Consider the following 65,671-nt stretch of genomic DNA (forward strand, 5'->3'; position numbering starts at 1 on the left):
CCTTGTACGCTTCTGCCTTGTAATGCTGTTCCCTTGCCTGTTCTGCTCTGCGGCATGCCGATTACTATTACTGATGCTGAATTTCCCCTCATCCGCCCCCACGATAACTCCGTCCGTATATGCCCATGCCAGCTAGTCACGCTCGAAGATGACTCTGGCTGCCGACCATTCGCTACCAGGATCTGATTGGGTTATGAGCCAATGATGATCCCAACTCTGATCTTCCCCTCCTACAGAACCGTTGCAGATTTTACCGTTGGGGCCGCACCCGTTCCAAGATATGCTCACACTAGTTGAACTCGCGGCTCACTGGAGTAGCTAATGCTGGTCCAGTGGAGGATTCGACAACACAGCAGAAGACATGCATACTTCGCCGGGTTTTTGGTTGCGAATATTGTCCCGTGACTCTTTTGTGCAGGTTTTAGACCAAAGATCCATCCTTTAGTTTCGTTTATGGTCATTGTTAGTGGCCGCCCGATCACCACCAACCATATCAACGAACAACACGTCTTGCAATGATCTCGATCTTCAGCTTTGTATGGTTGACCGCCTCTTCGACTAATCCATATTTTCCTCAATAAACAACACTACACTGCACTACACGACGGTATAGTTTGACGAGGCCGTGAGGAATGACGCTGAGTTGAGGGAAGCCGCGTATAGGGTAGAGCAAGGTGTTTCACAGATATGCATACGCCTTATTGTATCACCCGCTAAACTAAGGCCAGGAATTAATCAAACGAGTCGAGTGTGATTACAGACAGTAGTTTGAGGCTAGCTCATCGCAGCGTTGTTATCGTCAGTCATCATATGTTGATGTTCATCAGATAGACCAGGTCATGACATGGACATGGATGTCTTCTCGTCTTACATACACCAACAACCCCACGATCTGCAACACATCAAGTTACATCCGCTCTGTAGACGTCCTGTCATTTCTCCGCCACAAATAATACCAAGGCGCATCTCTCGCCAATTCCCGTATCTATCTCCGAGGTCCTGATGTCCCTAAGAATGCAGGCAAGAATAGCACGTAGACCCTCAAAACCTGAACACCTAACAAAATGTCGCAGGTTGTTGATCGACAGCATATCTAGGGCCCGCAGCGGGCCGATCTGATACAGATTGCTATTTGCTAAAAACATACCCTGTCTCTCGAAGTCGAAGCTCCCTGCAATCTATCATCCATCGCAAGGCGCATGTCTGGGTTAAAGCCAAGGACGATCATGTGTACATGCTTCAGATGCTCAACCAACAGATATACCCTGATGCCTGATAACTTCTATAGCTAGATGTCGATCATGATATGATGATCTAACAGCACGCCCCCGTAAAATCATGAACTTGAGTTGCCCATGTTCGTATGTAACCAACAGAGAACTGGAGAATCATAAGCACATTATGCAAGCTGACGTCTGCAAAGCGGTATTTTGAACAATGCAACTGCAAAGCTTCACAACAGTGCCTAGACTTTGCTCGATGGATGCAACGAAAAACGCCGAGCTCTCCGCCTCTTCAGTACCCGCATGGTGTATCACTCTTTCTGTCAACCTGGAGGGTCCTTGCGATTAAGCACGTTGCCTAAAGCGATAGGGCCGCAGGTAGAGCGGCCATGCCCCCCTAGAGGCCAAGATATGTAGGCGTCACCACCCACGGAAAGGACTGCGAACCGAGTCCTGAACCCATGATTCTTTCGCATATTCGCCGTACCCGTCTTGAATTCACCCCCCAACTCCATTGTCTGGTGCGGTTGTACTTTAGAAATGCATATCTATGCACGCCGAGAGGGAATGCCTTGATCGGAGAGAGCATACCGTTACTAACGTGGAGATAGCTGCATGTTTGATGAGCAACTCGTGTTGACATGCAGCTCATGGCCCCATTACAAGGGACCGCGCCCGCTGATAACCTTGCGAATCATCACCACGTGCAGTTACGGAGGTTACTTCTGGGTGGGAATTCATAACAACCTGCAGGATATAGGTGAGCCAAGAGATGATAGTAACCGAGGTGTCACGACAGCTAGAGGGAATATCACGCCCACATCGCTGCACCTGGATAAGAAGCACGTAACTATACTCCGTATGTTACAAGTCGAAGCAGGTTGCTGAAATCCTTAATCCACATATCGATACCAAGGTTTATAGAGAAGGGTAACGAATTCCGACGGAAACTTGTTTCGCTCAGCACCATGTTTCATAGCGTGGGCGGAAAAACTTGTGTGTCTCAAAATCTAATCCCCCCTCCCCAATTTCAGGGTCGGTTCGGGATAGGTCAGGACAGTAGCGACGAGAATAATCGGTAATATTGAACAAAGAGTGACAAAAGAGTCCCGTCACTTTGGGTGAATTGGGGTTACATCGCTGGATCGATGGACGCTATTCTCCCCTCACTCAGGGACTCAATTAAAGGCGCCACCAACAAGTGTTTGTTCCAATCAAGCAACGAGATGGTCATTCTCGCCGCCCACTCAGCAGTCGTCGCTGTGCCAAATGTAGCCAACAATATCAAAGTCAACCTCGCATCATTTCCTCAGTACAGGGGGTCGGACATTAGCAGTCCGCTCGCGACTACAGGTAATTGATGTGCTGTTCAATAATGATCGCTAACCCTTGCGCGGCTGGCTTCGAGATAAAGGTCGAGACCAGATCCAGTGGAGGCTGAACTATTGAGGGCGTGCCGTCGCGCAGTGCAGGGAGGCTATCTCTCGTTAGGTGGCATTATCTTAGGGAGGGCAAGCTGAGCAGCCTCAATGTCAATTGATTATCGGCTGAGGAGAAGTGTCAACATGTATCGGAGCGACGAACACGTTGAAACTCTTCAGCAATCGACCAAAAACACAGACCAGTTGTTCTTGAATTCCCCATCCGTGCACCTGCAATATCGCAGTCCGGAATGTGGGAAAGGGGCTCACACGTATGTATGAAGCTGACGACATGAGCCTGAGACAAAGACAAGACAGGGACTCGAGGTACAGGACATTGCTGTATCCGTTTGTATTATGCCCGTCAGAATGATTGACACGAACAGGGATCGTCAGGGGACGCCACACAAGAGCAGCCATCGTCATACGTAGCCCCTGACTTCCACGTGGAGAGGGTGCGTGCCCTTGGGGCCTGTGGCTTGACAGCCATGCCTATAAGCTGAACAAGAGCCTTGTGGGTTGTCTGGGCTGTGATGGTAGCGCTGCAGGTGGTGTGGTCCATTTGGGCGCTGTGGCTGGCTGCTGAACTTGGAGGACCAATTGTCATCTGTAGGGATGTGGCTTTGACCCCGTCCCAAAGGGCCCTTTGTCCATGGGAACGAGGATATCGTCAGCTCTAGCGTTTGTATGTATGTTCCTGACCTGACCTGTCGTAAGCTCGTCTTGTGCCGGCAGTGCTAGAAACTGAGACATTGTAGCTGAGAGTTTATTAGCCTAGCAGGTCGGTCAACTTTATTAGAGCCAGCTAACAGCATCGAAATGTCACTGACATGATCGCCGACTTTTAGTCAAAAGTCGGGAGACTCTTCCGACATGGATGTCCCGATGGTGGTCGGCCAGTTGGTCGGTCGGCGACTTGCAACAAACGAATGGATGAATGCAAAGGAAGTTTTTAAACTGACTAGAACCCGGGATATTGGGTTTGGTTTCGCCACGCTAGACGGAGATGCGCCGGTGAATCGGCGAGAAGCCACGGTACTTGTTCTCGAAGTCGAGCCGTCGGCACTATTTCAAGACGAGAGGACAGAGTTCTCACAAAAACCAGTTTTCCTTAACTCGTGGTTACCCGGCTGAGGCGTCAAGTACGGTTCCACCAAGCCTCCTAAAGTCCGACCGCGTGGATGAGTTCAACGGTTTGTGGACAAGAGGCTGGCTGGGCAAAGACAGTGAATCCCCTAAGCCTCATTTGGAGCCGAGGTACGGCGTCTCCGTGATGTCTGATGTGCAGCATGATCAGGCTTGACTGTGAGTGGCTCGAGAAACCCCAAACACGCTTGAGACGGGTTGCGGTGATCTCTGTTCCTTGTCAGAAATGCGACGGTGTCAATTGGTCTGAAAGGAGCGGCCGCTTTCTCATCTCGGCAAAGCAAAAGGCAACGGCAACCTAAAGGGGTAGAGTACGTTACCAGCACGGCGGAACGGACATTATGTTCGGTACGTATCTATCTATCTTTACTGTACCAGAGTCCGGAGAAAACTGCCGAGAAAGGCAGAATACTCGCTGGTGGTGATGGTTCTGCGTCAGATGACTCTAACTTACCAATGATATGAGAGATGTTGAACGTTCAGGGTAGCATCAGAGGAGGCACTCATGATTGATCGCTGCAGGCATTTCTTCTATCAGACCCAGCCAGTCAGATTATAGACTGATCAAACATATCAGATACGGTGAAACCTATCAATTCTACAGCCGAGTCCCGAAAGTGATCGGATCGTCCTTGATCTGTAAGCAGAACAACAAAGAGCTTGATCACCTGCCACTCTTTGAGCCATGATCTTCATTATCGGGTCAGAGGGTTCTGACATGAAACGGACAACAGGGCGGAATGGATGTAATGAGGATTACATTGCTAGCAACACGGTTCCGCTCAGGAATCAGTCAGTCGCAATGGCGGTATCCATGATTGCCATCCAATTTGCCACCATTCCCACTTTCTGGATGCCCCCGAGGAAGTCGGTGAAGCAGATTTCAGTCAGAAACCCGGCGGTCTGGAACTGACACGCACGGGGTCTTGGGTCTCATCTCAATAACAACCCCAGATTAAAATGGAAATACGGAGAGCAATTCAGAAGAAGAAAGGAAAGAAAAGCTTACTGCTAGTGTGACACACTGACCCCTGGTTTCCAAGTAGCTGATACTGGTATCCATACGGAGTAAGAACAGTGGATGGAGATCACCAGCTCAAGGAGGACGATATCGGCACAAGTTGGGATCAAACTAACTAGGCATACTGTCTGTACCCAGCCTCGTCATCAATCATCAAAGAAGGGCCTCCAAGGCTCGCTGCGCAACTGCCCTAATAGCCGTTGGACCGTCTCTGTTTGCCGCTAGTGCTGAGTTTGCCACCACCCGTTCTTTTAGTCAGGGACACAAAACAATCCCGACGGCAAATTACTTCATTAATTGAATTATGTATGTACGAGGAAGGGGCTTGCATCTGGTCCTTGTTTCTGATTATCATTGAGGCTGAAATGAATTGTCTTGTGGAGATAATTATTGTTCGAAGGGATGAATAGTTCAGACATCGCCAATGCAGGATCCAGGGATGTAATTTCCCAACAGAAGTACTGTACTCTGTACGACATAGGAGAAGGGGTATGTTGGTTTGTACAGTCAGCAAGGCTGCCGTCTATTGAGTGCACGTGCACAAAAGTTTGCTAGCTGGAAATTTATTGATGGCAAAAATAAGTAAAAATTACAGGGGCATTGCCTGGCGCTTCAGGACAAAGATGGATGGACTTACACGCACACCCCTTCCTTCCAACGTGGTCCAAATGGAAATGGATACTCAAAGCTCATGTACCGACCGTTGTTCGGTACAGTCTCAGTGGACGAACATCGTCGTCCACTCCTATCAAAGAAGTAGACGCTCAAGCCCTGGGTTGGGCCGTGTAGATGCCCAAACCTGCTCACTGACGGGATGTCGTGCATGATGTTTCTGATGAGTGTTGTCCGTGTAAGTCCGTTGCATCATAGACAACTCACACAAAGACCCGGCAAATGGATCAGAAACGATGGATATCATGCAAGTTTGTCACCCTTTCTGCCCCAGCGTATTCCTAAGTGAGCGTCTGATCGGCCAACACATTCAAAGACAGCGGGTGCAAGTGCCCGTGTTGGCTTAGCTATCCGTATAATAGCGGTAGTTTATAGTATTATTAGCCTCTAGTCTCTGCTCAGTGCAGCAGCTTAATAAAAAATAAAGTGAACCAAATTGGCGGTAAGCTAAGAGCTAATTTGACATGTCCGAAAACACCATTTTCAGCCCAGCCACAGACGGACGGGAACTCAGGAGACACGCATGTAGCAGCGTTGCTCCGTTTATTTCATTGAAGTCCGAGCTTGGCTCTAGAATAAAATCCCGACCTTCCAAAGTTCCAAAAGAATATTCTACGAGATGGACCGGGCTCTTGTCGGTGTGAGGTGAGGTCATCCAGAATGTCCTCTCGGTAATCGAAGGTCATCCATGCTCTGACGGTGTTGGCCCTGACGCCTCAGTCGGCAAACGATAACGCCAACCATGACTTTTCGTTTTGTTTTGCATTTTTCATCACATCCATAGTCAAGGTGTGGCACCTCATTCCACACCCACCGCCATGGAAGCCATGGAACGTTCATAGAATAATTCTAATCAAACCCACATACAAAGTGACAGTCCACAGCAAGCAAGCAATGAAAATAAGGCCTTGACCATCTGTTCGGAAGTTTCGGAGCTATTGGACTTACGCGGACCATTCATGAATCGTTTGGTTCTCAGGTTTTCTTCTTTCAACCCGAAGCCCACTCTCTCAACTCACAAACACGCGCTCACCAGGCTCAGACAGTCAGGGAATTGCGGCATGTGCTGTACAGCAGATATAGGACCCCTATGACTTCATTACGATGATCTTTGACCGCACTCAGCGTGATATCGAGCCCCGAGCGCTCGCTTCGAACGCACAGTCACAATCGCGGTGAGGTGAGGTCTTTTTGATTAGGTGTACAGTACGGAGTACGGACCACAGGAGTGGGATTAATAATAAAAGCGAGCACAACATAAGAAAGCGAAGCGAGATCTGCTACATACATAAAATAATGGGGTCAACCGATGGATGGTCAGAGTGGAGGTTTCATTTCATCTTAAGAGCATGCATACCTTGAATACGAATAAGCAGTCCTTCTCCCTCCCTCCTGTGGGGGTTACAAACAACTTTGACCGCACACCGTTAAACGCTGAGCCTCCGTGCCAAGACCAATGGGAAGAGGGGAAAAAAAAGGGACATTCAATGCATGGGTCTCTGAGCTGTCGCTCAGTGAGCAAGAAACTATAGGACTTTAGAAGAGGGTGCCAAAATAAGCTTAGTAAAGAGTCCCCTAAGATTAGGCTAAAATCTTTTTGTAACTGAGGGTCGAGGTCCTGAGTTTTTCTTTCCTCCACTAGGTTGCCAGGTTGTATACCGCATCGTTGTCGGCACAGTCGGGATTTAATTATGGTCAGAACTGGACAACAACATCGTCACAAGGCTAAGAGTGTGAGTCATCCAAGCCCCAGATGTAGGCAGGTATCAATCTACTGGGGGTACAGCAGTGCAGTGCATTATTGACTGGGGAAACACAGTTGGCAGGCAGGGATTCAGATCCGGAGTCTGTGTTGGGGCAGTGTCACCTGCGAACCACTCAACATCAAACCCCGGTGTAGGTATCGAATACATTGCCGTGTAATGTTTTTGGATAGGTTGTGTAATAAGTGACCGTGAATGTAGGGCTGCAGAATGTATGTATTTGTGCCGAAGGAATAGAAGGGAAGGGAAGAAAAGCAACGAAGAAAGAAAGAGGCGGCGGCACAGCAATACCACGAGACATTGATGCATTCGATATGCCCCCGGCGAAACAGATCTGTAAGAATAATCCCATGCTTTGTAAATGGCTTACACGGCCAGACGGCTTAGCGGTACTATTTTGGTCTTCTCCGTCAGTCCAAGGAACCTCGTAAAACCACGACATCGCTGTCTCACTAAGCAACATGGCACGGGAAAAAAACGTGCTGTAGCCAGGCACAGGCACGCAGATTACGGTAGTCGTCATTTACACTTTTGGCCTTCTCAACTGTCAGGAGAAATTGAGAGCAAACGTCAAAGCGAAAGTTTTTTTCAACCATCGGCTAGAAGAGCACTGGAATGCTCGGTACGCTTCTACCGATGGCGGCCCGCGTCTTGAGCCCGTCGACCAATCCTACACCTCTATTCTCTCTCATTAAGGTTTTCCACGACACGGAGATAGGTGAAGTGCGTTAGAGGCTCGCCAGCCGTGGTGCCTACTGTACCTAGGCTTGCGGAGAGTTCTGGGCCGCGAAACCGGTGCGATATGCCGAATACCAGTAGAAGCAGGGAGTAACCTGAAACGAATACGTTTATTTTCAACGACGGTGAACACAACACTAGTCTACGCCGTAATAGTCAGATAATCAGGTGGCATTTCCGATATGGAAAAGAACTCACCCTCCATTGCTTGCTTGGCCATAGACAGAAACATGCCAACTTGGACAGACAAACACGTGTTGTTAGACGCCAGTGTTAGGTTGTATCGCGGTATGGATGGTATGGCATCGTGTTATCGATCTGAGACCTTTTGGCACCAACAACCGAGACAGATGATCGGTCGGTGTAAGTTAAGCTACGTTAGAGGTAAAAATTCTTACGACACCAACGTAACTATGGATATCCCCCCGCAATCGAAATAATTGTCCTTGGGGGTCTGGACTTGCATCTACCAGACCGACAGCAAGCATGAAGGCCCAAGTACGGAGTATTAATGCAGCTCCTAATTAGTTCGATAATTGATGTATATCGGTCAGCCAATATCTTATCCACATACCAAGTTGCTTCTTTTCAGCGGTCAAGATCTCGCCTGCAGACACCCATGCCTGCAGACTCAGCCCTAATCAATGTTGTTGAGGCAGAGTCAGTAAGCTGACGATGGAAATTCGCAAATTGGTTGACCCATTTGTGCGTGACATGAACCAAGCGGTGACAGAAAACCGCCTCCCCCTGGTCTCAGCTTTTCCAGATTTGTGTCTATTTTTTTTTTCTTTTTTTTACCAACGCTTCATCTCAACTCACATGTGAACGGGGGCATGTCAGTCAAGGCTCAGGCTCATGGACCACCGAAATTGGACGTCATTCAGCGAGCATCAAACATCCCGGACAGCATATCCACCTTAGAGCGAGCCTAGGCGAAGAGGGCTAGAACGTAATCTCAATCTTGTACAATTGGCCAGGGTGAAATTCTTCGAAAGCTTCGATGCGACGTTCTATACCAGGATTTGCTGTGGAACTCCCAACAAAGAACCAGTCTTTCTCCAGCTTCGCCTGTTTCACACTGCTTGGCTGACGAGGGTCGCAGGCCGTCTAAGCCGTTCTGCCAGCCAAGATGGGCGTCGACCACTGCGTCTTCCCTGAATTGCCTGTTTTGTCAAAATGAATAGCGCTACCAAGTTAATGGCTGCCACGGAGAACATAAAACCAAACGGCTCGGTAGCCGGACTCGTTGGAATGAATCAGTACAGACTTTACTGGCTGGTCTGGATTGATCTTCGATGTAGATTTTTCTTTTTTTTTTTTTTTTTGTTGACGTCGACGGGCTAGTTCCCCCAATAGCTAAGCTAGAGTTTTGGTGCGCCTCCACGGCGGAAGCCGGTTCCAAAGATTTACACTGGCGAGTTGATAGCGTCGGGCCAAAGTATACGCCGGCTCATGATACTCGTGGTCTTTGGACGCATCAATTGGATACCCAGTATCTGTACCGGTAACAGTCAGCTTTGAATTGACTGCATCGAACATCGCTTCTACGGGCTGCTGGCTGTGCTACATTGGCAGCCCGCTAGGCAGCCCAGCTGATCTCTCGATATCCAATAGAAGGCTGATAATGCGCCGTAGGAAGCAAGGAATCGTCATAATGGGCATTTACAAAGTGCCCCCGTTATTGCTTTTTTGGGGTCGACCGGCATTCAAAAGTCCAATGGGCGTGTTGTACAAGCAGATGATTGAGAGTGTCGTATTGGTAGAGACTGACTACCTTTAAGCTGGGCAGTGAGAGTTAAAACTGCTGTGCTGTACGAGCTTATTGATGCACATTTGCATCTGCAGCATCAGTGAGGACAAACACAATAGGTAGGCAGAGACTGAAAATGTGGCCGAGCACATTGCATTTGTGCTACTGCATGCACAGGGTTCAGGATGGGTATCAAGAGACCCGACAGCATGTAATTAATTGTGAGTTGCAATATTAATTAATTATTGAATGAAATGGTGGATTTTACTGAATTACTGGGCGCTTTGTTGTGCGACAGGGGCTGATTACTGATGACTTGGGTTGACTGCTAATGGAACTTAGAAAGGGTCTCCATGTCTTGTTATCGTATGCCATCGACCGTTTGCTTGTTTCAATTCCCGTGCCTCTATTTTTTGTCACTGTCCGTTTTACTAAAGACTTGCTAATGAAAAGGAGACAATATACGAGGTGTATCGTATTCTCTTACAGATTACAGAGTACACCGCACCAGAATAGCCTGGAGAGAAACCAAAGGCTCGGCTGTCCTGTCAATTGACTGTCCGCTTGCTTCAGGTGTCCGGCGGGCTCAGGTACCTAAGGCCAAAGTACCTTAACTGACGTATCTACCTCGTACGAGAGAGCCTTAGCTCCATCCTGACCTCCATTTCACATTTCAGCGTGGCATGGCGCATGGCATGGGTATTGGGGGGTGTGTGCCAAGGAGCGGGTCCTCATCATCTCCTGGAGGGCTGAGGGCGTGCAGGCACACCTCCTAATTCTCTTCTCTGCCCCCCCTGTCTCTGTCTCCAAGTGGTGCCCTGTGTCTTGCGCCCTGGCTGCCCTGGCTGGGCTGCTTCACCTCAGATTACCTTTTGGCTAGGAGCTCGAGCTGGGCTGGAGGCACAAACCAAACACCAGAGTGCCCTGGCCAGGAATATTAAAAGGGCAGCGACCTCCCTCTTCCCCACGACCTATCATTCACATCATCATCATCAGACTCAATAAGAACCTATTCAGGCATTCACTCTTGGCCTCTACTAGCTCACTTACATCAAGTCACCTTACAAACAATCGAGCACTCACACTACTACTTACAACAACAACAACTATTACTACTTGATCGATATACTCGGATCAACTCAACCACCAAACAACAACATCTACGTCTGGAACTGAGCTATCTTGACTCGGTTCTCAAATATATCAACTACCACCTCGAGGCTACATCTTCAACTACCATCAACATGCCTGCTCAACGACCTTCGCAGCTTCCTCCCTGCCCCGGCCCCCCTCCCAACCGACCTCTGCCTGCTCTTCCCAAGCGAGGTTAAAGCATCTATATCGACAGTATCGACAGTCAACTAGCATCTGATCTGTCTTGGGGTTTCAGCCTCTTTCTCTGGGATCACGCAACCACCACTACATGACACCAGCAGACAGGCTCTTGGCTTCAGCTCTTCTCGTCCTCGGTTACACAATAGCAAAGGACAAGGTTCACCCGGCTCTTGCGACCTCCCGCGCCGCATATGCACATGCGAGCTACTACGACTGAACCCCTACATGCACATCACATAATCCATCATAACCACTATGGGTTTTGGTCTGCAATGCAAGCCGCCTGCATGCAAAAGCACCACCGCCTTTCGACTGGTTCATCCGTCGAATCAAACAACCTGCTTTTACCGGATCTTCCTGGCCACGTTTGCCCAGGCATTTCGCGACCCGGTCAATTCACCCACATCGTCCCTTATGGCTGGACCGACTGGACTCTTCAACTTCACTTCTTTGCGTGCGCCCTTCGCTAAAGCGCATCACCGTTACAATACCCTTTATTACACTATCTAATAACCTTTTTACTACTACCCTTTCTCTGCTTCGTTCATCACTATTTGGGAGGAATTTATTCCACGGTCTTTCAAGGGAACTGTATCAATAGACAGGCATTATCACGGCGTCTCACAACATACACCGCATTGTCCCACTATCTTTGGCATTGCGCGCATGTGGGCTTATTGTTTTTATGATGAACACGTTGGTTGGGAACATAGATATCATTTAGGATGGGGGTTGGCTATTTACACCCGATTATCCTCAGGAGCAAATGGGATTACCTTATGTTTATGTCCACTGATCACTCAGTGTTGACGGAAATGGAACGAGATACCAGGATACTTTTTACGCGAACTCAATCAACCTTGAAATTGCCCCTAAACAAACATGATTCCAAAAGAGTGACCTTTTGTCTCGCAACAATAAGTCGATGTGTCTTATTCATTTTTCTCTTGCTTCCCGTGTCTCCTTCTGCGAATCTCCGGACCCGAGAATTGCTCGGCGGACAGACCACGGCCTGATTCCCCAAAAAGCGAAATGTTAATTGCGTTACTCAGATTACCATGACCCCCTGTCTCGATAGCGCCTCGTGATCTTTAGTATCCTTGCCCAGTACGTAGCTCCCTTGCATTGTACAATCTTTGTCATTGTTCATTAAATTATGCCTACCTAATTAAGCTGGGTTTGGCTCCTGGGCATTGCCAGGCACAGGCACAGAAACAGCAGTTCGCTTTCCCTACATAGCAGTTCTCACCCTTTGATGCCTACGCCGCGCTTCTGCAGCGTCGATCTGAACAGCTGACGCTCACCTCAACGACAACTGAAACTTACAGGGCCCCTTTACCAGGGGAACTTGACTGCTTGCGCAATACATTACTGCGGCTGCCCTGAAATGTCTAATGATAGTACGTAGTGATAATTGCCATGTACTATCATGTCTTGCCTGTGTTCAACTGCGGCCGGACATGCCGTGGCTTACATGGTAAGAAACCCGGCGCTGATCGTCTCCTTTTCCCAAGTTGGAGATGTCACCTGGGTGAGGGGCAGACAAAGACGAGATTCATCAAATCGTCATCTTTTAAAGAGAAAAACTCGCTCGCTTCGCTTAGTTCCCCTCGAGTTGTGATCTGATCTCCCCCTACAAGAGCGACCTAAACGCTTGGTACAAGGTACGGCACACTGTAACTCTTTGGTGCGGAATGGCATCGGAATTGATACAACGGGAATGGCAATCCAGTGAACATTAGTGTTTTTCTTTGTCTTTTATGTCCGCCCCTGAGCCGGCGCGACGCCAGCGGGAGCCTCTCAGCCTTCACAACCGCGATTGGTTTGTTGGCCGACCCTACTCAAGTTGGTTGTCATCGATAATTATCCTAAGCAAAGAGTGATACGGGCTGACAGTTAGTTGGGTTCCAAATCCAAGGTCGAGAGCTAGCCAACAGGTTGGGATGATTCATGATTGGTACCAGCTGAAAGTGAAGAAATCCAAGTTCATTGGTATTGGAGTGTTTGGCTTGCGGTAGTTTGCTTGCCTACTTGCCTCTATTGTTTGCCTCTGCCACTCTAGACTCCCACAGTGATAATCATTAAAAAGACGATCTTGCACATCGAAAATGATGAAACAGGCGGTCACGCCCGCCAAAGCTATGAGGCTGCTTATCTTTGACATATTTGGATCGTCTAATCGCCAGGTGGCGAACATGGCCAAATCTTTTGCTCCATCACCCTCGCCATGTTCATGTGCCTGTCTCAAGGATTGACGATCGCTGTCAATGTCCGTTCTGTTACCGCTCCAGGGGTACGGATGAAGATTACCGACAAAGGCCTGATTGTCCGTCGATATAAGGAGTCGGACGAAGATCACTCGTTGCCATCGGCCCAATTGCGCAATGGATGAATGGCACAAGCTAGCTGCAGCGAGCAGTGATTAGTGGTGCCTCAATACCTGGAATTTAGGCTTTGTGGCATTGTACCCTTCCGCTCTGCTCTGGCTGAGACGTTCCCATCGATGTGGCTCCATATCGACCACTAGTATTGCGAGCAGTTGTTGAAACACCAACGTATGGAGTACATACCGTGATCTTTCAGCTCTTTTTCATCTCATCTATCTCCGAAACTCTGAATTCTTTCGATATTCGTTCAGCCAACAGCGAAACAGCGCTGTGAGGTTGGCACGCAGACCAGACCTGGTTGTCAAAGTATGTCTAGTATGTCCCCCGGATAGGAATATGATATGTCTCCGAAGTGGGTATAAGTGGCTTCAGGGACTCAGAACGAGAGAGTCAGTCGCTTTGACAAGGCAAACCTCAGAGAGCAAGAAAACATTAGGCCTTAATATAAGGCGTCAAAATAAACCCAGCAAAAGGTCTCCTCAACTTAACAAACACATCCTAACCTTATGCTAAATTACCTACGTCTTTTTATCATCTAGGATCAATGTGCTGAGTTTCCACCCCTCTCCTAGGCAAAGCCGTTTCCATGACATGAAAAGCCAATGGTTATAATATACCAGATCAGGATAGCACTTCGGGCTCGAACTTGGCCGACAGGACGGGAGGCTGCATCATGGCAAAGCCCGACCCGATGGTGTGGAGGCCAGACAAAAAAAACCATACAGAGAATCAAATTGAAATCCTGAGAGAATTTAGAGTTCTGCCATAGTAGAATTATCCTTTACGATGCAGTATTTTGTCACTCATACAGAGTAGACGAATAACCTATGGAGTAGTAGGTAGAGGCGCGAACATCAATCACGTGGCTACACGCTGCACTTATAGCGGGCGGGGCATTTTGCTAGGCGCTGCCAGGCTAGTCGAATAGAGACAAGAACAACCACGAGGCTGGCGTTTGTGAAGCCTTCAAGAGTTCCCCGACCTCGAGGATCAACTAAGTTTGACTTAGGTGATATTGGCGTATCGCCACGAGATCTATCACGAAACTCTATACAATCTTCCCGCCTCAGACTAACGCGCGCTTCCCGTTACTGCGGACTGATTCCCGCAATCATACAACATTTGCTTTCGGAGCACATGACGTCTGTGGTATAACTACAGGCAACTTGGGATAGCTTCACAGCCTGATCATCGGACCCTGGCCAGCCATGTTAGACCTTCACGTATGGGGCTCCGCCTTTGGTCTTCCGTCCATTGAGCCCGAGTGCCTTGCGATCATCACATACCTGCATAGCAGCCTCCCTGTATCAGCCTGGCGCCTGATTCCAAGCAACGATCCTTCCATCAGCCCGTGTAGTATGGCTTATCATTACCGTTGCCTTGACTGAACCCTGTCTTGCTGACCGTTGCAACCAGATACACTACCAGCACTGTATCATGAGGGCGTATGGGTATCAAGCTTCGGTCCTATTGTCGAGTACTTGACTGAAAAGTCCATTGGTGACAATCTGGATGCTGGCCTGACCGACATTCAGCAGGCTGATCGTGTTGCATATGCTGCCTTCTTGTCTGCGCAAGCTGCTCCATTGCTGGATCTTTCACTCTACGTCTCCGCTGCCAACTGGTCAGCCACAACTCGGCCCGCCTTCAGCACTCTATTGTCTTTCCCATTGACATGGACAGTTCCGCCACTGCTCCGCGCCGAGGCTGTCAAACGCGTTGAGCACCTGGGCTTTGCTGATATGGATACCGACTTTGACCCAAATGGCGGCCTTCACCTATCCTCCGGGAGAGATGCTTTACCAGAGACATTCCGAAGGCACATTCCTGTGAGGACAAAAAAGACGGTTCATGAAGAAATGACCCCTGAACAAGCCGTTCTTATAAGGTTATATGGAATTACAGAAGACTGTCTCACTGTGTTGGACGATTTTCTTGAAGGAGGGCTCGAGGAGAAGATGCATGGTTTCTTCAAGGGTACAGAAATCTCATCTTTGGACTGCTTAGCCTTTGGCTATCTCGCTCTGATGCGTGATGCGCCCGTACCAAGATCTTTCTTAAAGGATTGGCTCATGAACAAGACACCCCGGTTGTCCACGTTTGTTGACGGTATGAAGACAAAATGCCTGGGCAAGTCCAAACTCTTGCCGTGGGCTGAGCCTGGTAATAACACAGTGTTACGCATTGGAAGCCGAACCCTTGACAGTATCCTACACAACGTTCCTGGTCTGGGCGATGAGTATGCGACCGAAGTGCGAAGACGTGCTGAAGGAGGTATCACTGGCATTGATGCCAGATCCCTCATGCTGGCATTGAGTCTCCTTGCCACAGGTGCAGCTCTTGGCTATGGCTACCACACATACAAGGCACTACAGCCATTTGGATCACGAATACAAGTGTGGCATTCACACAAAAACTATTCAAAACTCAGCGAGTTTGGTGCGCTAGGTTCCATGTTGGGCAGTGTATTAGGAGGACCAGTGGAAATACCTACACCTTCCCACCCGTCAACCCAGGCTCGGATCGTCGAGACCGATACGGACGTGGACTAAGAATCATGATAGCGATGTAAAACTATTGTACATTTATGTAATAGACAAACCACTTCCAAATACCCTCTGTCAGAGGGATAACTCCAAAAGATGTTCCCTTCCCATGATCTAGATGTTGCGAACTATTCATCATAATTTTTCTGAGGACTTACCAGGCCCACTGCCACTGTGACCTCACATTGGATCTCCTTTGTATCATGATTTATAACTGTCTGATCTCTTTGCCAACCATCTCAGGTCGTTCGATTTCCCACTCATCTCGCAACACAGCGAAAGTGAGATCTGTCACCAACAGACTCTGACCCAAACTCCACACAAGAGTGATGGCATAGAAGAAATTGGCGTTGCCGCTTCCTGCATAGATCCAGAGGTGGTAAAAAGCTGGTCCAAGGAATGTTGCGTACAGCAGCGTAGAGGTGGTAACAAAAGCATACCGCATGAGGGGGAAAACATGTCGGAATAGAGGGACCACAGATAGGAAGAGGCTGGCATCCGCAAGCGAAGGGTAAGGCTTGAAGATGGAGAAAATGCCCAGTAGGATAGTCAAGACAGCCAATGGCTGGGGGCGGAGACGAATAGAGAGGGCTGCGGGATAAGCTGCAAGATGCAGCCAGAACACGCCAAGGAAGAAAGCTCTAAACGAGTCAAACATCTCAATGAAGAAATACCACCACAGTCCCACGTTAGGTGTGAGATCAGATAAGGTCAATTGGATGCCATATGTGCGAGTCAGGAACTCCCAGGAGTTGTTGGCAAGCAAAAAAGACATGCCTAGTAACGAAACCACGCACCCCAGCACAACAGCGACGTTAGTAGCTGCAAACTTAGTGATGCAAGCAATCCTACGTTTCTCAACTTGGCAATCATAGGCAAGGAGAACAAGCGGAGGGAGGAGCAGAATAGGGTACATAGACAAATAAGATGCGAAAGAGATTGCGACCATGGCATTGAAGGGAGATCCTTGGATAGCTTTGGCGATGGCAAGGAGAATGGCGCAGTTGGTGAAGACGCCTGTTGACCGTCCTATACATGTCGCAATGGTGTATGGGTTGAACAAGAAGCTGGCGCCTGTTAGTTTTGATATCTGAAGCTCTGAGTCAAAATACCCCTTACCCAGCAGCAATTGCAGCACTACCAAACTTATTGGCACGGCGCGGCGATGTAAATAGCTTCGAGTTGCCCGCAACACCCGACTCGGCAATTTTATACAGAGCCTCGGCGCTGAGGAGGTCGACGGCGATGTAGAGTAGGTGGGTGAAGATGGGCCAGCTCTTTACGTCGGGGAGCAGCGAGAACAAGGGCAACAGAAGAGGAGCCTGGTGGAAGACACCACCATCGTATGGCGAGACGTTATTCGTATATAGGAATAGACCCTCTTGTACTTGGGGGTTTGTGAGTAAGCTGCATTCGATGCTCGTTATGCGACGACCGGTTGAGACTTACATCGCTTGAAGCTTGTGACGGGGGTGGATATCTCGACGCGACCTGTCAGAAGATCGGGCAGGCCAGGGAAAGCAAGGAATAAGATAAGTCGGAGCAGGGCAGCGCCGGCGAACACGCTGGCTTTGCCTCGCAATGTCATTGTGTCTGACATTGCATGCCTCCAGCGAGTATTGTTGGTTATAACAGCTTTGGAGGAGGGCCGCGATACAGTTTGAATTGGAGGCCACTTGGCTGGTTGAGCTCCCGTGCTTGCTTGGCGGCCCCTCCACCTTCGGGATGTACCTGCGACGGGAGAGGGGCCGCCGGAAGAGCCGCTGGCTGGAGCCTAGGTTCCATTTCGCCAGTGCTCGATAACAGCTCCACTCCACTGTATTCGCTGGATTGGCGATGCCAGGCGATGCCAGGCGCTGCAAATGCGCTTAAGGGTGCTGAACATGTCCCCGGGCGGTGAGCGTGCCATCACCCAATGAAAAGCCACTGTCTGTGGTCTAGCGTCGGATCAAGGCGGTGCAACCTGGCATAAAATTTGACGTTGGAAAAAAAAAGCTGAAAGATTGTTAGAGAAAAAGTGCCCCGCTGGTTTCGCAGAGAGATACAACCAACCACCAACACTACCTCATCTCCAATCAACAATGCCTCGGATAAAGAAGAAGGGAAAGGCCGGCGCGGCCAAGAACTACGTTACTCGAAACCAGGCGATTCGAAAACTTCAGATCAGCCTTCCCGACTTCCGAAAGCTGTGTATTTGGAAGGGAATCTATCCTCGCGAGCCCCGAAGCAGAAAGAAGGTTTCCAAGTCTTCCACCAGCTCAACTACCTTCTACTACACCAAGGACATCCAGTATCTGCTCCACGAGCCGCTGCTTCAAAAGTTCCGCGATCAGAAGGTTCTTGAGAAGAAGATCTCTCGTGCGCTCGGTCGAGGCGATGTCACTGACGCCGCTCGCCTAGAGGGCAATGCTTCGCGGCCCGAGAAGACAGGAAAGCCTCGCTATACTCTTGACCATGTCATTCGCGAGCGCTATCCCACATTTATTGACGCGATCAGAGATCTTGATGACTGCTTGTCAATGCTCTTTTTGTTCGCCAACTTGCCTTCCACCTCTTCGGTTCCCGCTAAGATGATTGCCCGTTGCGAGCGCCTGTGCCTCGAGTTCCAGCACTACCTCATTGTGTCGCAGAGCGTTACCAAGTCATTCCTCTCCATCAAGGGTATCTACTATCAGGCAAACATCCAGGGCGAGGAGGTACTCTGGCTGGTTCCTTACAAGTTCAACCAGCGCGTCGTTGGCGATGTCGACTTCCGTATCATGGGCACCTTTGTTGAATTCTATATGACCCTCCTTGGCTTCGTCAACTTCCGACTGTACACCTCTCTTGGCCTCAAGTACCCTCCCAAGTTCGACCAGGCGAAGGATGAGGCCGGTGCGGAGCTCGGCGCTTTCACCCTCGAGGGCAAGACCTTAGTTGGTGCCGACGAGAAGGAACAGAAGACACTGGAGGCTGCTGAGCACAAGCCTGACCCCAAGGTTCAGGCTGCCGTCAACAAGGTTATCAAGAAGATCAAGGGCAACGATGATGATGAGTCGACGGCAACGACCGAGAACCAGGTTGAGGGCGAGGATCAGGAGGCCGGTGTAATTGATAAGTTTGAACCTGCAGTCTCTGGTGGCGATATTCTGCCCCAGCCTTCTAACACCGGAAACAACCCCAACAGCCTCTTCTCCAATCTCACCATCTACCTGTCCCGCGAAACCCCACGACAACCCCTCGAATTCCTCCTCAAGTCCTTCGGCTGCAGACGTGTCGGCTGGGACGCTGTTCTCGGCGATGGCGCTTTCACCACCAACGAGCTTGACCCTAATATTACTCACCAGATCGTTGATCGACCTCCTATCCAGGCTTCTGCTGAGGATGAGGTTGATGGCGACGACAGCCAGACATCACAGAAGCTTGCTGCCAACCGACGAGTCCCAGGACGAACATACATCCAGCCTCAATGGGTTTGGGACAGTGTCAACGACGGCGAGCTGAAGGAGCCTCATCTGTATGCCCCTGGGGCTGATCTTCCTCCCCATCTGAGCCCCTTCGTGAGGAACGTCCAAGGTGCATATGATCCCACTGTTCCTCTGGAGGAACAAGAGCCTGAGGCTGAAGCCATTGAGGCTCAAAGCGATGGTGAGGACGAGGTTGATGATACTGCTGAGGGTATGGATGTGGCTGGTTCTGATGAGGGAGAGGGTGACGAGGATGATGAGTTTGGTGGCTTTTCTGCAGACGAGCAAGAAGAGGACGAGGAAGAAGATGATGTCGAGCAACGGCAAGACGAGCTTGAGGCCGAGCTCACCGGTGGTGCTGTCAAGGCCAACACAACGAACGCCAAGGCCAAGGCTAAGGAGGACGCTCGCAAGGCCCTCACCAAGAAGGCTCGCGAAGAGGCTGAGGATCTTGAGCGCGCCAAGGGTATGCTCAGCAAGAAGAAGAGAAAGCTGTACGAGCAGATGGTGTACACAAACAACAAGAAGAGTGCCGAGGACCAGAAGCTACGGGCCAAGAGGAGAAAATTCGAAAAGGAAAAGGCCACCAAGGGCAAGGGCAAGGCTTAGGCGTAATGTTAAGGCACTGTTTTATACCATTCCTATAGATTTTAAGTTGTACGCGACAAAAAAAGCATTTATTGAGTTGTATACGCAAATATATGCTGAGCAAATGCTGTGTCAGTGAATGTTGTCTCTCAGGTGGATAGCCTGGCTTTTACTTTGCGACGTACCTCTGAAAAACTTGAACTTCTCAACTCACCCCAAATACTGCCTCAACCACCATAGTGGAATACTGCCCACGAATGATGTAATTTCTGGAGATTAATCTTCATCCGAGTAATTCTATTTACGCATTATTCTTACCGCCTTTCCGCCAAGATGGAAGCAAGCGCTACCGCCTGGGAGCTAGACAGCGATGAGATCGCATCTATCGCCTCTGAGGACTTGCATGAACATAGACCGAATCGTTGGACGGGGGCTAAATCGACATGGCGCACTCTGACGGAAGAAGACAGGCTTCTCTGGCAATCAATGAAGCAGATTCAAGATCAGGATCTCGCGGTGCATTTATACAATGCTTTTGCGCTAAAGCGGAGAGGCCGAAATCCGGAGACAGCACAGGATTTAGTCGTCAAAACAGTGAGTTGATATCATCTTTTATGCCACAAGCAGTATGCACTGACAACGGAACTTAGGAATCTGGAGAAGAAGGTGTTTGGGCACCACCTAAGGCATGGACTGCATGGCCACTCAAACATAAACATGTGCCCAAGGAGCGCTTCACCAACGAACAGCAAGGCGAAGATGACCATTTCACATTCCGCAGAAATGAAGAGATACTCCCTAGTACTGAGCTCGAGGAAGAAATATCTGCTACTATATTGAGAACTGCAAAGCGTCGGTTCCGCAGGAGGAAGAGTGAGATGGCCAAACCATCCATAGAAGATGAGTCCACGCCTGTCCATAACGAGAGCGGCAACAGCACACCTGATCCTTTGTCACGCGAGTCTTCTGCCAGGCCCGATGAAGGCAAAGAAGAGGATGAAGACGAAAAGATGGCTGTTGATGAAGAAGACGGTCGGCGTATACGACGTAATCCCAAAACTTATGAACCAGTCGAGTCTACCAACGACGAGGCATCCTATGCACTCTTACGCCCATCAACACGACACATTTTATCACAACTGGACAATACACTAAAAATACTTCATAATTCACGTATCACAGGCATGAATTATCTCTCTGATTCTTCAACTGAAGAGGAGTCAGATAACCATAGCCAGAGTGGGCAAAAGAGGTCTCGCGGTCGTCCGCGAAAAAATCTACATGAGGTTGACACATCTGCCTCTACCTCACCATCAGGAGCTGGTAAGCCCAGCAGAAGAGGTCGCCCCCGAAAAGTCCATATCCCTCGCGCAGGAGAAGCACATGAAGAGATGCTTCAGCGTGTTGCTCGTGAATCCCATCGAAAGATCCCCTCGACGCTTGAAGACAGAGACGCAGCTTTCGAGGAGTGGATCCGCAAAGGTGACGAGATCATTGAGCGAGAGCGATCACGATCTCTATCGTTGAAGCGAGCGACTTCTCAAGGAGCAGAGACAGAGGAGGAATCAGTACCAGGAACAAACGTTGAAAGGAAGCTCTTAAGATGGGGGCTGCGTGATTGGAGCGATGTGCTGGGCGCAGCCGCTATAGCAGGTTTCTCAGGGGATGTCATTGCGAGAGCAACACGAAGATGTGCTGATTTGTTTGGCGAAGGAATGGTAGTGAGGACGCTGAACGAAGTGCCTGCCACTAACGATAAAAACACCACTTCCGTCGAGTATCGCCCTGAGCCTATCCAGCTATCTTACTCGGATGAAGAAGCCGATGACGAAAGCGATGATGCCGCAGATCTCATACAGCGCCGTATCGCATCTCGCCAAGCCTCTCTCGCATACTCAAGTCGCAGCCCAGACTCCGTTAGAAGCCCCAGCCGTCACTCAACACGCTCGCCAGGGCCATCATCAGCCGTCCGGTCTCCAAGCTCCCGCTCCCGCCCCAACTCTGCAGGTGGAATGTTATTCTGCCCAATTCCCTCCTGCGACCGCGCAGCACAGGGTTTCGCACGCAAAGCAAACCTCCGACGGCATATGGAGCTTATACACCAGGGACAGACGGAAGAACTGGACAGTGACGAGGAGGTTGCAGGTGGTGTGCATGTGGATGGCTTCCTCAAGCCTATTGTGCCAGGAAGGGGCTGGAGAGGCGAGGACAGTATTCAGAGGAAGAGAAAGAGATTCTACGGAGACAGCACTGGGATGAGCCGTGAGACGAGTTATGACGAAGAGGATTTGACCTCATGAAATAGGTGTAATTCAGAGTGACACTATTTAAAGGACCTTCTTTCTGTCCTAATAACGAGTGAAACGGGTTTGGTTGATTCGTACATTACTCATGGCATACATAGATAGATAGGTACTAAAAGAATTAACTCTCTCTCTCTCTCTCTCTCTCTCTCTCTCTTCCTCTCTTCCATTCTCTAGCTGCACTTCCCTAATGGAATGAAGCAGATAAAAAGGTAATAAAATTTCGATACAGGCGGAAGGAACAGCAAAAGACAAACTCCGGTACAGGGAATCGAACCCTGGGCTCCGCGGAACTGATCTCTCAGGTTATGAGAGCGCGAAATGTTAGCCACTACACCATACCGGATGATGTTGCTTGTGATACAGAGTCCAGAATTTGATACCAACAAAGCCCATGCAGTCATACCAGTCAAACTGACGTTTGTTTAGCCGAGACCAAAGTAGTTGAGAGATAGCGGGGGCAGAGAGTGCAGACAAGAGAGACCAAGATGATATGAGTCGCATTCGTTACTTTACTGGTAATTGTCTAAAAGTCAAAGGGTATCAAGTACTCAAATAACCCTACAACGAAAACCCAGACAACAAACAGTGCTGGGGATCAAACAATGAAAAAAACCATCCATACATAGCGATGCTTCCCTACGACGCCCCAAACTCCCAGATCCAAAAAGGCCCCACAAACAAAAGAACAGTGACAAACAGTGTAGTGTATAAGAGTTTCAGTTGAGCCTTGGACTCTTTCTTCTAGACAGACTCTCCTCAAGCGCGGTTGGAAGCATATTCTCGCCGCCCTCGGAGATGATGGGATCCCTGACTCCAACCTTCTTGGCGCTGCGAGTCACTCGCGTGCTGCGCTTAAACAGTGGCAAAGTGCGCTCGGGGGGCATAGATATAATGCTGGCGCGAGGATCGAAGCCAATAGACCCCGTTGTGTGATTTGGTACATTGGGGTTCACTTCGCGAAGACTTCCGGCCAGACCTATGTGTTCAGGGGCACTAGCATTGGACATGCGAGAGGGCGGAGGTCGGACTGGCGATGTCATCATTTTCTGAGGGCAGTCAAGGTCGGCAAAGACCATGGTGTTATCCCTGTCAGATGTGTCACGATCCTTGGTTGGTGTAGAAATCTCGTCAATGCGTGAAATGATGAGATCGTGATCTTCAGTGCGAGGAAGATCAGTGGGGTAATGATATTGGACCTTGGCTGGTGTTTCGCCCGTTGGTTGGTATTCTTGGAGGGCCGCGCGGGTGATGTCTTCGCGCAAGTTGGCCAGAGGTTGGCAGAGCTGGTCATGGAGTGGCTCCAAGCCATCTTGAAGATCACCAAGATCGAGCTCCATCTCCTCGCCCAAGTTCTTGACGCGGTCAAATGTTGACTTAAAGTGCGATGAAATGTTTCCAAAAGACTCCTCAACAGTATTGGACAACGACTGAACGGACACGCTGTGAGACTCATGGTGATGGCCGTTCTCAGTCTTTGCACGGCTGACAAAGTCGTCTAGGGCTTCCATCTGAACATCGAGGTCCTTGATTTGCTCGTCGACAACGCGAACAGTCTCGGCATGGACAGACTTGGCAGTAGCTTGGATGGAGCTGCTGTGGTCACTGGCAGCTGCCCAATCATCCTTCAACTTCGTCTTGAGCTGCTCACGAGACTTCTTGACCTCGTCCAGCAGTTCACCCTCCCTGACATCCCACTTTGACATACCCTCGCCATATGTATCGACGGCCTGCTCCAAGTTGGTGCTGGTGGCTGTGATGCTCTTCTGGATCTGTGAGGCTCTGTCGTGAAGTCGGGATTCCTGCGCGTCGGCATGGGTGTTGATAAGAGCTGTTATCTGAGTCATGAGCTTCTGACGTTCATCAACGGCTTGGCGACGCTCCTCCACCAGGGCATCTTGAATTCGCGAAGAGATTGTAGCATTTTGTAGCACAATTGTGTTTGTTGCTGCTTGGAGCTGTCGCTTGAGGTTGTCGCACTCGGCTCGCTGAGCAGTGATGTGTTTAACAAGATCCTCGAAAGTGGACTTGAAATCTTTTCCAATAGCACTGTAAGAGTTGTGAAGCTGTAGCCTGTCAGAATATGGCCCCTAAAGCTGCAATGCAGAAGCTTACCTGTCCGTGGAACGCAGTCATCTCATTCAACATATCTGCCGCTATCCTCTCGGCAGAATGAGAGATAGACTGCAGGCTCTCACCCATTCGCTCCTTGACCGTGTCACGAACAACCTTGATCTCCTCTAAAACCTCGTCCATATCCTCCTTCGACTTCTGCTTCGACTGGAGCAAGTCCTTCTTCGACTGAGTAAATGTGCTCAAGTGCTCATCGAGGAAAGTTTGCGTAGTCGATAGCTTGCGCAACTCCTCATCTACAAAGTTCTCCATGCGCTGTCCGACACTTGCAATATGTTCTTGCTGCTCCTCCTGGAACTCATTGATTCGACGCTCGACCATGGAGGTAACATCAGCGACCTGATCTTGAGATGTTGTCCATGTGTTTCGGTTGATCGACTGAAGATCTGACTTTCGCTTGTTCTTGGCATGAAGACCACCAACATCACGGACTGTCTTATGCAGCTTGTTGATGAGCTCTCCACCAACCTCGGTGAGCTTCTGCTCCGTCTTCTGGTGTGCTTTTCTGATCTTGGTTTCCTCAGCAAGTGATTTGCGTGTTGCAGAAAGAACAATCTCGGTTTGGTCCAGCACTTCCTTGGTATCGTTCAGCTGGGCTTTTGTGCCCTCGTGATCCTTCTTTAGCCCCATGAACGTAGACTGCAGGCTGAACAGCTCCTGGACCTTGTTGCGCAAGTTATTTTCCAGTGTCTCAAGCTTGGCAGCCTGTTCCTCGTTGACGATGCGGCGGGACTCGCTCTGAGCCGTCATCTCTTCGTAGGCTTCGTTTGAGAGATAGACACCGTTTCGTTGGCGAGTAGCGATAAGCTCACTCTTGAGCTTCTCGATTTCCATAGTAAAATCCCTGAGAAGTGTCTTCTTCTCGACCATAGGGTTGAGCTGGGGCTTGTTCTTGATGTTCTTGGCCCTGAAGGCATAGTCGAGTGTCGATATGGTCTCTTCCAGGTTACTCTTGGCGGGAGAAATAGTTGCAATAATGCAAGTCTTTGTCCTACCACCAAGTGAGTCTTGTAACAAACGAGTCAACTTGGACTCTCGGTAAGGAATATGAGAGCTGCGATCCACAAGCGCGTTGATGACTCGACCGAGAGTCAAGAGTGACTTGTTGATGAGGCCGGCCTCCGCGGCACGCTTGTTCTCAGCTCCTGATCGCTGAATGTTCTCACTTCCAGCCAAATCGACAAGGTTCAACTTTCCAGCACTAACAAGAGCATCCACGCCGTGCTCGTTCGGCTTTCGGACATATGTGGTGATGGTGAAGACCGTGTGACTTCGAGAGCTTAGATCATTGCATTTTGTAGCAGCAACCTGGCGTTTCAAACTGCCGTCCTGGAGCACTTTGACACCCTCGGTAGCGCTCTTGATGTGCTTCTCCTCCATACCCTGGACAATGGTGCTGAGATGGCCTCGCCGTGAAGTGTCGTCGAAAATCTTGAGCTTGTTGCCCTCGTCGGATGAAAGCAGATCGCGGAGTTCTTCATTGTAAAGTTCAATAAAGGAGCACTTGATAGTACTCTCGGCGTTCTCGAGCTCGAGCTTGTTGAACAGGGTCTGCAGGACTCGAGGAATGATACCAGCTTCGTCTGAGAGCATACCCAGGGTGTCAGTCATGTCGCCAGACATGGTGTATGTCTTCCCAGTACCGGTCTGTCCATAGGCAAAGATGGTACAGTTATATCCGGAAAGCATCTAAGACAGTTAGTGACTAGATTTGTGTCCCGTATGCTCTTTTAACCCACCTCGTCCAGAATTGGCTTTACTGTATCATCAAAAACCATGTTTTGATCGGCCGCCTGAGAAAAGACGCGATCAAAATTATATGAGCGGTTGCTCAAGGCATTTGAGCCCATTGACAACTCGACAATCTTTCCCTTGACCGCATCTGCCGTAACAACAACATTGCTGTTCTCGCGGACCTCACGCTCGTTGCGTCCACGACATCGCACAACGACCTGGATATTTGTCTCCTCGGCGCTAGACTCGGCCTCGAAGTCGCGCTCCTTGCGCTTAGTTCCGATGGTATTAACAGTATTTACTGAAGCGATAGATCCGGTCGGTGACACGGCGCCGTTGCGCGTCGCGAGCGCTGAGCCATATCGTGTCGGTGGTGCTCTTGACCCAGATCTTACGCTGGAGCGGCTGCTGTTGGCGGTGGCAGCGCGCACGCCTGGAGCCATGGCAATGCGGCTGTGCTCCCGATCGGAGCGGGTTGGGCGTGGAGGAGCCACGATGGGCAACTTCTTGCGGTTTAGTTTCTATCGGGTTGAGTCTGGTGTTGAAGTCTGTTGAAGAAGCCTCGAGGATGCTTCAGACGCTGCACATTCGCTTGATCGAGTATGAAACTAAAGGAGCAAAAATGTGTGAAACTGGTAGAATCTCAAATAGGTTGACAGCATAAGGAGGGGATGCCTGCATATGGTTTTGGTTATGATGGCGGCAGGGTTGTTTGGCACAAGGCAAAGTAAATAGTACAGTTGTATAACCATGTTTCGGTGGAACGGGCTAGGGTCAACACAAGCTAGGGCGTCTGTTGCCACGACAACCAGCCACCTCTGGGCTCTAGGCTCTAGCTCACCCGATACCTAACTATCTGGCTTACACTCAATGGAACGTTCAGTAAAAGCGGTGAAAGTCATGTTACGATAGGTCATTATCTCATGTCTTGGATGCGAGTATCCTGATTTCCGTTGTCATCATGAGACACTTTGACTGGAACCTCAGTGATTCAAGGTTAAACATAAACGAAACGGCATTACATTCCCGTAAGGGGATAAATGCTTAAGTACGCCTTCTATGTAATACAAAAAATTAATCAAAACTCCAGGATCTGTAGATTCGTCTCATCATGACGTGCTCTGTGAGGCTGATGTATTGCTATTCGGTATCCATCTTATTGTCATCGGCTTCTGATTTGGTCTCGCTCGCTGGAGCTTTGGCTTCCTCTGCCTTTTTCTCTTCCTCCTTAACATCAGAAGCCACTGTATCAGCTTTTTGGTCGTCTTCGGCTTTGTCTTTTCCTTCTCCTTCTTCTTCCTTTAGCTTCTTGTGGGTTTCTCTCTCAAGGTCTTCGTCTGCCTCCCTCTTGGAGCCTACGCTCTCTGCGCCGGGGCTCTTGGGTTCACTCTCACCCTCAGCATCTCCATCAGCGTCAGCATCGACCTTGCCCTCCTCGTCATCGTCATGTTTCCTGCCAACTGCCGCCTCAACATCGATCCCTTGCATCCCCATGCTACCTTCTGACACGAAACTCGTCGTTGTAGATTGAGGGCCGGTGTCGCTCATACCGATCTCTTCGGGCCCTCTGGCATGGGGTATCTCGTCTTCTTCCTCATGTAGCTCTTCGTCCTCTTCGTCGTCCATCGTCATACGTTCTCCTTCATGAACCACTTCTTGGGCTCTTGACAGTTGGCTCACGGGGACCACGCCGGCTCTTTGCTCTTGGCGTAAGAGTTCTCCTTGTGTGACCCCTCGTGCATGCCCTGTTGATGGAATTCCGTTGACGCTGACTGAAACTGTCTCAATGCTTCCCACTCCATTGGGACCCTCGATACTCTCTGTGCTTTCGCTGTGAATTTGAGCTCCCGGGGTGTCCTGTGAACTCTCTGGACTGCGCCTCGTCAACCAGGGAATAGGCGTTAGCAGTGCTCCTCCTAGCGCTTCATCTGTGCCCAATGCTGCCGTAGTAGGATTGCTCCATGAGACTGACACAGCCGGATCCTTGGGGTCCTCGCCATTCAAATGCATCGAAGACATGTCAGGAATAGGCGGTGGCAGGGGATATGTATTCGTACTCGATGTCACCTGGACTACGCGATCAACCGCATGTAGATAAGGTGCTACCGCTCTGTAATGCGCTCTGGGTCGTAAGATCAGTTCGGCAAGGCGCTGAATGGTGTGCGGGGGGTGCGTCTCAAATGTCTCGAGGTGTTTGGTAATGTCAATGACCATATCGGCCAGTTGCCTGGGCAGCGCGCCATCTATGGCTTGTGTCGCTGGAAGCGGCTCGGGTACAGAAGTTTCCTTATTCGTTTCTTGAGACGATTCGGCCTGTGGTGACGAGGGCGCAGATGCTCGCACCTCGACGGGAGGCTGGTGAGCCGCTGGTGGAGGCGGTAGTTTGGGGATGGGGAATTCGTTGTGCGCAATCTGAAGTGGTCAGTCTCTAGGTCGAAGCAATCGAAAAGCGACAAGTGGTAGTACCTTGTCAAGTCTGGCAATTATGTCACTGCGCACAGCAGGCCAGGCGTCCCTATTGCGGTCAGGGTTTCATGTCCACATACATGCATCCAGGTCTTTGAACTCACTTTTCCACAGTAGCGCCCGTGGCGAAAAGAGTGAGAGGCCCATTATCACTATCGACCTCCATGTTATAGGTTGCGATAGAAATGTTAATGTGCGACGATGTTGATCACCAAGTCGCGATCGGTCGCGATCCTTTGGTCGGTGGTGGGGTTGTAAATATGGGGGCACATGTCCCGTTAGATGCATGTAGACTTAACCTACACCATACTGGCTTAGTAGGTACCTAGGTCAGTGCCTTAACTCTAGATTGATGACAGGGAACTACTTCGAGCTACAAGTCTGTGAAGATCACATCGATAACAAATGCAAGAAGACATTAATAGCGCGCGTTGTTTGCTTTGGCAAGACAAGTTTGTGGTTGAAGGTATGTAACCCACCTTAGGTTCACCTTCACACAAGACTTGACCCATCACTAAAATCAACATAACGGTACCACGACAGTGCTGAAGTGAAAAGACTCATCTCTTGGTAGCTTGGCCATAAACACAACATAGTTTATTGATTACCATTAAGAAGTATTTATTATAGCCTCAAAATTCAACGGAGAATACATCTTGGCAATACCTAGCTCGCTCTACGCTTAGAACTGAAACGGGTTATACAACCACTTTGACGGCTCAAGCATTGCCTCAAACTTAATTCCATCATACGTTCCAATAGCACAACTTAGATCGTGGAAACCCTCCAATCCTGTAACCGGTAGATCTTGTTCAGCATCAGTCTCCTCATGGAGTGCCCATCCACCCGTCATCGTACCGTTGCGCGTAAAGAAGATATCGACCTGCGGCTTAGGTCCACCGACAGAACGCAATGTCATGCCAATACCGTATGTCTCTCCACGCTTGAAAGGCTGAGTGAAATCGCGGCCACCCCAGCGATCGTTGACGTATTTGTGTCCGTCGTCACCATGTACCGCTAGACTTCCGCGATGCCAGCCTGGCATGCGGAATGAAGGATAGGGTAGCGCGGTGAAACCTAGGGCGATAAATACCTCTGGGCTGTCGCGCGCAAGCTTAACTTCGTAGTAGATAGTCTTGGGCTGGCCGAGGCGAACAGGGTCATGCTCAGTTACTGAGTAGAGAGGTGGGTAACCAATAATGCAACGGTCAGGTGAGTTCTTCTTACTCCAACCTTGCCAATGTCCTGGTTCCATCCAAGTGAGCTTACCACTGAAGCCCACGGGCTCCATGAGGCGAATGTTGCCGGCCTGGAGAGCCGTCTTTCCAGTCTGGTCCAAGTGAATGGGTGCTGTCAATGGATACGACTGGCACCAATCCTCGCCGGCATTGGCCTCTTCCTCAGTAGCATTGCTTGTGGGGGATCTATCGTAGCCACTGAAGATAGCGGGTGGTGGTGGGAACAGTGAAGTATCTGGCACTGCCACTTCCCAGTCATGCTTGGGTGGAGGTCCAGATGGTGGCGCGTAGTCTCCTTGTCCTGGTGGAGGCCCTGGAGGTGCAGAGTATGAAGGTGCATCATACTGTGCTGCGGCCTTGCCCGGCGGTGGTCCTAGAGGAGCAGAGTATTGCTGCGATGAAGATTGGCCAGGTGGCGGTCCCGGAGGTGGTGCAAAATCCGAGGCCTGTTTTCTGTCTGGGGGAGGTCCTGGGGGCGCAGAATAGCTAGACTCTCCAGCATATTGATTAGGGTCATTTTGAGGGTTGTATTTGCTCTTCTTCACATCTTCTTGACTCTGAGAAGATGCCGGCCTCTGCGCGGGACGAGGCGCAGGGTCATTATTCGCCTCTTTCTTGCTTCCGAAACACATGGTGATGATGATGATGATGATGATGATGATGATGATGATGATGATGATGATGATGATGATGATGATGATGATGATGATGATGATGATGATGATGATGATGATGATGATGATGATGATGATGATGATGATGATGATGATGATGATGATGATGATGATGATGATGATGATGATGATGATGATGATGATGATGATGATGATGATGATGATGATGATGATGATGATGATGATGATGATGATGATGATGATGATGATGATGATGATGATGATGATGATGATGATGATGATGATGATGATGATGATGATGATGATGATGATGATGATGATGATGATGATGATGATGATGATGATGTTGATGATGATGATGATGATGATGATGATGATGATGATGATGATGATGATGATGATGATGATGATGATGATGATGATGATGATGATGATGATGATGATGATGATGATGATGTTGATGATGATGATGATGATGACGATGTTGTTGTTTGTAGGACCGCAAGACACTTGTGACGATGTTTAAGCAGGGATTCAAAAGTGGGCGCCTGCAACCACTTATAAGCTTAAATCAAGCAGGCTTCACGGTTAAGTAGCAAAAAATTACCCAACAACGGTTATTGGTGAGCAATTGAGGGTCTAAGAAGGAACTCTATATATGTTTTCTTTGGCCTTTCGACTTCCTTTGTTGACATCATGTTGGTTTAAAGTAGTGGCTATGCCGCTTAATTTCCACAAACACCACGCCGCTTTGAGCTTACACAGCCCCTTCTTGGTATCAGGAGGCAGAAACTTGGATTACGATACGCCGATACGCAGGGCATGATATTTCAATTAATTGAACTGGGTTAGATCACTATAGGTATTACTGTTGCTGTCAAAAATGGGGTAATCTTGCGAATTTGAGTTATTCGTTTCCCTTTGTAAGTTGTGCTAACTGCTGGGCATCTCAGCCCATGTTGTTACTACTCCCGATATTTGATGTACAAAGCCCTGTATTCAGCCCTCACCGACCGAGTTTCTATGATGCAGACTAAGTGCCTCCTCCCCACTCGCTGGCTTCATCTTTATTGGGATAGAAGAAGGCCACAACAGCAATGATGATGTACACCGCACAGAGCAGAGCACCTTCAAGATAATTGCTTCTTCCATCAAGGACAAGAAAGTTGACAATAAACGCCGAAACGAACAGACAGACAGTCTCAAATAGTGTAAAGTAAAGAGACATGTCTTTGTCCATAATCCATCCGAGGATAACCATGACGGGTGTAAGGAGTAGAGCAATTTGAATGGAACTGCCTACAGCAACACCGATCGCGAGATCCATATGGTTTTTGTATGCGACCTTGATGGCGGTGACATGTTCAGCGGCGTTGCCGACAATAGGGAGAATGATGAGACCAATTCCGACCTCGTTGACACTAGAATTCTTGACGACATCTTTAATAGAATCAACCAGAAATTCAGCGCAAACTGCAACCAGAGCTGTGGAGGCGAGGAGAAGAATGATGGCGCCAGTCTGGGTGAGGTGTTCTTCTTCGTTCTCCTGTTCCTTGGCGATCATTTGAGCACCAGGGGCAGTTAAGATCGGAGGAACAGAAGAGGGCAGCATGGCACCTGGCGCTCGAAACTGGAGACGGTCCGGAAGAGAATTTGTACGTCTGATTCCATAGCGAACGTGAGGGACAGGAGTAGATGTAACCACCGACTTTTCAGCGAAAACGGGGGCGATATTTTTGACGGACAATCCTCGAAGGGGGAATGGCCGTTTGCCGGTGTTTGAGGGACCAGCCTCTATGTCATCCTGGACGGCGAAGTCCACACGTCGAGGTTCACCTTCATCGTTGTTCTGCGGAGAATTTTCGGGCAGCTCATTCTGTATCTTAGCAACACCTGCGGCCTTCTTGGCATCACGGGCCTGCTTTTTGCTCTTGCGGTGCCTGTGTCGGCGATATCGACGTCGTCGACGTGAACGCTTTGCCTCTTCTTCATCCTCTTCTTCAATGGCACTCTCACTACCCTCGTAGGATGGGAAGCGAGGAATACGATGACGCGAAGCTGCGGCCTCAGAGACCTCATCCTGTGGGGTGGTGCTTGTCGTTGTGAACGAAGCAGTGCGGGTTCCTTTGGTATCAGCGGTGTCAACCGAAGCAGTGCTAGATCTCCTATGCCGCCTATTGCGCAGGACCTTCTTCATTTTCTTTCGCATTGTACCATGAGATGAGTCAGAGTCAGATGAATCCGAACTTGAAGATGAACTATCGTCAGAGCTGGAAGAATCCAGAAGGCCGGCAGCGGGTCCAGGGGCCAACTCAGCATCGATGATATGCTGAGGAGTCGACTCATACATGTAAGCATGAGATTTCAGCTGGAACATGAGATAGATGACGTATACAAGCAGAAGGACCTATGTTTGTTAGCATATTGGAAAGATCTTGAATAACCCTTAGACTTACGATGCTCGTGCCACGGCTGATTTTGAGGGATTGCTGGTCAGCGAGATTATTGTCTCGAAAGGAAGCATGAAAAGCCGTCTTTTGGTCGGTCAGTACGTGTATAGATAAAAGCTGTTTGTAACATACCGGCAGAACAAGACTGATAACACTCAAACTGAGCAAACAGGCACTCATTTGTGTGACAGTACTGTTATAGACTTGCTCTCTGAAGCGCAAGCCACCAAGAAGCATGCTCATACCTAAATTGAAACTGTTACTATTTGAAATCGAAACTCTAGGCAACCCCTGGAGCGGTTGACACCAAAGGGGAGGGAGCGTACCTAAGATAAGCAATAAATTCGCTAAGATCGAGCCTAATAGCGATGCCTGAACAATGCGAATTTCATTCTTAGCCAAGGCTGAGATGAAGATAATGAGTTCCACGGCGTTTCCTATGACGATCATGCGCATTAAAATCTTTGTGGTGTTGAATGGAGTTGTGGGTAGACTTACCAAAAGTGACATTGAGCAACGCGCCGAGAGCATCGCCCATCTTCCTTGCAACGGACTCGGTAGCATAAGCTAAGAGACCAGCAAGAGGAATAATTGCGACTGCATTGAGACCAAAAACAATACCTCCATTGATGCCATCTACCTGGGATACTGCAATACCAACAGGGACGAAGATGAGGAGGATGTTGAGCCAGCTGTGGAAGATGGAAATTTTGACGCTTCGCTTAACTTCAGCGAAGAATCTGTTCATCTTACTGGTTTGATTGGGGTTCTCTTGTGATGGCTCCTCGGCCTTGTTGGGAGTCTCTAGGACAGACCCCGGCCGTGCAGCCTGAGACGATGTGTGAGATGGGACATCGCCAGCAGAGAGGGCCTTGAGAAGAGAAGAGTTGTTTCGACTGAGACCTTGATGATCACCACCATTGACAGAACCAGAGCTGCCATTTTGTTTTTCGTTGAAGTCTTTGTTTTGAGTCTTGTTGGTGTGCTCATTCAAGCCCTGAGCAGTGGGCGCTGCGGGTTGTGCACCAGAGCGACTGCCATCTATATTGGGTGGATCAGGAGAAGCTTCCTTCATCGAACAGGTGTTTACTCTTGGGAGTGTGATGCGAAGCCGTGAACTATCACAAGAGATAGTCGTCTTGTGCTTGATGAGTTTGGGTAAACGTCGAAGTTGTAAGTGCAAGGTGCAAGAGGACCAAGAGCCAAGGCCTTGGCTTTAAGGCGGGAGCTAGATCTGGGATGACGCTGGTTGTCCAGTGGCGTTAGTGGATAGCAGCCCACTTAATGTGGCTGGAACTGTCCAGGCCATGAGTCTACTGTAGCGTAGCTAGTGATGTATCTCTGATGTCGTCGAAATCGGTGAGGGAGCCCGGCTATAGTTGCGCTTGATTGGTTCCATGTAGTGCTGTTAGAGGCAAAGTGAGGCGGTGCAGCCTCAGATTATCAGATACTATGGACTAGTTTGCCTCGTGATCCCTGGACTCGCTCGCTTGTAAGGAATTTCGACGTTTCTACTCCGTAGTTCTATCGTGACTCATTTTCTCTACCCTCGACAAACAACAACGCTCAGCTATTGCTCATGCGTAGCCTCTATTGCACAGGCCAACAAAGAGACTCAGCTTCGTCAATGCTCCAAGCAGGCCCAACAAACAGGCTACTGGAGGCACGCTACGAATAAACAAGCTTATCGATGATATCCCCGTCCTTCTCGGATGTGAGGTGCCGTATTGAGGCTTGGCATAACCACAACAAGAGCTTGGCCTCCCAAAGCGTCAATGATCGACAGGAACCACAATCAAGTTTCCTTGAATTGGACTTGACGGTGGCTTGACTCGATACGTACCGTTGTCCCTTCAATAACAACAATGCTTACGGAGTACTGGACGTATGTAAGCAAGGACAAGCCCATCCCTCTGAGTGACGCAATATGACAACAAAGCGTGTGTATGACACGGGGATACCACTCGGGTGTAACTCGAGTCGGAGCCGAATGGTGAATCGGTCGATACGCCGTCGGATACGGAGTGCGCTTCGTGGACTCCGCCCCTGGTAACGCAATACAACAATCCACGTAACCTTTTCAGCCAGGTGCTAACGCAGTTGTAGTGAAGCTGAGCAGGAGTTGTTGCTAGCTGCTCAAGCTTGACAACTGGTTTAAGATAGGTACCCAAGGTACTATATATAGTTGTCTTTGGGCCGGATAGTCAAAATCAAATAGCGTAGGTTATATATGTTTTAGAGAAGAGTTCTAAACTTATTATGCTTGGATATAGTGTTTAGAGTTGGCGGGTAAAATCTATAAATTGCAAGAGTATATCCAACCAACCAACCTGACGTAAACATATAGATTATATAAACACTATCATCCTAACACCAAGACAGTTTCTTCGACTAATTAAGGACTATTATTTGCTCCGTTGAACACCTCGTCCTCCTTGCCTGAATCCAGCAGTGTCCAACACTCGCCAATATGCAAGCCACAGACCAACCAGAGAATTATGAATTTTGGCTTAACCGCAAACTCCACACAACCAGGCATAGGCTACTATATCTCAGCCGTAGGGCCATGCGATGAATACTTTCACCGATGATTGCATAAAGATATAGTCCTAACCGCCTACAATGGATGTTGGGCTAGCGAAGACATCCCACTTAGTTGATAATAACTCATTGCGTGACTCTAGGTTAATTGTACTGGACAGTACTATTGCGAACTCTATTTCAACGATACTTAGACACGAAGTAGCCTCTCAGCTGAATACAGGGTTTAGTAGCGGTAAATATTGCTATTTCACGGGCTACCTAGTTTAGTGACCATATACGATATTTGACTCATATCACCCTCGAAAGAAATGCAACCGGCAAACAGCCCTAAAGAAATCTGGCATTCCGACAGTAATAAATGAGTACGGGTACCCAAACGAACTAACATATGAATGACCGGCCATAAACGAGAAGCTCAAAAAATCTCAAGTCTTGAGACTAATCTTCTACACAGGTTTATCTTCAATATCTCATATAGGTACTACTGTGTAAACATATTGCGGCCCAGGTCAAAGCGCCCGTACTTGATCACCGTCGATCAATCCCTTCCATCTCTTTATTGTAAGCAAATGGAACAGTTAAATAAGTCACAAGTTAAATGATTATCGAGTCACTATAGTGTTTTGGCCCCGCTCGTTAATGCCTTCTTTGAAGCAAACCTGGCTGAGATGCGTTGTATACGAACAGACAAATAAAATAAAACACTTTCCGTCTCCCCCTTCTCTTCTCATCTTCCTTCTTCTTCGGCGATTCAGAATGTACAGAAACATTGGGTCATCCAGCCCACATCTTTGTTCCCCCATCTACCGCTTATGAAACAACAAACTTTGCTTAACCGAGTAAGTGTATGTGGTAGAGTGTAGAGCAGTATAACCATCCGGGACCACCACCCAATCTCAATCTCGTATCCCCTTGCGCCATGATGTGATGTATGTGTAGGTATGTGCATGCAATATGGAGAGGACCAACCCTAGGCGGTCTCCAAGTTGCGTACGGGCATCGTCGAGAGCCCTTGGTGTTCGTCCCTCATTACTGGTAGATGAATGTGTGTGGTGTTTAGCGTCCCGGCAAAAAATAATAATAGACAATGACAATTACGGCATCCAACTGCGAACATTGGTGCAGAACTTCCAGACAAGAGATCTTCAAACTCAGACGGTACGCCGTTAACTCCTGGTGCTGAACGCATGCTCTGTTCACCGGTCCTCACCACCCCTTGCCTTTCCACGTCTCCTGAAGAAATCCATCACCCGCTTGGCGGCTCCGCTGCTGCCTTCGTGCCCGCGGTAATTTTCTCCATCGTACGCATCCGCAAATTTCTTGTGGCTCTTCTGAAGCACACTTGATCGGTCGTCACGACTGCTTCCCACTGGTCGTCCATCATGTCCTTCTGACTCTGAAAAGTCCGCTTGGTATGGGCGAGACCTTGAATCAGTGGGAGGTCGTCGCACATCCACTGATGAGTCGGAGCCTGTGTTCAGATGACTACCTTGTATGTATGTAGGGATTGCGCTGGGTCTTCGGCCATCCTGTTGTTGAGCGTCGTTTGCATGGCGTGTGTGGTACACAGGGCTAGACTGTGCTGTATCACGCTGGGGGTATTGTTCGTAGGGGGCGTCAAAGTAGGGCTCGCTATGTCGAGCCTCTTCGTGAGCGCTGTAGCCACGGAGTTGTTCAGCTCGAGGATGTTGGATGGGCAGATCCTGCTGTGAATCTGCCTCAGACCCAGTTACACTTCCCTGGTCCTTGCCAAGTCCCATCGCCTTGACCAGGGAGAACCGGCGGTCCTTCTTATCACTAGAACCTTGGACACTGCCACTACGCTTCTTTCCAAGTCCGAGGGAGAATGATCGTCGGGAGGCCTTTGATTCCATGGAGGGCCGGGGACCGGCTTCCTCACCTGGCATCATCGTGGTGGGCATACTGACGGGAGGATACTTCCTTGATTTGTCAGGTTGCTGCTGCTGCTCCGGTCGCTTCTTAGATCGTCCCCCAAAGATAGACCCGCTGCGACCCATTATCTTGTTACCAAGATCACCCAGGGTGTTTGACCTCTTGTGACCTCGGCCTGTCGACTTTGTCTCATTCTGGAAAGTCGACATCTTCATCACCTTGGGAGGAACACTACCCACAGTCTTGGCGATGTTCTCCTCATCCTCAGGATTTTGAGGTTGTTGAATTCGACCGTGAGCGTTTGTATCGGCAATAGTGGGAGGTGCAGGCTGACCATAGTTCCCATGAGACTGCAGACCCATTGACGCAGAAGATTGCATTGAGCTCTGGGTTCGTGGCCTCGCTGCGTTGGTTGGCCCAGTCATAAAGGCATTGTCAGAAGTGGCGCGGGTATCGCGAGCTGGCCTGTGGGGGACAGCACTCTTGTGCGAGCTCGGTGGACGTCTCGACTGGGTGCGAGAAGGGTTGTCCTTTGTCATGGGAGGTTCACGCGGAAGAGGCTTCTCAGTGTTGGCTTCAGGCACATCCACTGGTACCTGCTGTTGGAGGGAATGTGAACTAGGTTTAGAAGGCGCGGCATCTGCACCGCGTTGAGTTTTCGTCGTAGGGGCCACGTATTCAACCTGAACAGTTCTCCGCTTTGCATCCTTCGGTGTGCTGCGATGAGTAGTCTCAGATTCGGGATCGACACTGCCATGCGTCTTCGCCAGTCCTCCAACAACAGGAGGATGAGATTGTTTTTGCTTTGAAGCCTCGCGGACAGAAGAGCTTCGGGCAATCGTCGGGGCCTCGGCGTAATCGTCTGGTGACACGCCTGAATCGGGGACTTCTGACGGTAACGTTGTCGAGCTTGTGATGAATTCAACGAGGTTCGCGTATTCACTCAGCCAGCTGTGCCGAGCAACTTCGAAAAGATCCGCTCGCTTACGGGGGTTGGGCACGAGAATGCGGCGGAGGAGGTCTCGAGCGTGAGGTGTGACGTATTCAGGGAAGGTTAGAGGCGTTGTCACGATATATTTGTATAAAAGGTTGATGTTGTCGCCTTCGGGGTTGGCGGGGTCATCATCGAAGGGGAGGTAACCGGCGAGCATGGCATACTGTGAACAATGGTCAGTCTAAACTCTTGTTCTGCCTCAATCACGACTTACCAGAATGACACCACAACTCCAGACATCCACCTTACGTCCAGTATAAAGAGAGTCGCTAACAACCAGTTCAGGTGCAGCATAACAAGGACTACCACAACTTGTTTGCATGAGATCACCCTTCCTGGATCCATTCATCTTGACCCGGTCTAAGCCCATTCGCTTCACAAATTCCTTATCTGTGAGATTAAGCTCTTCCTCCTTACTCAATTCTTCATTGGGGTCAAAGGTGTTGGCGAAGCCGAAGTCGGTAATAATAATGTTGCGGTTTCGATCAAGAAGCAGATTTTCCAGTTTCAGATCCCGATGCACGATTCCCTTCTTATGGAGATATCCAACACCAGACACGAGCTGGGCAAACAAGCGACGAGCTGCGTTGTCCTTTAGATAGCGGTGGTTAAGGATGTAGTCAAAAAGTTCACCACCCGACGCGTACTCGAGGATGATACCAATGTGTCGGTCTGTCTCGACCTTGTCGATTAGACGCACAATATTAGGATGTTGGACTCCGCGAAGGATGGCAACTTCGCGGTAAATCTTGGCGAAACGAGAGGGGTTGCTACCCACACTGTCTCTCTTGATGAGCTTGATAGCAACCTGTGGATATTGTGAGTCGAGTGTCTCCAATAAAATTAATTGCTAGCTTACCTGGACGCTACTGTCCTGTTTCCAGCCCAGCTTCACTTTGCCAAATTCACCCTCACCGATGGTGTTACCCAGAATAAAGTCGCCGAATTTGGTATTACCCTTGTGGCTTCGACTATGATCGTGTCGGCTTCGCTGTCCTCGTCGTTCCTCATGGTGATCACCCGTCGCGACAACAGGAGGGGGCGCTGCGGCATCTTCGACGTTGTTGTGCTGAACTGCAGCATGATTGCGATCCCGGTCGATGGTATCTTGAGCAGCTGCAATTGCTTTTGTCAAGCTGTCAGTGGCATCGTGGACGGGTTTCGAGGGCGTGCTATGTGCGGATCGAACAGGCATTGAAGTGGTTGCGGCCCTGCCGTCTCGGCTACTGGCTCGGGCAGCAGTGTCAGCCTTGCTGCTTCGGTGACCGTTCTCGACAGCTGCTGAATCACCACGCGAACCAGTTCGAGTGGATTCGTTTCGACGGGGAGAGTTGGTCGACTTTTCGTTAGAATACTGAGACCTCCGCGAACTACCACTTTGGTGGTTGGACGAGGTCCTTGGGGGAGCGACGGGAGGCATGTTGCCTTGCCAGTCGGAGGCAGAGGCTGAAGGTTCCTGGTCGTTGGGCGCTGAGGCGGTGACGGGTGAACCGAAGGCGGGAGCTAGATGGTAAGAAGGTGAGGGAGCGCTGTCGTTCGTTTTTCGAGAAGGAGGTCGTCGCGAAGATGAAGAAGCGGTCGAGGTCTGCTGGGCATTGTACGCCTGGCTGTTACCGTTAGGGGATGAGTGCGAGGGCCTGTACTGGCGGGACGACGGTGTGCTCAAGGGGGACGAGGCCAGAGCGGTGTGTTGATGGGGGGCCGTCTGTAAGGCAGCCGACGACATCTTCCACACCCAGACGCGTAAAATAAATTTGACGGATCGAACCGTTTGTCAGAGCGTTTTTAAAGCACACAATACAACGATGTGCGCGAGAGTTGAGGTTTTCTGGCAGTAGCGCTCAGGGAAAAAAAAAGCCAGGCGGCGGACGCGAATATGCAGGTCGAAATACCTGGCAGTTTCAGACAGCCCGGTCTAGGGAAGCGCTGAACCGGGGATAATATGCACGCGGCGCCAGAGAAGCAGTTGTAAGCGACGAAGACGGAGCAAGCCGTTTCCAAATCAAGGAACGAGTAGTAAAAATGATTTTGGGCAAGAGTTGGGAAGAGCAAGTAGAGTTGAGTTCGTGCGTGTCTCGACTATCTCATGGTGCGCGCGCGACGAATTGCGAATTACTCGATATCGGTCGTATCCGCTTTCTTGCTGTCTGCTTGCTTCTTGCTCGCTTGTTTTGGCTTCTGATTATATTTTCGGGGCGAACGGGACTGATCCAATACAAAGCTGAGTTCTGCGGTCTGAGGTGCAGCTAAACGGCCGCGACGGGCGGATCAGGATTGGAGGACGGCCGACGCTGGATGCGTTGGCAGCCAAACAGGGCTGGGCTGCGAATGGCACTGAACTGAATCTAGGTATGATTGTTCTTTTGTTGTTGTGTTGATGCCCTCCCTGTATTTCGCTGCGCCTTGGTCTTGGGCCTTGGATCCTGCAGGTGCTAATTAACTCCCTTTTTTTGATAGGACTGGATCCAATTGGGCTTGACGAGACGGAACTTGACTGGACTGGAGGTTGGGGCGCACGATGGAGCGCAAAAGAGAGTTGAGATCGTCGGTTCAACCTAACGCGCAACGCTATGCGATGCTATGCTATGCGATAGTAGCGACGCGCAACGTCAAAGGAGACGTGAAATATCAAGTCGCCAGCCAGAAACAGGCGAGTAAAGAAGAAGGGAAAGAGTCAATCGGGAACGAGGTTCAATTAAACGGCGGATGTGGTAACAGAACAACTTCCAACCACCAAACCAGTCCAAACAAACCAGGTAGGTCCCTAACGTTAGGTGAATTTAGCAAAATGGTGCGAGGTCCGTGTCTTGAGTCGGGGCCTCTCGCGCTATCAGAGTCAGACAGAGAGGTTGGAACTTGGAGGTGGAGGGATGGAGTCAGTCTGAAGGGGAACTTTGCAGCCACATGCCCCTTGTAAGCCAGTAAATTTAGTGGACGGGAGGGAAGCAGAAACAAGCGTCAATCGGATCTAAAGAGGTTTGAGGTACTTAATTTCATGCGGGATAAACAGACGATTCTCATGTATAACACCCTGGTCCGAGAGAAGGGAAGCCATTCATCAATTTCCCAGATGGGACTCTCAAGACTCAAAGACTCGGGCGCCAGGACGAGATGAGACGTTCTAAGAGACTATGAGACCAGGATAGAGGTACTGTACTTTGGGTTGGGCTGCAGGTGTGGGACCCTCGAATCATGGATCTTCCAATAGAGAGGGGAAAACAGTCCGTCCCGTCAATTCAACGCCTCCAGTAAGTAAACACTGGCAATAACAACACTGACCCTACCCATTAATTAGACTAAATAGGGCGCCCTCTCAACTGAAAAAGCGTTAGAGCATTGAATCTTGTGAGACTTTTCAGTCAAATCTGTCAAGTCTCAAGATGGCATGCCTGCCCATCCACCCATCCATGCCCTGCCTGACCTTGTATATGATCCAATGCAAGGAGTCGAGGGGAAAAAAGAACCTTGGCTGGAAGGGGGACTTTGCATGGGTTTGAACGCATCAAGATCCATTATGAGGGTACGTAGCGCCTAAATCGAGCGCAGCACAGAGTACCACTGCAGTACCCCTGAATATAGCGCTGTCGTTCCTGCAGGTACGGTATGGGATACACTTTTGTGTTCCATCTTTCAACTCCAGCTGCATCTATCTATTTTCATTTCGTGTCTCATCCGATGGATGCTCTTGACCTCATTACAGCACCTAGGTAGTAAGGTACCTTAGTTAGTTCCCGACATTGGCGCTATCAGCTGGTCAAGAGAATATCCCGCAACTGAGAACTTACAGAGTCACAATGACCATCAACTTTAAAATGGCAAGTATTTAGACCTTCGGTTCAATAGATTATAGCTCATTTATTGCATCGAGATACTGAAATTCATTACCTGACCCAACAAAACAAAACACAACAAAACAAGCCTCTTGTTCCTCCACCAACTCTCCCTTCCCTCATTCTCATGTCTCTTGTTTTCTCGAGATTGGATATCATGCTTCAACCGAAAGCCATCGGCTAGTGCTCGCACCATTAAGTCTCTTGACCTTTCTCGTGCCCTTGACCCTTGACCCTTGTTTCGAGGCGTCTGAAGCTAGTCCAACCTAAGCTCTACCCAGCCGAGACCTTCTCTCTGGTCCTTGTACGTCTGACGTCGCGTACCTGGGAATTGAATTTGGTGCCTGAAGCCAATAATCTCAAAGTCGGTCATTACGGACATCAACTCAATATCCTGTATCGCATGCTGACAGGAACATCAGCTTAATCAGGGAGGTCTTTACACTACAGTACATGCTTGCAAGGCAAGGCAAGGACAAAATGCCCGGTATGTGATGCGAGGCATTGAGCAGTAATCTTACAAGTGGGCTTTGCGAGGGGGTTGTTCTCTGAAGGTGGGTGGTCTCAGCTTTGGCCTTTCTTCTTCTTGACGACATCTACATAGATACGGCAACCTGCGTCACGGTGTTGTGAGCATTGAGAGTTGTCGGTCAGGCCGTCGATGATAGTGCACCTATGGATGGATGACAGTCCAAGATCTCAATCCAACTAACTGCATTACATGGGTGCAAGCGACGGATAACGTCGAGCCGTTTCCATGCACTTGTGTACGGATCAATATTATAATTTTGGGCGCACCAACTCAAACACTCCCTCTGGTTCCCTGCATGCATCAAGGGCAAGTAAGGTACCAACCATAAGTTACTTGATGATCAGCTTGCTCAACACCGTCTTCTCCAGCTTCTCCAGCTCATCCTGGTCCGTCTCGCCTGGACCCGTTTATGGTCTTGTTCCTCGTATTCAGCCCGCACCACGTAGAACAAAGGAAGCTCGAGGTCAAAGTTTCCACTTATTTCGAGAAGTTAAGATGGAAGCAACTAGCCAAAACCTTGTGCTATGGTTCGAGTACTCAGCTATATACATGAAGCCGGTTTCCAGGGTTGAGCTTTTGCTCCGCTCGTTGAACACGGCTGGGTGTAAATGGCTGCATTCTCAAGCCTGCAATGATATTGTGATACTATGAAGCAAATCAAATAATAGCGACTCAGTTTTCCCCCATAACTTGGCTCTGCAATTCTCTCACTTTACAGAATGTAACCCCGATTCAGCTGTCGAGATGTGATGTCCAGGTTCAAGGTTCATCAACTTCGACATCATCTTCCCTGGGTGCCTCGGCATACACATCACAATCACTAGTCTCATCACGAGCACACTTTATATTCATACTTTCTTGGAGTTATACTACTGCGCCGTGGGATTTGTCGGAGCGGTGTTTTCTTTTTATGGAGCGGAGCTCTCTAAGTTAGATACTCAACACACAAGCAAGGCAAGGAGATTATCTTACAGAGATGGCTCACCTACAGCAATAATTGGTTATGAGTTTGTAACTACGCTATAATGGAGAAGAGTATAGAGGGCTCTGGACTTTGGCACAGATTAATAACAATTTTTTGACAGAGACAGTCTTAAGACTATTACTCTTTAACATGAGATGATGTATTGCAAATCCAGGATAGGCAATCATCTTGTTCGTAGCATCTTCCCTGGGGATCAGTCCATGAATTCTTCCTTGACCTTGCTTGAACCGAATGTCATGCATAGGTATCAGTAGATTTCCACGACTCTGGGGCTTGGGCACACTTGATCAGCGCCGAATCTCGCTTGCCATTCATTTCCCCAGATCCAGCAACCGATTTTATTTTATGACTTCAACCACAGCGAAATCTCAGTTGCGGCTTATTACGAGCAATAATTACATTTATATTACATGTGCTCCTCAGGCTATGTTGGTACTAACCATTATCCCGAGACAGTCCTTTTTTTCCCACGGGCTCCTGAAACACCCTAATATCATGACTTCTTTTCCCGCGACTTAGACGCCACGATATATATTTTCATCTAACATTGACGTCCTGGACATATGCAGATGAAGAAGAAACACAAATTGAGAAAGTCACCTGAGCGTGCACGACTGTTTTTCGGTGGGAACTTGCACAATAAGACTGCGCTTGTGGTGTTGAAGTCCAAGAGCAGCATTAATACCGGAGATGAGCTACGCGTAAAGCAGACAGGGATCCATCTGACGTGAATTTGAGCTTGACAAGGTTGCTTTGACTTCTTTTCTTCGTTTCAGACGTCATCTTCCGGCGTCGCCGTCTCCAACAACAGATTCATTCTTTTGGAAGAATCGATGCGGGAACTGGAGATCAATCTTCACGTCAAAGTGTTTGGGTCATGAACGTCAGGCTTGGTACAGTTCTCATAGAGATGGCTTCCGATGTCATGATGGGCTATTGACCTTTGCTTTTCACTAGATCCCTTCTCAGCTGAGCCACTATGTCATGTATAGATGGTACGTTATACCTTTCAGCTGAAATTGGAATCACCCCTCACTTCATGTCGCGACCCGTTCATCCTGGTCATCATGAGCTGCCAAGTAAAATGCCGGGCCAGTCATCCTTGTCATTGATAAGGCCTTGATTCTTAGCCCAGATCCCCGATATGTTTGCGTCTTGAACCACAATTGCAGTTGCATAAGTGAAGATCGCGTTACATTCACTCGACATTTCATCTCTAACGCATGACTTGATCCTAGTCATGGCCTTGATTCCCCTCTCGATCTACGCTCTCGATGTCACTCTTGATCTTTGATGTGATACTTGTGGTAAATTCATGCCCCCATAGCAGTTATGACTAGTTTCGCTCATGCGATGAGTTATAGTGATAGTCGCATATGTTCCCCAGTTACCCTGAGCTTTAAGCAAGCTGGCTTGGATTCATCATGAAGTGAGAGACCGTCCCTTCACGATAGAACAGCCCTTCCTGTCTTGAGGTATCCAAAGAGGAGTGTCCTTTCTGAAATCCGTTCAAGAAGCATGAACTTATCTTATGCTGTCTAACAGGAATACAACTTCTCGGTCCTTGTCTTATTTATGCATACATCTACGAGAAACAACACGGTATGCAAACCTGTTGCAACTCACCTCTGAAATGTATTAGAAAGTCATGCGCAATGCTTAGAAAATTTGCTAGCCATGAACCACTGGAAGTTGGTAAATTGAAGCGGCCGTCCAGTGTGGTCAAGTTAAATTCTAGCATTTGAATTCACGTGTACCAATGGAGCCAACATAAGTTCAACTTATATCTGCGTATTTTTAACACGTTCTATTAAGTAAACTCTATAATGACCACAAAGCTGACGAAATGCTGCGCTAGATATGTGAGATCGAAATGCCAGATGCGATGTTTAAAGCTTAAAGCTGATATTATAAGCATCTAATGCCACTGCGACCCCTGTGATAGTTGCGGTATATGCAACTAATATTCCCATTGTCAGTACGGGAGTAGCATCCAGCGTATTGACTGTCATATTGACCAAGCCAGTCAACAAGTTTGCCAACAAGAAGATGGCCAATCCGTTACGGTTGTATGCTCGGATTACACGGCTGGTGGCTTGCATATAAGCCTCCTTCTCTGTCTTTGCGTCTTGTGCATTATAGAAGGTAGGGAAGAATATCGTGTCAATGACCGCAAAACCCAACAATTGCAAGGTGTTGAAGGCAACAACCCACAAAACATAGGGTAAATTTGCCATGCGACGGGATACTGCCAAACCGAAACCATAGTGATAATTCGTGGAGAGCAAATAGAGTCCAGTCCAGACACCACCCCAAACAGCCATAGTCATCAGAAGGGTGTTCCTCTGAGCTCCGGGGCTGGCGGTACTCTTAGGAGGGATGTTACGGGGAATGACAAACATGCCCGTATCTTGCCCAGCAAGGAAAATTGCCAGGTATCCAATGAAGCTGAAAATGCCTTCCCGGTTCATGCTGATTAGGTCGGTCCTGGGCGCCGTCAAGACATACGCCTTCAGACTAGTGGCTTCAAGCAGAATTTGATATGTGACGCCCACCAACAACGACAGGGCTGCAAATGAAGGAATCCATTTCAGAGCTGACTGGAAGATGGCAACAAAAGGGGGCAGAAACCCAAGCGTGAAGAAGAAGTTCCAGTGAACGCCATATTCTGTCACATGTTCGGCGTAGTCCAAGCCCTTAACACTCAGGAAACGTATCAACCCTAACACTAGCAGTGGAATAGAATGGCGCAGCGAATGCACGATCCGGTGGGAAAGGGGTGTTGCCCGGCCTGTTGTGCGACCTATCGCTTTCTCGCGCAGTACAGGACGAGCTGCAACAAGGCCGGCTGAGAAGACAAAGGATCCAACACCTAAGTCCATCAGAGAAGTACCCCATGTCTCAACCTTGGCAAACCGTCTAGGAAACAAGCGAAAGTCGACAGCAAGAATGGCCACACAGGTGACAATCATCATGCAACCGCGAAAGTTTGTGAGGAAAGGCTTTGTTGATAAGACATCAAGCTGCCCGGAGTTTTCCTTGGACCGCGCATTTGGAGGGACCTTGAGCTTCTTCTTTCGATCTGCAGATTGAGGTGGGAGGACGAAGATGAAAACCGCGGGCGTAATGAGAAGAAGGTTCAGAAGAAGCGGTGATTTCGAATAGAGAGTTATCGACAGGAGAATGGCTCCAACGTTGAGGAGGAAATCAACAGCGAATGCGAGAACCGTATACGGTTCGAAGAAGGACTGGCGGGCTTGGAGGACGGACCATAGAATAATTGCTACCTGTGACAATTCGAACTTAGCAACTATTCATACGCAGCATGGTATGAGCAGGTGGAATGGGGGTACTAACAGCCGCAACGGATGTAACATAATTGATTTCTGCGACAGAGCCGCCGGAGAGATTGGACACAAAGTCCTCCTTTCGTTGCTTGTAGCTCCCGGGTTCAGACATGGCCAGCGGCAAATGACGGCAGGCCTCAGCGCATAATTTAGGAGAGTGTAGAGGTTCGGGCACAAAGAAACGGTGGAGGCAGTAGATCTGTAAAAGTTGACAAGTAATGTTAAAGTCAGCCTTGAAGTTACCACGTTGTAACGTGTAAGTAAAGCTGTCGTAAGATATTGAGATGGAGGGCCCGAGGCTACGGGAGAGGGGAGCTTTGACCTATCAGCCAATGAGACGTTGCGCCTGAGACAGGACACACTGTCACGTGTATCCTCACCACCAACCTCAGACGCCTTCTACACAGTATTAGTCTTCCGTCTTCAACCTCGCACCAACAAACACTGTGACCTTGCGATATTCGACAGGTCAGACTTCCCTCAGCGCCTCATTCAGGCCGCTGGGCCGGGGAGGCCAACCAGAACCGGGCCCTGTCCCGCGGACGCAGACCCTTCGTGTCGGCATCCGTTGCCTAGAGCAAGCCGCATTTCTTTGTTCTTTGCCTTAGCAAGCACACGCTTTCATTTCGTCAAAGATTTACGCCAACGCCATATGGCTAACTCCTTTGTGTTGAAATCTCTGAAGTCGGAGCATGTTGGGGCAAATTAGCAGCGCATATGTCATCCTTTCATTAAGATCGGACGCCATTTTATTCCAATAATAAATATTTATCATCCTGCCATGGGAGTGAGGGCTACTCCTTGTTCCTCATAATACTTCACTCTCCCATCCTCCACAACCAGCAGTGTCAAACTCCTTGTTTGTGTCTCATCCTTATCTGCCTACTCATAACTTCTCCAATATCTACGTGAAACTCCTTCTTCGTTATATCAAATATGACCACAGTCGCCTCCGAAGCCAGAACTCGACCACCCATAGAACCCATCCAAACTTCAGGCCCTGGTCTCAATGTCCGGTCTTTAAGATCCCGTATCATCCAGAAGAGCCCGTCATGGACCCCTTCACCCCTATCACCACACAGCCGACCTCTTCCACAACTTAGAGAGCCCAAAGACGATGATACGAAGCATGATGATGACACAAAAGTTGATCAATTTGAACCCCGAAAGCGTGATCTTCCCAAGCTTGAGTCCGGTCTACGCAATGTCTCCTTGAGACCGGTTGCACCTCTTTCTCTCCATAGCACAGGCTCCAGCACTTTGCCATCCCGGCCCTCTCCCCTTTCTGCACCACTCTTGGCTCCTCCCGTATTCCAAAGACCTACTCTATCAGATGAAACAAGAAGCATGCTGCTTCAGGAATCAGATGTAGAGCGGGGTGATGAATCCCCTCATGTCGACTATGGGCGCCGACAATCTGCCCCTGGGGGTCCTTTTCACACCAGAGCCATGCATCTTGCTCGACAAAGAGAGCATCATCGTCGCCGATGGATCGCAGCTTCACACAGAGCTCGCGAGCCTGAGATATTTGTGCTACCTGTTGAGCTTCGTCGCTTGTCTCAGTTACCTTCGAGTGATGTAGAAGCGTCTTCGCCCTATCCTTCCGAGAGACGTTTGACTACCCGTGTGGCTGTTCATTCGCGTGGTCGGAAGTCAATTATACTCTCCAGAACCTTCGACTTGGACGAGTTACGAGCTACACTTCCAGTTATGAGCCCCGTTGATCGACATCAGGAGAATAGGCGTGCATCAGTTGTCACTCTTCAACCTCCTTCTGTCAGCTCCCGAGCATCATCCCCTGGAGTCTCTCATGAGAGGCGTCATTCCCACGGTGTTCTTCCTAGAGTAGATGCAAAGCCCTCGCCGGCTTTTGAGCGCAGAGGCTCCCGCCAAGGTTGCGGTTCTGTCCCCATACGTAAGTACCTGGATCTTTGACCTCAGCATCACGACTCCGCAAACCAAGTCTAAACTTATCCAGGCCTCAGCTATGCTCGAACATACCTTCCCATTCTGGCTTCGGTCATTCTTTCAGAGCACGTTCGTCCTGGAGACACGATTGAGCTCCCCCTCCCACATCCTCATGCCTGGGGGGACACCGTTGCCCATGTTTATACAGGACGAGTCACGCTTACCGAACCCATGAAGCAGAACATCCTGTATCTTGGGGGCTCAGTCTAAAGCAAGAAGAGAACAAATCAGGGGCATTGGTAAGTGAGAAGTTTTGAGCTTCTTGGACATCAAATCTTGATGGGTAGCTGGACTATGGGAGGAAACTTTTGAATATCTCTTGTAATTTTGGGTGTCGTCAGCGAGTCAATGTAACATTTCCATTCTTTAACACTCAATTCCTTTCTGCAACAACCACTGAAGTTAATGGGAGTCGGTTACTTCAATACAGAGACTATGAGATTGATCGTCCCGGGCTGTATAGATGGTGACATCCCTTTAGTTTCGAGTTGCATACGTCTTCCGTCGGGCAATGCTAGCCTTCTAGCATAGGCCATAGCCCGTATACGATGACTTCAAGCAGCCATTGCTCCTAGGTGTTTTGCTCTGTAGCCTTTCCAGGCTGGACACTTACATCGAGATATGCGCATTTAAGCATCGCGTCGTTCGTGTAAGAGAGACTATGAACTAAACACCATAAGAGCTCTGACTCTATCGACGAAAAATCTCAGAGGGATGTCATGTAAAGGGAACGTTTGAGGCGTTGCAGAAACTAGACTTTTTTTTTCTTTTAATCATCTATCGTAAACAAGAAACGTCCCTGTGAGCCGCAGACTCAGGCAGTCACCATGTTGGATGGCGAAGTCATAAGAAAATATGTAGTCTTTAAACGGAAGGATGCAAAGGAGACCTAGGTTACATCACGTTTTTCTTCGTTATATCTTTCGTGGCATTGCTTGATCTGTTTTTGATAGCGACCTTGCCATCATCTTGCCCGAGGCATTTTTCAACTACCCCAGGTTTGGACAATGCACATCATCATGTTAAGGCCCTACCTCGGTTGATATCGCGATATATCAGTAGGTTTCTTGGCGCAGACGACCAACTTTATTTAGAAGGCGTTATTGATGTAAAAAATGGCCGAGGGGACGATCTCAGCCTTCACATGTCTCAGACAGTCTCTACATCGGACATCACGCGATGTGCCCACAAGATCACTGACAAGAGATCAAAGCCATGAAATCTGGAGCTAGCATCACGATGGTGGTCAAAGAACAAGCCCGTGCCTATCTGCTACTGCTCGCTCACAGCCTATCGTGGTCCCCTCCCCCACAAATGTTCGATGTGTTGTCGACACGAACCCTCCAGAATGCCAACTTCGCTTGGTTTAGTAAGTGGAGAAGACCGGCGCGACGCAAGCATGGCCTGCAGGATGCACGCTCGGACGCTGATGATACAAACACACCTAGTGCCTCGAGTTAGCCTGGCCTGACGCTGCCAGGGTTCTTCGAGGCACTAAATTCTATCGCGTGTATTTTGGGCTAGGTTCTTTAGGTAGCGCAGTTAGGATGTTCAACAGTCGATTTTGAGACAACAACCTGCATAAACGGTAGATGAAAGAGAAAACATTTCACTACTAGGTTAGCAGTTTCTGCGCCGTAGACTTGCTCAACCCCAGTCCACATACCTACTTATCGAATCTTGATAATACGCAAACGTGGATGAGCTCCCTCACAACCAGCAAACACATAAAGTTTCGTCAAGGGTCCATGTTGAAATGGACCGGCCCGGCGGCTATTGCGGCTTTGCGAGTTGAAGCGGACCTCCGAAGAGTGGGCGACGAGCCACCGATGGTAAGCCGCCGCACCTCCGCCCACCGTTTTCGGGTGGGCTTTGTGAAAACGGTGCATAAAGACCGCGAGTAATTCAGTGCATTTGCAGAGTTATATGTGAGCCAGTGACAGTCGTGGCCAAGTAATTAACGCATGAGACCATATACCTGCACGACTTGATAGGCGAGTTGCGGCCGCCGGAAAAGATCAAAAGCCAACCAGAGCCGGCTTCCAAACAAAGCGATATCTACCCTTCCTCGTTCTGCTTCATTTTAATGCACGGCAGTTAATACATTCAACTTGGCTGCAGCCACAAGCAACGGCCACGGTCTCTATGCGACATTTTTTCCGGGAGGTGACGGAATCTGTAGTATTAACTCTTGGCTCTGATTGCGTTGGTGTCTGAGAAAACAGCAGGGTATACACCAAGACGTCCTTTGGTGGTCATGGGTAAGCATTTGACGATGTGACGCCTCCGGCCGATAGCGAGCTGCAGCTAAGCATAGGGGGATGGGTGGTGGGTGTACACTTGACGGGCGATGAGCGAACAGACTTGTCGATCTTAGAACTGCATAAGAGGGTCGATAATCGTCAGACGCCATCTCGGCCGGGGTCTTTTCTTGCGCCATCTCTACAGTAGCAGAAGAGGAGACTACGGTTGAGCTTGTAAGGATGAAGAATGGAGACGGGAAGAGAGGACGGAGATTGATGAATCAATGAAGTCCTTGCCCAATAAACAGCAGCAAACCTGGGCAATGTACTTTCCCGAGTCGATCGAACTGGTCTGCACCTCCCTACCTTACCTAGGCTAGGCTTACCTGAGTTCCTAGAGTGAATCTTCCAATCTCTCTCGCACCCAAAGATAGTAGTTTAAACATCACCTCAGGGAAGGAAAGGATGTACCATGTACCTACCTAGTCTCTAGATCCCGCTCGGTACGAGATCTCAAGTTGCCTCATCAGGCAATCGGTTATGAGAAGCTTTGACCATTGCTTGTTGCTATCACTCGATTAGGCATCTCGACCTTGCACCAACCAACACTGAATACCTTACCTTTGAGAGATAATTAGCTGGACCTCGACAAGCATGGTTCACCTACTACAGGCACCAGCACTTGCTGCAAGATGCAGATGACGAAGTCAATACTTCAGCATCGCAATCACCTCATCGGGTTCCGGGCCGTCTGAGCAGAATATGTGATTTGTCCATGTGCTACATAAACTGAGCACCTCAAAAATCCAAGACATGCATATGTACGCATACTCATGGAGTTACATGTGTTCAACGTCGGCAGGTCTCAGTGTATGATAGAGGGGCATCATTTGTGCAGGACAAACCACATACTACTGCGATTCCGAAACACCAGGAACGCTTGATGCGACTTTTTGATAGCCGTTGTAGTTCTCTATCAACAACAAACCCTGTCCCCAGTTGCAGAGGGTTTTGCTTGGCGTCACGAATGCGATTGACCCGTGCCATCCTTGCTATTGCCGATTGAAGTCCGAGCTCTAGACCCACGGCGATATCGTCGCCATCAAAGAGAGGGGAAACGGGGCTACTCGCAAGGGTCCATGGCGCAGCAACTGGATAAAACACAACAGGGACAGTGACTCGACAGCCAGATCGAGGCTCAGCCTGTGCAATGTCGATTACCCAGTGACCTTTCTGATATGTGGCTATCCGTCCCATCCCGTGGGGCTGGTTGTGCTATGAGCGTTGCGATACGACGAGAGAAGAGGAATCTCCAGTAAACCTTCTGTATCAACGGCATTGGCCACTCGCTGAGTCGCTGACTGACGAAAGATCTGCAAAAGGATGGACTATTCCCGGAGGATTAACAACCAGGGACCTGCATCCAATTCGATGTAAGATGATGTTATGCAAAACTAGAAATCCAAGGTTGTGGGGGGTTTTGCAACCTTTGCCAAAGGTTGGGTTGGTGACACAAGCAGGATCGGTCCTTTGGTGAAGTGGGTTTTGGAGCGAAACATCGTCACAGACATCAGTCGTTGTGGATATCATTTGGATATGTCTCTCCAGGGTCAACCAACATGATATGCAGCTTTGCAACTCCTAATAGGCCCCGCGGGCTCACGCAAGACATTACGCCAACAATAGCATCTAAAAACAAGTTCTGATACAATACTTATCTTGTTATTGGTAAAAGAATATTGCTTCTCAAACAGAGCCGGTCCAATGACGGTCATATGCCGGTCGCACACCAAAATAGCAGAGCCCCAAGGCCCGCAGAAAGCTAGACAAGAACCAACATGGCATTACGACAATGATGATGAACGACATACATTGTGGACAACTGTCATAATTCATCATGCACCGAAGGTTGCAATAATATTCGACACTCACACCATCAGACACGTTGGCTCTTGTTGCAGCTGGTAGTCTTTGCATATACAACTACACACTACCTGCATTACGTACTATTAGATTCAAGAAGAGATAATGCAACGAACGGTATAAGGATAATCACGATGCAGAGGCCAAGCTGACAAGCCAGTCGCATCATGGTGATCCTGGTCTAGCCTGGCTTACACTCGCTACCCCCAGACTGAGACTCAGCTAACCAGAATCACATCAGGTACCTTGCGTTGTCCATCTCACATCATGATATCTAATGTATTGTACTCCGTAAGTGGGTATCAAGAAAAAACCCCGCGTCAGAATCCATATCATATCAAAGAGGACCAAGTGCAGACGATCGCTGTCCACAAATGCTTAGCTCGGCTTGAAAACTCTAGCCTCTGTGCTTGGCGTCTGTCTTGCACCCGTCCTCCAGTGAACTCGATCAAACCCCTCCCCACACAAGCAGGCTCGGCTTATTACGTTTCCATTCTGGCTGTGCTCGTGATTCGCACTCGCCATGCTGCGAGACACATGATCTAGCCTGATAGCTGTCACGGCCACGGAGATTGAGAATGGGATCGATGTCTTGGTTCGGCCGACAAGGAGGGGAAGCGGAGCGTAAACCTGGTGGGGGCTTACAGGCTTGCTTCTTGACTCTGAGTCTTGTCCAACCAGACTCCCCTGTCTTGTCTGAGCCTGCACCTCATCTCGAGTTGAGTCCCGCTGAAGATGCAACGGTGATCAGGGAAACCCGGCCTGACAATGACACGAAAGTGGTTCCTGTTTGCCCTCGATGCCACATATTACGACTCGCGTTGTTTACTGGGACACATTGCCTAACAGGGCAGGACCCTGGATATCCCGAGCTTCACGGATATGTGTGTATCAAAACCTCCAGATGTGATGCGACAATTAATTCCCCTTTGACTTTGTGGCTACCTGTCTCATCAACCTCCGGCACTTGCGCAAGATGCGAGTGTAACACGTCAAGCCCTAATCCCAATATAGCTTGCTGCAGTTGAGCAGATGCAAGATTTTGGTGTGCCATGGCCCATAGTCAAGACCAAGGTCACACCTGAGCGAGGCCTGCCTGCAAACCATCTGAGCTGTCGTACCATGAAACTAATCACTCTGTGTGTGGGTGGTGCTGTGGATCTCTAATTGCCAGTCCATTGACCATCCTTCACTCTCTTCTTTAGGCTAGGGCTGTCATCACTAAACTCGAAACTAGTGCCAACGATGCCATTTTAGGTTACTCAATGTCTCTACTGAATCTGTACCTATCCTTGCGAACTAACTAACAGGTTGTTGTTTGTGATGTGGGTTTAACTGGGTATGAAATGTCTGCGCCCGTTATACCCGCCTCAGAAGTCAGAACCAAGTATGTAAAGTCAGATCACAGAGGCCATATTAGTAAACAAGTAATTGTCAGGTAGGAGACATCTCCCAATGTTTTGATTATCACTCTCACATGCCTTAAAGCTAGCTATGCTTTGTGTACCCTTTGTGAATCTCACACACCACCTAGAATAGCCTCCACCCAGTCCCAAATGATCCCAAATTGTTACAAAACGAGGGAAGAGACTCTTGCTCGGGTTTTGTTAGCAAGTCAAGAAGCTAGTAGTCATGATAGCCTTGACTGCTTTCCCACCAAAAAAAATATGTTTGGCCCAGCAAAGCTCGCTGTTCAGATTACCAGGTGTCTATCATCTGCTTCGGAAATATCTCATTCCAAGGAGGTGACACTCTCAACCTCGTCAGCGGCCGTCGACTGGAAAAGCATAATCATCATCCCCCTAAGAAGCAAGAACTTTTGCCCAACCGGCCTCTTGAAAGGCCTTCCATCTGTGTCCCCAATCCGTCCTTTTTTTTTTTGTGGTGGCTGTGGTGTGGTGTGCAAGAAGTAATAAAAGAGAAGAGATAGGAAGATTTTCGTCGTTCCATTTAACCATTGGTCATGGACAATTAACTTCCACGTGAAAATGAAAAACGTTATTCATGGCCTCATCAAATCGTTTCATCGCCAGGTCAGATTACCCAACACTGTGAATTGATCGAAGTTTCGTTCGTGTGCAGCTTGGTGGTGTTTGGCATCATTGCCATTGGTGTATGCACTCGTATGGGCACATACGAGGTGCTTGAATCGTACGCGGCATAGTCGCTCTTTTCCCATGCGACTTGCTGTGCCTGAGGTTGCCGTCCCTTTTGACGGGCGTTATATCGAATAAGCGATCCCTTGCCAGGAGGTGTCTTCAGAACGATTGAAGGCTGCGGGGCGGGAGCAAGTCGCTGCTCATCATTTGCATCTCCATCCGCTCGGCTACCCCATGAAGTCTAAAAAAACGGATGGTTAGTTGATTGCTTTGGCTCTGGTTCATTGCAACGTACCATATTCAAAGTGATCAGGGCGTACAGCTTGATCAATCCGTGGAAATATCCAAATATGACGGAAACAGGCAAGAACATGATATCGCTTGGGTTTCGAATAAACAGACCCATCAGCTTGACTACCTTGGTGAACGCAAACATGAAGATAAACTGAGTCCAGAATGCGTATCGGCGATTCTGGATATCCCAGTCCGCTGTTCCCCACCAGCATGAAGCTAAGAGAAGCGGATCAACGACAAAAGCCAGCGAAGTAAAAGTCGCGAAGTGAAGAGCATATGTGCACCACAACTGTTGCCTGTTTCTTGTTAGGTCAAACAAATTTTACACGGATAATTCTTTTTACTCACTTCCAAATGTAGCGTTCAGTGACCATGCTGGTCCAGTTGCTTCGCCAGTTGCTTCGGGCCCAACGAGAGCATTGATACAAAAATTTGGTGCTGTTCTCCAAAGTTGTCTCGATCTCACACTCCTTGTCGTACTGGATCCATGTCTTCCATTGGTGGCTTACCAGCCAACGAGTCACAAAGTTGTCGTCGTCAGCATTCAAAATCCACTTTCTCCACTTCTCGTTCTTGAAGCCGTGGAGAAAGTCATGACTAGAGAGGATTTCAGAGCGGTAGGCGCCGGTACGGCCAGACATGCATGAGGTGCCACCATCGATATTGTGGGTGGCTGATATCTCAAAATTTCGACGCTCGATATAAGCTGCACCCAGCCAGTTCCAGGCCTTGGTTGACCAAGAGCCATCATGCTCCCGTCGTACTCGTTGACAAGTTCCTACACCGCCGATTTGAGGGTCTTCAAATGGAGCGAGGATCCAGGGCATAAGAGTCGAGGGCCAGGTCACATCATCGTCCGCCATGATAGTGATGGGAGTCTCGACCTTGGGGAGCGCCTCACACACCTGCAGGCGCTTGTTGGCAATAGGAGTATCCAGAACACGGACTTTGGGGAAAACCAGGGAGTCTGCCAGGCGCTGGAGGTCTTTTCGCTTATCATGCGTTGTGACCAGAATCAGCTCGGCAGGCTCACAAGCGAGAATGCTCTCAATGGAAGGGCGCAGCTCCTCGAAAGCATTGTGAATGGTTGGGATAACCACAGTCACATCCTTACTCGTGAATGTAGGTTTGCTGGGGATGGGCTTCGACTTATATGTCCAATGGCTGACGCAATGAACTAGAAGACGGAGATAGCGATGAACCCTGAAATCAGGTTAGAACTGGTTGGCCAGGGAGAGACTTATGGCTTTATCAAAGCCTTCTTGTTGAGAAACGCAGTTTCCATCTCAAGATATTGGAGATGACTTACCAAAGGCCTACAAAGAGGTACAGCCAAAAGGTAGTTGAATACCAAAAGTTGAAAGAAGGCATTGGCAGTGCTAATAACCCAGCAAGGCCAGGAAGATGGCTGCGCCCAATACTTTGAATCTCAGATTCAGACATGCTGAAGCTGTTAAAGTTTCGAAATCCAATGAGGTTGGTAGATGGAAGGAAGTGCTGTTGATGCCGCGATGGGCAGAGATGTTCTTGTGATACACGGCTGCTGATGGGTACTGCACAACGAGGGTAGAGATTCGAAAGAGTAAGGGCGAGGAGGGGTTTATAAGTGATTTCAAAACAGGAGTCTGTGTCTCGTAATCTGGAATTGATCGTGGTTGACCGTGCAAGATGATTGTGTTGTGGTGAAAGTGAATCAGAGACGCTGGAAGTATCAAAGCAAACACACTATGCACGAGAGACACAGTCGCACCGTTGCAAGACTCGAGGCACCGGGATAATATACAATGACGGGAAAGGAAATTATTCAAAGATGGCCATGACAAGAGGAATTGGCCGGCAGAAGAAGGGCGAGGAGGAGGAAAAGAGGTAGTGGCGATGATAACAGCCTGGGGTGAAGACGGGGAACGGGACTATGATATATACCTAAGCCAAACCCCGTCTCTAAAACGGACCATGCATGAACATGGAGTAGTGAGGGTCCTTGATGAGGTCGTGGGCCATCGTAGTGTGTACCTAGTCGTGGTGGCACTGGTAGGGCGGCAACTATGTACGTAGAGACAAGCGCGCAAGGCCTGTCGAGATTTGATCTTGTTCTGGACAACGGACAAGACAGCAGGGGTGTATTGGTCTTGCGCTCACTGCATTAGGACCAGGACCAGTGGGGAGCGAGGGGTTGGATGATTTGAGAGGGTTGGAGGGGCCATGTATGGCGGCGGCGGCGGCTCGAATTGGGGGATTAAAGAGGGCACAACTATGTAGCTAATTAGTAGCGCACCTGGGATTGGAGGAGGGGGTGTATTGAGATCACAGGAAAGAGAAAAGAGACTGGCGCGCGTTATTTGAGATGTGTTACTGAGAGCCATTTGAGTCTCATTCGACGCCGACCCCGGCCGCGTTACTACCGAGAACGGTACGGGTTTATTTTCTGTCATTCTTGTTGTCCATTTCCATGCTACTCCTGCAAGTTGTCGAGAAATACTGGAGCGACTGAGCAAGCGGGGTGACTGTACATTGCAGACATGGAGCACTGCGACTGTATTCAGGACAGGGCATGGGGGCGCAGGCTCGCAAGCGTGGAGTCGACATTAGCATCTTCTGCTAGGCACCTCAGTGCCTTGGCCTGAAAACTCCAGCATGTCCGTTCGCTTGACTTAAGACCCTATCATCGTGGCGCCGATTCTGGGCTGGCGCATGAGAGTCACGTCTCGTGCCCGTAGCAGCCCATGTCAAGGTAATGAATAGCACTTGGCCAGTGCTGCTCGGCCCGCGGCGCACATCATGAGCCTTGTCGTTTCGTTGTTTTGCCTCTGGGGTCCAAAGTGCAGGGTTCACACAAACCTCGATGGCGTCGATGGCTACGGACGGGAGAGGAGACATGGGACCTTGTTCGTGTTTAGCGTGTGGATCTCTTTCCTACTGGCGCGAGCGAGTAAAGTCCAAAGAAGCCAAGACAAAAACAAGACAGCCATTCAGCATCGCATTACCTAGGTGAGGATCTGGTGGGGAGTGGGTTAATAGCTGAGGCAGCTTGGACATGAACTAGGATACTGTATGCATGTATCTAGGGACTCATCAATCTGCAACATAAAGCATAAAGCACAACCTGACTTGGAGATATGCCAGTCCATTAGCCGCTCGCCTGTGGTGGGACAAGCCGGCTCATCGTATCAGAAGCAAGAGGTGGTTGTCTTGCATCTTGCATCTGAGGTTCAGAATGAATCCAGTGGAATGCATTGGACAAATGAGCAAATTGCAGCGCTGCTTCTGCTGCTGCAGTTGTGAGAGGCCTGATACAGCTATGTATGTATATGTATTTCGAGATTGCATATCGACAGATGAGGAGAAGATCATTGATCCATTGGCCAACCAAAGGCCACTGAGCGGAGAGGCAATTAGCAGCGAGCTACGGAGTACTGTACGAGGTACGGAGGACTGCCTTCGATATCGGATACCATGGACGTGCAGGCTAAGAATCCTTGGATGCAGGAACTGGGCCCTGATGCGCGCCAGCTACTGGACAGAGTATGGAGATGTTAGCGTAAGGTATGTATGGAGAAGACGCAGCATGTAGGTCGAAGAAGCGATATCACACAATGTACAAGGGAGCTGAGCGGAAGACGGCTGATTCCTTCCGTGGCAATGAGATAAACTCATCTGAGGTACCTAGCTAGGGAAGGTCCATGCTGAGATCAATCTTGATCTCAAGGTAAGTGTAATCGACAAGATGGGGGAGGAGCAGCACTAGTGAGTTTCTATTTCCTTTGGGCAGACTCCTGTAAGTTGAACCATCATGGATAGTCCGGAGGAAAGTGGTACTCCGTACAGAAGGTGCAGATAACCTCAAATCCGAGGTCCCTGTCTGGTCAACGTTAGCTTAGTTGTCGAGGGAAGAAATGGTGGGGAACCCACCTTAGCACCTAGGTAATGCGCCTGCCTATGTGCCTTTCCTGGTTGCATAACTTACGTCTTCTAATTTTCCTAGCTGATAATTGACATCTTGGTGGCTTCGTCCAAATCGTGCTGAGGTACCTCTATAATGACTCAGATATGTCACTCCCATCGTCTAGATAACAATCTGGTACCCTCAAACATCCCGTTGCGATGTTACGAATTCTCTTCGACTTTCTTTATCGCCAACATGCACCTCCACATCAACCGCCATGGATCAGCATGGATATCTTTCTCCGAGTCAAGTAATAAAGTCGCTTGAGGTGCAGAGAGGATTCCCGTGCCCTATCCACGCAGGAAGAGACAATGAGAGGACAACCAGAGAGGACAGTGCATGTATGAAGTGGCCAGAGAAAACGCATCATCACATCACTTCGCATTTTCTCGCCTTCTCGAGTCGTCGAGATTGGATCCGCTCCGCCCATAGACGGCTGCCGCGTTGCGTTGCCTACCTCCAATGGAACTCGTGAGGACCCGCGGCCGATTATGCTCGGGGGGAGGAAACCGGCCTGGAGAAAACAACCGACCAGCGGACTCTACCAAAACCGCAGATCGACCAACCCGGCAGCTAACCAGAGGCGACAGGGTTGCAATGCTGCGGATCCTCTTCGGCTTCGGCTGGCTGATGAGATTTACATTTTGGAAAAGCCAAGAGTCTGCTTCTGCATCATCTCCGCTGGGCCCTTGTCTCTCTCTTCCAGTCATTATGGTTGTGTTACCTGCATCGGCAGCTTTAAGAGTCAGTGCACGGTGCAACGCACCAAAGCCGATGATCTGTGGCTAGCTGCTATCTGTTGAGATATCAAGTCTTGGGTGTAATATGACAGGTGTCACTGTATGGATGGGCTTGGTACAATATGCCACTACGCTGTCTATCAGAATACAGCCTTCTTTTGCTCCGCTACGTTTTGGACTGTTCTGCTTGGGGAAGCGGAATTTCTGGCCGTTTGTGGCTGTCCCTTTTCATTTTTACCCCAGCAAATTACTGAATTCTGTTTCTTAGATTGGACAGGCCCTTCTCATGATGAAGATGCACTTTTATGCGGTTGGCTCTCGCTGGAGTTACCTTGCTGAGATACGGGCATAGAGTCTGGAGGAGTCGTACGCAATTGCAGATGGTAACTAAACCCGTAAAATCACACCATACCCAGATCTGCTACTTCTTCGCGATGCTCGAACCCACATGGCCTGTTGTTGGCTTTTGCTTGAGACAGGCACCACAAGGGTCTTCCGGGTAGTATCATGTATGACAGCCAAGACGGTGCCACAGCTCCTGGGGCCAACTGAACATCACTGGTTTGAGCCAAAAGAGGGAACTACAGACACGAAGAAGGTCTGCTCAACTTGCATCCAATGCAAAAATAGCTCAGCACAACCACCTTGCTTGTGCACATGCGGAAATAGACAGCAACGAGACCTAGTGGCATGTCGGTCATGATATACTCCAATTGGTTCATCTTTGTCGACTGCACATTGTCCCAGTCCTTCCTGATCGATGATGAGCCGCAAAATGACCCGTCCGTTCATTCTGGCGCAAAATGGGTCAGTCGTTCGCTCCACATCGAATTGACTCCACTGTCAGCGAAGAGCCATTGTAATTGTTGCTCAGTCGACATTGGACAAATAAATCAAGCTCGCCAGATCCCGAGTCCTTACCATTTGTGATCTAGGCTCACAGAGGCTGGCGCGTGCGCTCCAGCATGTGGATATTATACGCACGTCTGTCCTGTTAGGAGCCTTCAATCAACTCCTAGTTATCAGCCAGCATCTGTTGGTCTAAGGTCGAGTCAAGTTCTACGCGGCGCAACGCAGCTCGACAGTTTCGGCAATAGTTATCGTCCTGCAGACTACTGCAGACCATCGGCCAAAGTTTCTCACTGGTTGGCTCCTGTAGGTCTCAAGTTTTTGCTTGGCTATCTAACGTAGCAACTCAGAACATCCAATCCGAGTAGCGTTACTTTAACCACTATGTTGAGACATAACTGTCACTCAGTCTGCAGCTCTTCACAAAAAGGTGCTGCTTTGCTCCTACTGCTGCGCTTGAGGTTGCTTGCCTGCAATTCAATCTCGAATGGCATGAAGAGCTCAAAGACAACTTACCATTACCTGCAACGCAACAGGTAGCAAAAGTGCTATTATTCAGTCAAAGCCAATGGATAATGCATGGTGGGTCAGACCTTTTGTTTACAGCATTTTTCAAGACAGGCTCTCTCGGAGGGAGTCTGTCCATCAAGACAAGACTGCAGGGATCCCCACTACACCCTGATCCTGATGCTGCTCGTTTACTGTTGAACCCTCTCGCATTTACACCTTGATTTGCCGCTATGGAGCCATTGGCATTTTCATGGGCGCATGCTCGAGGTATTTTTTTTCCCTCATTCGCAGATCTTAAGTAACCTCGCCACCATGCAGTGACAAGAAACGTCTCCGGGCGTTGTTGGTCCGGTATATCAAAAACTGTGCCTCAAGAGAGGCCATATTCACAATGTGTTGTGGTATCACATTCAAAATGTTGAAGACGAAGCCGATCTTCCTGCCGTTATTCTTTTAGTGCTACGAAATTTGTGGAGGAGCCGGGATAACCCTAGCGTTGCTCGGAGTCCAGGGTGGCTAGCGAGACAGGGGAGAAACGATTGAAGCACGGAGCATTTGCTAAACCAACGTCGGCAGGGTTGAATCTTGACGGTCACATCTTCAACCCAGATAGACTACGTTTTCCTTGTCGCTCTGTAACGTCAACTTAGTCAAAATTCCACCTTTGTACTGAATCCTCGGCCTCTTACTCAATTATGGTTCTTGTTTTAGTATGTTCTTGTATAGATCAAAGGACATCTACGTCGGCGCAACCAACCTATTCGAAAAGTATCCAGTTAAGTATTTACACTGTTGCATTCATTTATATGCACCTTGACCTTGATTCGATTCAAGTGGCAGGCCTCGATGAAAGGAGTACACAGATAAGAAAGCCAACGGCTCCACGGCCTTGGTGTCATTCACCCGGCATCATTATGCATGAGGACGATTGCACATGTTAGTCGGCGGGAAAGGGCAGCTCGTTAACCATAGGTCGACGCATCAAGTATGAAGTCTCCATTCAGAGCTTCTCAAACAGGGTCCTAACAGAAGGTCGTCTACCAGACCGTGAGCTCATACTCTCCGATGCGAATCTATAGTCGATGCCTTTATACTCACATGCAAATCTTTCTGTCTCTCCTGGTCACCAACCAACCCCCCGAGCCTTCTTTTCCCGATACTATAAGACTCCTACACTGACTTAAAAGCAGTTATTGTCAACTTGAGCCTCCAGCATGGTGAGACAAAATACAATTATAAGTCATAGTTGAAAGAGTAAGCTCCTGTTTGAGACGAGGATTTATGAGTGTGAGGGAGCTTTTGGAATCTCAAGTGTCTGCCTCAAGACGATTACGACCACTCGCAGCATCTCCCCGTTGGAACTTCTCTCCTGTGTCATAGGCACACATATATATATTTCGTATGCGGCTATTAACGAAGCTCTTTTGTTCCCAGATCGTACCAGGCCATGGCGGGGCATTGGCATGCTTCGGGGAAGCACGAGGTGCTGCCGGATGTGCTGTCGGAATAAGCATGCAGCATGGGAGCTACCATCGTGGACTTTTGGTCATAACTGATCGATTTCATAGGTCAAAGCTCATTGTACCTGCACTAATGCCTTTTTCCTGCATTCTACTATGGCGCCAGGTCACAGATCGCGAAACTTCGACGTGGTGTTTTACATCGCGAAGTGAAAGTTGGTGTGATGAAATATCAGCCGACGGTGATGTATTATGTGCAAGCTAAAATACTACTGCCGAAATAATTCCCACTACAGCTTACTTTCCAGTAGTCGAATTTCCGTAGAACACTTAGTTCTTTGAAACCAGGTTCACTGAATACCCTGTTTCCTCGTCCAAAAACACAGTCAACACCCACACACGAGGCCCGCAACACCCCAGCCAGTATCTTTAAGCATTCTTCCTCACCTATATAGTGATTCTATCTATATTGCCACCTGGGTTACCTGGAACCATAACTTTTAACAGCTGATGCCACTTACCCTATACGCAAGAGATCCAGATATAGAACTCAGCATATCCAGGGCTTCACCAGACGTCAATATCGGCGCCGAGAAGTTGAAAAAAAAAGTTGGAGATGTCGAGCTGCGGTGAGAACCTAGCAAGACTTATATAAACAAGGCTAAACTGAGAATGAATCGGCACTATCTATACACGTGTCTAGTCACCGTAGTGGCTTTATTTGTGTGTTCTAGTCTCAAGGTGTTCAATACATATTGTACTGAAGCGGCATGGCATTACACGTCAACTAGAGAGCAGGACAGGTCAAGAACCCCCTACACAAAGTCACGGAGAACTCTAGAAGCTATACAATATACAACAATTACCCAAGCTCCGGGGCTTTGCTGAACACAGTAACGAGTGGTGACGGTGATACATCGCTCGCCCCCTAGAACACAGTTACGGACCTCTCAGGCGAGCGAGTTAAGGCAAGGTGGATTAAGAAAATATCGTGGATATCTCTCTCTAGGACAAAAATCTATTAAGTGGCTTGTAGGCTGGTATTTGTTAGTGACATGGTTCCATCCTGTTCGGGGACATGTTGTTGGATCACTCTGGCTTGACATAACCACTGTATGGAATAGAATCTATACAATGAAATGAAAGCCGCTTATTGAACAATAGAAACAAATCTTGGCAGTTATTTGTGTCTAGATTAGCTCACTGGATGGTAACTCCCTAATTTCATCGTGTAAAGGGGCGATCAGCCTTGAACTTCAAGACAAGCATAGCTTAGGGAACCATCAATATCGTGATATCTCTATTCTCGGACCAAGAAACCCAGATAGAATATTTCCCTCCAACGCATATGTGTGCGTGAAATACGATCGTTATTAGTCCCGACTTACACACTGTATCAAAGACTCCCCAACACGCGTCATGAAACACCAACACCAGAAATGTTTGAGACCAGCCAGGCAACGACGGCAGACGAAGGAGCCAAGGCGGGCCTTTACGTATTTCAAAACATAGTATTGGGGCCTTTTCATTGGGGGCATTGTGTTTGAAGATGGAGTTATCATGATGGTTGATGCATGTCGGTATGACTACCTACTAAAGTACATGGACAGACATCAAGATGCTTCAAGATATATTGCTCGAAAAGCATAGTTGGCTCTATCGCTTAGGGTCTGCTGATACTGTACATATGATTATTGACTACATAAAGTTTCGAAAGTGTTGATGTCTAGTCTGGCCTGAGCCTCAATAGTCGACTCAACAGGTGACTCCTTTTATATCTGCGTCTTCTCACTCGAGCTAGTATTTTGAAGTCGTAGTAATACCATGCATACTATCTTTATAGGTGAGGGGCGAAATGATTTGACTTTCAGAACTGCCGGTATCTGATCATCATGAAACTTGTTTTGCATGTCTCAGATGTTTCCGGCGCAACTCACTGAGTTTCGAATCCGAACTATAACACGACTTGCAGTCTCCACAGCAAATGATAGTCAATTGGAGATGATTACTTTATAGTCCACATTGGATACGGCTGTGAGGTCATGGCTTTGAGATAATTGTTTAGCTGGTGGATACAAATGTCATTTTACGAGTTATAATTTGTTCCTAGTGGATTGGCATGACAGTATGGAGAAGGCCAAGGAGCTCCCCACTCCGAATGCTATAACAAGACAAGGCAAACGGATACTATGGGGAATGATATTGATACTGAGACTCCATGCGAGACGTTTGGGGAGAGTTGCAGATGCTTCTGCACGTCTCAACCAACAATGGGCGAGCTACGAAGGCAGACTCGCCCACTTAGGACTGGAACCAGTTAAGAGGGTAACGCAATGCACAAGCAGAAGGCCGCGTAATAGTCAGTTGAGAAGGTCAAATGTCACTGGGGCGTGTTGGTAAGTTAAACTGACTGCCAGTTCAACCTGACTTCATCACGAGAGAGGAGTTGCGAATCTATTGAGGCAAAGGTGAGAGGAGAAGCGGAGGCGGGGGAGAGAGGGGCAATGAGGAGAAACACAGCG

General features: G+C 49.0%; 13 protein-coding genes and 1 non-coding gene across 14 annotated transcripts; 5 read left to right on the plus strand and 9 right to left on the minus strand.

The window, feature by feature from the left end:
• Positions 1-14,664: 14,664 nt before the first annotated feature.
• Positions 14,665-16,008, plus strand: J7337_001467 (uncharacterized protein; the record flags this gene model as incomplete). The annotated part of the gene is made up of 2 exons (XM_044819208.1): positions 14,665-14,812; positions 14,885-16,008. 2 exons carry the CDS (start codon positions 14,665-14,667, stop codon positions 16,006-16,008), a joined length of 1,272 nt encoding a protein of 423 aa, XP_044686910.1.
• Positions 16,009-16,210: 202 nt separating this feature from the next.
• On the minus strand, positions 16,211-17,590 carry J7337_001468 (uncharacterized protein; the record flags this gene model as incomplete). Its single annotated transcript, XM_044819209.1, has 3 exons — positions 16,211-17,069; positions 17,122-17,389; positions 17,452-17,590. The coding sequence occupies 3 exons, from the start codon at positions 17,588-17,590 to the stop codon at positions 16,211-16,213; spliced, it is 1,266 nt and encodes a 421-aa protein (XP_044686911.1).
• Positions 17,591-18,083: 493 nt separating this feature from the next.
• Positions 18,084-20,057, plus strand: NOP7 (mRNA-binding ribosome synthesis protein nop7; the record flags this gene model as incomplete). Its single annotated transcript, XM_044819210.1, has 1 exon — positions 18,084-20,057. The coding sequence occupies one exon, from the start codon at positions 18,084-18,086 to the stop codon at positions 20,055-20,057; it is 1,974 nt and encodes a 657-aa protein (XP_044686912.1).
• Positions 20,058-20,369: 312 nt separating this feature from the next.
• Positions 20,370-22,336, plus strand: J7337_001470 (uncharacterized protein; the record flags this gene model as incomplete). The annotated part of the gene is made up of 2 exons (XM_044819211.1): positions 20,370-20,630; positions 20,687-22,336. The coding sequence occupies 2 exons, from the start codon at positions 20,370-20,372 to the stop codon at positions 22,334-22,336; spliced, it is 1,911 nt and encodes a 636-aa protein (XP_044686913.1).
• Positions 22,337-22,595: 259 nt separating this feature from the next.
• J7337_001471 lies at positions 22,596-22,685 on the minus strand. Its single transcript has one exon. It is a non-coding gene; the product is annotated as a tRNA-Glu (tRNA).
• A 373-nt stretch (positions 22,686-23,058) lies between these two features.
• J7337_001472 (uncharacterized protein) lies at positions 23,059-26,649 on the minus strand (the record flags this gene model as incomplete). The annotated part of the gene is made up of 3 exons (XM_044819212.1): positions 23,059-24,405; positions 24,455-26,161; positions 26,212-26,649. 3 exons carry the CDS (start codon positions 26,647-26,649, stop codon positions 23,059-23,061), a joined length of 3,492 nt encoding a protein of 1,163 aa, XP_044686914.1.
• A 697-nt stretch (positions 26,650-27,346) lies between these two features.
• J7337_001473 (uncharacterized protein) lies at positions 27,347-28,838 on the minus strand (the record flags this gene model as incomplete). Its single annotated transcript, XM_044819213.1, has 3 exons — positions 27,347-28,618; positions 28,673-28,721; positions 28,777-28,838. 3 exons carry the CDS (start codon positions 28,836-28,838, stop codon positions 27,347-27,349), a joined length of 1,383 nt encoding a protein of 460 aa, XP_044686915.1.
• A 516-nt stretch (positions 28,839-29,354) lies between these two features.
• J7337_001474 (uncharacterized protein) lies at positions 29,355-30,082 on the minus strand (the record flags this gene model as incomplete). Its single annotated transcript, XM_044819214.1, is given in 2 exon segments — positions 29,355-30,022; positions 30,037-30,082. 2 exon segments carry the CDS (start codon positions 30,080-30,082, stop codon positions 29,355-29,357), a joined length of 714 nt encoding a protein of 237 aa, XP_044686916.1.
• An 85-nt stretch (positions 30,083-30,167) lies between these two features.
• On the plus strand, positions 30,168-31,061 carry J7337_001475 (uncharacterized protein; the record flags this gene model as incomplete). Its single annotated transcript, XM_044819215.1, has 2 exons — positions 30,168-30,229; positions 30,476-31,061. The coding sequence occupies 2 exons, from the start codon at positions 30,168-30,170 to the stop codon at positions 31,059-31,061; spliced, it is 648 nt and encodes a 215-aa protein (XP_044686917.1).
• A 517-nt stretch (positions 31,062-31,578) lies between these two features.
• J7337_001476 (uncharacterized protein) lies at positions 31,579-34,070 on the minus strand (the record flags this gene model as incomplete). The annotated part of the gene is made up of 3 exons (XM_044819216.1): positions 31,579-32,952; positions 33,128-33,240; positions 33,494-34,070. 3 exons carry the CDS (start codon positions 34,068-34,070, stop codon positions 31,579-31,581), a joined length of 2,064 nt encoding a protein of 687 aa, XP_044686918.1.
• Positions 34,071-36,735: 2,665 nt separating this feature from the next.
• J7337_001477 (uncharacterized protein) lies at positions 36,736-40,152 on the minus strand (the record flags this gene model as incomplete). The annotated part of the gene is made up of 3 exons (XM_044819217.1): positions 36,736-38,589; positions 38,641-39,234; positions 39,286-40,152. 3 exons carry the CDS (start codon positions 40,150-40,152, stop codon positions 36,736-36,738), a joined length of 3,315 nt encoding a protein of 1,104 aa, XP_044686919.1.
• Positions 40,153-45,662: 5,510 nt separating this feature from the next.
• On the minus strand, positions 45,663-47,232 carry GWT1 (Glucosaminyl phosphatidylinositol (GlcN-PI) nositol acylation protein; the record flags this gene model as incomplete). The annotated part of the gene is made up of 2 exons (XM_044819218.1): positions 45,663-47,060; positions 47,131-47,232. The coding sequence occupies 2 exons, from the start codon at positions 47,230-47,232 to the stop codon at positions 45,663-45,665; spliced, it is 1,500 nt and encodes a 499-aa protein (XP_044686920.1).
• An 824-nt stretch (positions 47,233-48,056) lies between these two features.
• Positions 48,057-49,298, plus strand: J7337_001479 (uncharacterized protein; the record flags this gene model as incomplete). Its single annotated transcript, XM_044819219.1, has 2 exons — positions 48,057-49,035; positions 49,099-49,298. The coding sequence occupies 2 exons, from the start codon at positions 48,057-48,059 to the stop codon at positions 49,296-49,298; spliced, it is 1,179 nt and encodes a 392-aa protein (XP_044686921.1).
• Positions 49,299-55,288: 5,990 nt separating this feature from the next.
• GT2 (Type 2 glycosyltransferase) lies at positions 55,289-57,090 on the minus strand (the record flags this gene model as incomplete). The annotated part of the gene is made up of 4 exons (XM_044819220.1): positions 55,289-55,594; positions 55,649-55,943; positions 55,996-56,850; positions 56,957-57,090. The coding sequence occupies 4 exons, from the start codon at positions 57,088-57,090 to the stop codon at positions 55,289-55,291; spliced, it is 1,590 nt and encodes a 529-aa protein (XP_044686922.1).
• Between the last annotated feature and the right edge of the window lie 8,581 nt (positions 57,091-65,671).

Source organism: Fusarium musae, chromosome 1 (assembly GCF_019915245.1).
Source record: "Fusarium musae strain F31 chromosome 1, whole genome shotgun sequence".
Taxonomy (NCBI): Eukaryota; Fungi; Ascomycota; class Sordariomycetes; order Hypocreales; family Nectriaceae; genus Fusarium; species Fusarium musae.